The sequence below is a fragment of the Sphaerodactylus townsendi genome, unplaced genomic scaffold (assembly GCF_021028975.2).
Source record: "Sphaerodactylus townsendi isolate TG3544 unplaced genomic scaffold, MPM_Stown_v2.3 scaffold_27, whole genome shotgun sequence".
Classification (NCBI taxonomy): Eukaryota; Metazoa; Chordata; class Lepidosauria; order Squamata; family Sphaerodactylidae; genus Sphaerodactylus; species Sphaerodactylus townsendi.
In genome coordinates, this window is record NW_025950440.1 from 67,713 (window position 1) to 139,567 (window position 71,855).

Below are 71,855 nucleotides of genomic sequence, written 5' to 3' on the forward strand. Positions count from 1 at the left end.
TGAATCTCCCCAGAATGTGCATGTTATTCACAGGTGCATCCTCTGTTTAGATGATCTGCCAATTGCTTTTCCAATTGTAAATATACCCCAAATTGTAAATTGTAAATATACCCCAAAGGCAAAGGATCTGTGTACAGTTCCAAGGATGCTGTTGATGTCCTCCTGAACCAACGTTTTGGAGTCAGCAATGGGCTGGATGAGGATGAACAAACTGAAATTTAATCCTGACAAGACAGGGTTCGTTGGAAGGCCCACCAGAGACCTTGTATTGATCTCCTGTATTGGATGGGGTTATACTCCCATGGGAATGCAAGGTTCAACGTTTGGAAGTGCTACTGGGCGGCTGTGATGATTTGGTTGGTGCATCCATTTCTGTCTCAGTTAGATCTAGCCTCAGTGATCTATTTCATAATTAGTTTAACACAATTAGTTTCAAATTTTTTGAGGCAGGAAATAAAACTTTTTCTCCGTGGAGTTCTGCATTATTTTTACTCCCAAGCATTTTATTTCCAGCCTCAAAACATTTTAAATGAATCCTCTTTTAAAGCAATTCTCCGGCTGCAGTGTCTTCAGTTGCAGGGCGATCTATTGACTCCATTTCCCACGCTTCTCAGTTTCCCTGAAATTCGTCCTCGGCGCCATTTCCTGGGCTCGCTTAGTGCCCCCTTGCCTGTTTATTGGCAGCATTTCTCTGTTTGTTTGTATGTTTATTTTGGGACGGCCAATCTTCAAAGTACCAAGTATACAAAGCGTAGAGAATCCAGCACCAGGATGAGAAGAATCGATTCAGAACGAAAAACTAAAAAAGGGGGGAAATTATATAATGGCACCCAGGAGTTGTTTCAAGGGGGTGAATGCGAATGAAAGGTTGGCAGATTGAAAGCAGTTTGCAAACGTTTTACAAATATTTTAGGAGATTTGTGTGGAAAGGGCCACAGTTTCATCTAGACTGGACTACTGCAATGTGCTCAGTGGTGGGATCGAAAAATTTTAGTAACAGGTTCCCATGGTGGTGGGATTCAAACAGTGGCGTAGCCCCAATGGGGCTGGGCGGGGCACAACGGGGGCGTGGCCGGGCATTCCGGGGGCGGGGCATTAATAATTTCTCTGTTACTGTAAAAAACTCTTAGGCTCATTCCGCACACGCAAAATAATGAACTTTCAAGCTGCTTTCACAACCTGGTTTTTCTTTTGCCATTCCGCACAGCCTAAAGAAGCCTCTGAAAGCAAGCTTGAAAGTGCATGATATTCTTATGCAGCGGAATGAGCCTTACTGTAAAAAAAAGTTCCTAATTTCCAGCTGGTATCTTTCTGTCCATAATTTAAACCCATTATAGCAAGTCTTATCGTCTCAGTGGTGGCGAACCATTGGCACTCCAGATGTTATGGACTACAATTCCCATCAGCCCCTGCCAGCATGGCCAATTGGGAATTGTAGTCCATAACATTTGGAGTTTCAAAGGTTCGCCACCACGGGTACTGCCAACAGAAACAACTACTTCTCCTCTAAACGGCTGCCTGTCCAATACTTAATACTTTCAAATACTTAATTTTGTTTCTAGAAATCAAAAGAAGGATACTTTCCTTAAACAAGGAACTTTACCATATTTCTAAAACATGTTTTTAAAACAGCCCAGCAGGGAGAATTATCCCGTTTTCTACCTTCGCTAACCAGCCACATAGGAAACAACAGGACTTGATGATTTTTGGACCTAATGGAATTTCTAACAGAAAAGCAGACCCAATTAGGAACCCCCTCTCGGCACACACCAATAATTAGTAACCCACTCTTGGGAACTGGTGAGAACCTGCTGGATCCCACCTCTGAATGTGCTCTTCATGGGGCTGCCTTTGAAGAGGGTTTGGAAGCTGTTGTCAGGACTCCCCTGCGTTGACAACGAAACAGTCAAACTTGAAAGGTTCAAAGCCTCATTGCAAGTAACAGGAAAGAAACAGAAGCCTGTTCTGAGGCTCAGACTCTCAGAACAGTGCTATTATAGATTGTACTTTTCATTCCCCCACCCCAACACGTGAAACCCTCAGCAGAACATTTCCCTACAACATCTCCAGACCATCAAGGTTACTTGATAAGCCAGCTGTGGAAAAAGACAGAATAGCAAAAGCATTGCATAGCCAAACGCCTCAGTTCCCCAGGCGGCCCAACCCCCATAGCTGCCATCCTGACATCTGTAGCTAGTGCACAGGGGTGGAGCGAGGGGAAACTGCATCTGGGGCATGCGCATGCCCTGCGCCCCTGCTGCGGCGCCGCCCATGCCCCCCATCCAGGAACACCTCGGGAACATCCAGGAATGCCCCTGCCACCCCCCAGCCCCGGCACATGCCTGGGGCATCGCCCCCCGCCCCATTGGTGCTACGCCAATGCTAGTGCAGAATTTTGTAGCTAAATGGCTGGTTGGGGCCAGCTACTGGTACTATCAATGCTACAGGTATTACACCAACTTCCAATCCATTCCAGTGCCCAGTTCAAGCTGATGGTATTGGCCTATGAAGCCCTACATGGCTTGGGATCTTGGAGGAATGTCTTCTCTTGCATATGCCTTCCTGTTAATTAAGATCAAAGAGAGAGGCCTTCCAGACTGTCCCGTGAATCAAATATGTCTGGTGGGTACACAAGACAGGGGCTTTTCAAGGGCAGCCCCACAGTTATGGAATAATCTCCACAGGTGTAAGGCTGAACACGCTCAGACAAAGCTAACTTTAAAAAAGGAACTTTATTGAATTATGTCACCCTAGCTACAGGGTGCTGGAACTGAGGATTCTTGTCCTTTGGGGCGTTTGGGTTTTTTTTTTTAAGCCAAGAAAGGGACCAAGAAACACCGGGCAAGGAGGAGGGGTTGTGGTCTGGCTATTTTGCCCCCCCCCCCACGTAACTTATTTCGGTGGCGTTCGGGACAAACCACCCCGGATGTCCCCATGGGAGCTTCGCTACTCATCAGAAGTTATAAAGTTAACTTGTTTTCAGGGTTGTTCAACAGTGGAATTCACTGCCTTGGAGTGTGGTGGAGTCTCCTTCTTTGTAGGTTTTTAAACAGAGGCTGGATGAACATATGTCAGGAGTGTTTTGATTGTGTGTTCCTGCATGGCAGAGAGTTGGACTTGATGGCCCTTGCGATCTCTTCCAACTCTATTATTTTATGATTCTTTATTCCAGCAGGTAGAGAGCAAGATGTAGTCTTAAGTGTATAGTTGGTACTGTAAATACATAACAGATCAGTACAGCATTTATTTGTTTTATTTCCATGCAATCCTACTCTTTAAGTTAGTAAACTTTTCGATTTCGAATACCTTTAATGGCATATAGATTGTTTAAGATTAGCTTAGCAAGATAATAACAGCCTTTACAACTTTACAATTTCTGACGAGTTAAAATAACACCATTTAAAAATTTAGCCACCGCTTCCAACAGCTCGTAGTTGTGGCTGTTTAAAAGATATATAACCTTCTGTTTATCTGTAATGCCTTCACTTCCATGCAGGAAGGCATTATGTGCTTCTTCCTACCTATCTCATAAAAGGGACAATCCAACAGCATATGAGATACTGTTCCCACAGAACCCATGCCACACGGGCATTTCTTTTCTTTATGTGGGATTCCAAGGTGGCGCCCAAGGCTAAAGGAAGGAAGCGCAGTGGGCATTACACCTAGCTAAGCGTGATTGCTCTACCGCACCGTACCTCAAATCCAGGAGATAAAGGTACTGGGCTGCAATTTTCGGTCTATCCATAGGTATTCCCAGAGAGATCGGGGAACAGGTTTTATTTAGCTTCCTCTAGCATCTGTTGAAACTCTCTGTCAAAAGTCTCTTCTTGATAGCCCCATAGACCTCCTGCTCTGTTAGCATTAGCAGGTCCTCTCCAAGGAAATGCCCAACTCATTAAGCTTTGGCTTCGATTTTAACTCCACCACTGGGTTGTGTTGTGGATGGAGCGTCCCTGGGATGTATAGTCCATTTCATCTCGATTAAAACACATCCTGGCCCAAAACTTGAATGTACTGCACCAGGCCAGAGTGCTTCATAGCCGATGCTGGCCTGTTTCTGCTAAGCACAGGGCCGCATAGGGAATAAGGAATGGGGCAAGCCAAGGATTTTATACAGAAAGTATGACTGGACCCTTTCTAACCTCTTCTGCTCCATGCCCCTATCCAGATGGGGGGATCCTATAAAGGATTTGTTGACAGCGACTTTGGCATTAAATGCGCTCAACGCTGTAGGGATGTATCCTCAGCCTTTCCCATAGAGGCTTGAGCGTATAATGGCTGAGGCATCTAATTTAGCTTTTTTGAGATGGCCCGACCCTATGTAGTAATCTAGGAGGCCCTATGATGGTAGGTAAGCCCTGCAGGTAAGCTCCCCATTTATATGGGTGACTGCACCTTGCTCGAAACTATTGTGGCCTATCCGCCACCATTCACAGGTGGCTTTCCATTTATGGGTAAATACCACAATTTTGGATTTATCTAAGTTGGTTAGTAAAATCGCTGAGTGTGCAGTATTCTTATACAACACTCTAAAGCTTTCCTCCTTAGTCCCGACTCAGAGCTGGAAAGTACAACCGGCAGCAAGGCCATCAGCAAACAGAAGCAGGGTATGGAAGTTGAGTCCAGAGTTGGACTATGTACTTTGGGTCCCTCACTTAGTGTGGAAGCTAGATCAATATGTTATTTTGAAAGAGCTTAAAGAGTGTAGGAGCCAATACGCTGAACCTTTGTTTCTTTAATTCCTCTCTTAGTAATCTTGAATTTTGGGGTTAACAATCCCTCCATGTTACATCTCACGTGGCAATATTGTGGTGTTTGTGTGCAGGATCTTAATTAATTCAAGCAAATCCTTGGCCTCTACACCTTTGGCTGCTGAGTTTCTTCCAGAGAATCTCTATTAACAGAATCAAATGCTCCCCGGAGATCGATAAAGGCTGCATACAAGGGCTCTTTTTTTCCTCTTATATATTTAGCGCTTATCAAGCAAATCTCCTAACACCAGGCAGTGGTCGAGGGTTGACTTACCCCTTTGGAATCCAATTTGTTCCTTCCCTATGACATTTTTATCAACAATCCAATCAGTTAATTTCCCAAGGAGGTATTTGGCATAAAGTTTTCCCAAGACCGAGAGAAGACTGATTGGTCTATAATTAGATGGACTGTTAGGGTCACCCTTCTTATAGATAGGGATGATAATTGAGTAGCTCCACACAGTGGGAATTATGCCTGTTTGGTTAACCATGTTAAACAATCGTGCCAATATAAGGGACCACCATTCCCTAAATACTATAAACAACTCTGGAAGAAGAGTGTCAGGACCAGCAGCTTTACCTCGTTTAAGTTGGCTTATAAGTTTCCCAATCTCAAGAGTGGACACGGGAGGCCAGGGGTTGTCAGAAGGTAGAACATGAACCAGAAGGTAGAACATGTATAAAGCAACTCAAAGTTTCTCTGGCTCTCTTCTTCATACTGGATGCTTCTTCTGTTATCTCTGCCAATTAAGTACCTCTATTCACATCCCCACAAGATGACTGGGGAAGGCAATCGCAAAGCGCCCTATAAATGTACTCACCTAGCAAATGACAGGATGTGACATCACGTCAGTAATGATACTCGCACAGGGAACTCTCTGTATCTTTTTGAGTTCTGTAAGGAAGGTGGGTGGCTCATAAACGTTTAAAATAAACAAATAAAACAAAATGCCTTGTCACATTGTAACCCCTATGTCCAGAATGGGTTGACCCAGAAAGGGGTGGAGACTCAAAGCAGCAGAAGGCTGCAAAAACTGGTGAAGTTGGAGGAAGCAAGGCTACCAGGCTGGGACCTTGATTTAATTCTTTATAAGCTCTTAACACCTTGTTTAAGGTAACTGCAAAGTTGTTGGGAACTAGTGGGAAGGGAGTTGTTTATTTTTGCTATATTGTAAATGTTAGAATTTATTGTTTCAGGGCTTGCTATGTATGTTGTTGATGGGAGTTCTTTTGGGGACCTTCATCATCTTGGATCCCATTCACCCAGCCTCTGAAGTCTTCATAAGCCAACCACCAGCAGGAAGAACTGGACTTGGCATTATCAGTAGATTGTAAATATAAGGACCTGAAACGCAACCTAAAAGGACTGTAAATTGTTAATGTTAAATGTTAATGTTAAAAGTGTTATTTGTTAAGGAAGTAAACTATTTTGTTTTAAATTTAGTTCTTTGCGATTCCTTCCAAGTTCTGCCCCACAGATAGAGGTTACAACATTACCAAGTTCAGAGATTTTTTGGCCTTCCTTAGCAACTACCTTTTCTAAATTGATGGCGTTGTGAGGAAAACACTGCGTTTTGTGTGTCAACCCAAAATGCATGAACCAAGACCAGCCACATATTGCTACTCGAAGCGTCTCAAAGGGGCAGCTGTTTTATGTCGCCCTGGCAAGCGCTCATTTTGCTTTGCCACCGCCACCTGCCCCTTTGTAGCATTCCACAGCGTGGCCATTAAGTGCCCTCTCCAGTTCGAAAATAAATCCGCTTGTGATGTGCAGTGGCGCGCTTTGTTCCCAGACTCTCAACAGCCGTCCCTCGACACGCAGCTGGAAGCGCAGCTGATGGCTTACACACACACATTGTGTACCAAACGTAGCAGGAAACTGCCCGGAAATATTGCAGCGCTATGACACGCTGTGCTGCAGGCACACTCCAGAGGAAAGAAACAAAGCGAGGGTTCAGTCCTTGGCGAATGCTCTTTACAGCTTCATTTTTCCAGCTGGTACCGGAAGAGGTAAAATTGTTAACCTCTTCTTGTGAACAGCAAAGATGTGACTGGCAAAAAGGGGATTTTTTTTTAGCAGCGCTTCCAGTCCAAAGAGGAGGGGTTGTGACTCCACAACTGAACATCTGTCTCAGAAAAAGATGTTGGTATGGTCAGTTGAGGTGTAAGTCGAGAAATTGTATGCTTCCTCCTTAGAATATAGTCCCGAATGAACCTGAGAATTATCACCCATTTTTACACACTGTCCTTGTCAAAACCAGAGGTGGGATCCAGCAGGTTCTCACAGGTTCACGAGAGTAGGTTACTAATTATTTGTGTGTGCCGAGAGGGGGTTACTAATTGGTGATTTTGCCACGTGGTTTTTGCCTTAGTTACGCCCCTCCTCTCAGCAGTAGTGCGCAGAGCTTGAAGCAGTCTAGCAGGAGGTGCACCGGCGTGCGTGGCAGCCTACGCCTGCGTGCATTCATTTCCTTACCACAGCCCCACCTAGCAATGCCCCGCCCTCAGAATGCCTGGCCACGCCCCCGTCGTGCCCCGCCCAGCCCCATTGGCGCTACGCCACTGTTTGAATCCCACCACCATGGGAACCTGTTACTAAAATTTTTGGATCCCACCACTGTTCAAAACCATTATTTTGTGCACTATTGAACACGGTATTTTGATTCAGGAGCCTTTATAGTTTATCAAATGACTATCAAATGGATGGGGGTAGCAGCAGGCACTAGGACCCAGGCAGAGCATTCTACAGCAAAGAAGGTCCGGCATGTTGAGTTCTGCAGTGGAGGAATATACAAACCTAATGACATCTTTTTCCTGAGACGGACTATAGCAGAGTTGCCAGCCTGGGTTGCAAAATACCTGGAAATTATGGTGGTGGAACCTGGGGAGGGCAGAGGGGTTTTTTGGGGGGGGGAACCCAGCAGAATATGAGGCCACAGAGTCCGCTTTCTGCCCGTTAGACATAATTCTCTAACTGTAGCCTCCTGGATGTACAATTGCAATGCGAAGAAGAAGAAGAAGAAGAGGAAGAAGAAGAAGAGGAAGAAGAAGAAGAAGAAGAAGAAGAAGAAGAAGAAGAGGAGGAGGAGGAGGAGGAGGAGGAGGAGGAGGAGGAGGAGGAGTTTGGATTTATATCCCCCCTTTCTCTCCTGTAGGAAAGGGGCTTACAATCTCCTTGCCCTTCCCCCCCTCACAACAAACACCCTGTGAGGTGGGTGGGGTTGAGAGAGCTCCGAAAAGCTGTGACTAGCCCAAGGTCACCCAGCTGGCATGTGTGGGAGTGCACAGGCTAATCTGAATTCCCCAGATAAGCCTCCACAGCTCAGGCGGCAGAGCTGGGAATCAAACCCGGTTCCTCCAGATCAGAGTGCACCTGCTCTTAGCCACTATGCCACTGCTGCTCCCAACTTGGATATATAATAAAGAAGCAGCTTATATGTTTTTTTAATGGTACCCAGTTTTATTTGGGGGGCAGTTGGAGATCTCCTGCTCCTACACCTATCTCCAGGCGACAGAGACCAGTTCCCCTGGAGAAAATGGCTGCTTTGGAAGGTGGACTCTAAGGCATTATGCTGGGCTGAAGACCCTCCCCTTCCCAAGCCCCGCCTTCCTCAGGCCCCACCCCCCAAATCTCGAGCATTTCCCAACCCCAGAGCTGCCAGCCCTATCGTCAGGTGATCAATAGCAGCAATTCTGGTGATCTGATTGAAGGCTTGGAATCGTTTTCGAAGGGGATTCACTGAAAATGTTTGGAGGCCGGAAATAAAGCGTTTCCAGATGAAAAAGCAATGCGGAACTCCATGTAGGAAATGTTTTATTTCCTGCCTCAAAACGTTTTAAAGGGTTTGTGCAGAAAGGACCTCTATCTTCCAGTCCACCCTTAAGCAGGTCTACTCAGATGTCAGTTCCCTTTTACTCAACAAACTGACACCTAGAAAGAACCGCACCCCCATTCTACTTACAGAGGTCTTGTAAGACTTACTTCCGTGTTATTCCTGATCTGTTCGTTTGGAAAATGGCTCTACAGCGTTATACTCCACTAACGCCCTCCCTTCCTGAAGCCCCGTCCTCCTCAGAATCTTCCCCCAAATCTCCCAAGATTTTCCCAACATGGAATTGGCCACCCCTCCCCATGATAGTTGGGAGCCTGGACCACCAAACACATCTTATCTGTTTGGCACTGTGATTTCTTACCCTGTTACATTCGTTTAACCAAAGTGTTACCAGTGCTGGTACAGGGCCACTTAATCCCCCGAAAATTCATCACCATTTTTTTTTAAAGTCACAAATGATTGAGAGAGTCCAAACAATCAAATTTCAAAATTAGTAAGCAAGCATTTTTCTTTTTTTAAAAAATCAGTGTATTATCTCAGAGGTTCCATATATTGTTGGGCATGTAGTTTGCAGCAATAAACAACAGAAATGTGGGTGGGAATGATGAGAGTCATGAAAGGGAGATCGCTCCACATAACACAGGGCGGCGAGAAATTCCAGCTGTGCTTCTGCACGAAAAAAGGGATGTTTTTTAAACTAGGGAGTGATCTTCCTATTCACCGCAGCGCTGCAACAAAAGGGGTTAGAAATAAGCCAGGAATGCGACTCAAGGGATATTTTTCAGCACTCAAGAATGCTCTGAGCCTGAGATATCGCACACATGCCATCTGGCATGGCTGCATGAAAAAAACGATGCAGGCAATTTCGTAAGAAACAATTGCGGATAATCATAGAGGAAGCGACAGAAGATTGTGCACTGTGTCCGCCAGGATTCTACTTACCATTGTCATCTAAAGTGGAGCGCACAGCATTCCCACACACGTTTTTGTCAACTTCTACCCTGTTTCCCCGAATATAAGACATCCCCGGAAAATAAGACGTAGTAGAGGTTTTGCTGAAGTGCGAAATATAAGGCGTCCCCCAAAAGTAAGACGTAGCAAAGTTTTTGTTTGGAAGCATGCCTGACGAACAGAATACAGAAATATGAGACATCCCCTGAAAATAAGACATAGCGCATCTTTGGGAGCAAAAATTAATATAAGACACTGTCTTATATTCGGGGAAACACGGTAGCTAGAGAGGTGGATGCAAATTTTTGCTTGTTACCATTTGTGAGTGCAGCTCTTAAAGTGGTGTGTTAAGCTTGGGAAATCTAACCTGATAAGGCGACTTGGAATTTTTGACATGGCTAGAAGGCTTGAAGGCCTCCAAAGAATAGTTAATTGGATCCTCCAGCAATGAAGAAGAAGAAGAAGAGTTTGGATTTATATCCCCCCTTTCTCTCCTGTAGGAGACTCAAAGGGGCTCACAATCTCCTTGCCCTTCCCCCCTCACAACAAACACCCTGTGAGGTAGGTGGGGCTGAGAGAGCTCCGAGAAGCTGTGACTAGCCCAAGGTCACCCAGCTGGCGTTTGTGGGAGTGTACAGGCTAATCTGAATTCCCCAGATAAGCCTCCACAGCTCAGGCAGCAGAGCGGGGAATCAAACCCGGTTCCTCCAGATTAGATGACTCCTGCCTCTAATAGCTGCAGAGATTTCCCATGCAAATGATCGTCAGCCATTTCCCCACTGAGAAATTAAAGCCGGATACAACCAGGTTTCAAAAGAAACAGCACCTTTTCATCGCGGTTTCTCCCTCCCTGCTACAGTGTGTGTCTAGTGAAGACCTCGATGTCTATCGCGGTTTCAAGCAACGCAACACTCCCCACGATCGCACGAGCGATCTGCTCAGCAGCTCTGTTCTTCCTCGTTCTGATTGGCTGTTGCACTGTGTTGGGATGGGAATTTTTTTAAAAAACTTTTTTTGCGCAGCTACATCACCGCGCACATGCATAGATAGAAGCTATGTTTATGTGTGGCCTCTACTTTTTTGGCACTCTTTACCCACGCAGCTGCGCTGGCATGGAAGTCTAATTTTAGTTTACAGTTGGCACTGACTTCATGTTCCACGCAGCCACGTTTCAACGCAGCTGCCACCGGCGTGAATTTTAAAAAGGGCTGTGCACGCATCGCACACGGCCAACTGCGCTCAGATTGGCTGGAAGGCTCCACGTCACTCCCTACAGCAGGAAAATATACCTAGATTCTGTCCCCTGATCTGGCTTCGGCGCATATTTTTTTAAAAGGTGCACTTCCATGCAGGTTCTTAAAAACACCTGTTAAGGGGGACAGGGAATGCCAGAACTGGGCTGAATCCATGTTCGGCAGTTCAGCAGTGGGGAGTTCTTGCTGAAACTTTGATATTTCGTGTGAGTATCAAGCGATTTAATTGATCGTGGGGAATCAACCATCTTTACAGGTTTCACTATTGGGGATATCTCCATGCGTGAGTGCGTATGTATATATTAATACACATCATTTTGTGAATCACTACCTTCCCATACGGGTCTTAGAACAACCAAGTCCTCTTCAGAAAATTCTGGACTCTGCAAAAAAAAGAATTCTCCCTGGCCTTGCATGCTGGTCTTACTGTGTCATCATGACAAGGGGGGCTTTCTGGCTGCAGAATAAATTCTACCTTGTTAAGGTCACCTGGTTAGCAACTAGTTGCGTGACTGTCTTAAGCCTATTCTGCATGGAGAGCTCCCTGCCCTGCTCTTAGCTCCTCAGTGCTCAGTGCCCCGCAACGCTCTTAACTCCTTAGCTTATCTGGGGAATTCAGACTAGCCTGTGCACTCCCACACACGCCAGCTGGGTGACCTTGGGCTAGTCATAGTTCTTCAGAGCTCTCTCAGCCCCACCCACCTCACAGGGTGTTGTGAGGGGGGAAGGGCAAGGGGATTGTAAGCCCCTTTGAGTCTCCTACAGGAGAGAAAGGGGAGATATAAATCCAAACTCTTGCTCTTGCTCTTCCTCTTGCTCTTCTCAGTGCCTTTGTAGCGGGGTCTCCTCGTGTTCCCTTGTTTAAACTCAAGAAGGTACCCCACTGCCTGCTACGCAGCTTGCAAGCTTGCCTGTTCCCACTTTGGGGTCGCTCCCTCATCAGAAAGCCAAGGGCAATTTTTTTGTCTTTAAAAAGACCTCCCCACAGACACCCTCTCAGGGATCGATGGCCAGCATTTCTCGAAAAATACAAATGCGATTAAAGCAGCCTGCACAATAAGGAATTATCGATATCACACTTAAGGGCTTTTTAAAAAAGCGAAAGAGGCAACTTTTGCTCTTGGCTTTTGACAGGGGAGTGACCCAAAAGGAGCAGAAAACCCAAAGCAAGAGGGAAATGTCGGAGTTTCCCCACTCTTGCTAACTGCTGAGCTTGTAGGATCTTCAGCGCCACAAGTTGGATGGTATCAGTACAGAAAATATCTGCTCAACAGAAACCATACCCTCTCTGTGGGGCAGAGCACCATTGTATAACTGGCCTTAGACTGACAGGCATGAATTTTATTGGTCCACAGCAGAGGCGTACTGCCTATAGGGACATGGGGTGACCCATGCCCCTCGGAACACAAGGGGGGGCGCCGGGCACCAGGTGCCCTCCAAAAGGCATGCTCCCCAGTTCACCAGATAAGAGTTTGCCATTGATGTGGAGGAGTGAGGAATCAAACCCGGTTCTGCAGATTAGAATCCACCTCCTCTTAGCCACTAGAACACGCTAGCTCAGATGTTTGTGAGGAATGTATTTTAAAAAGTATTGTACTGATATGGGTCCCCAAGTAAGGGCAGATGGGCTTTTAAATTAGTGCCTCAGGGAATGCCTGCCACCCAGCAGTGCTACTGTCAGCCATGAGTCCAGGGGTCACCAATGTGGTACACATGGGCACCATGGTGCCCACCAAATGTTTTCAGGAAGTGAAAAGGGCCAGGTAGGGCTTTTGCCTAGGAAGGCTTCTGATTGGCTGTGCAGATTTTCTTTAAAATGCTGCGTTGGAAGCAGCTGCCACATCTGCAAGAATCTTCACTGTGACTGAAGGGAAGCTGAGGCGGCCATTTTGTGGCGGGCTCTGCCTCCTGCGGCAGCAAATTTGTAGCAGCCATTTTGTTGCTGCACCCCCAATGCTGTGTCAGAACTCCAGTTGTGCCCACAGGCTTAGAAAGTTTGAGGATCTTTGATCTAGCCACTTTGAACAACAGTTAGGAAGTTAATCATGCTTCCATTTTGAACATCAGCCAAGTCGCATGAAGAAATCCGTTACACAAACAGCAAGAGACCAGATTTATTAACTATTATGTTACATTCGTTCCCATTTTACACACAAAGAAAGTCAAAAGCAGTGGTCCAAAATCTTAAGTGGAAAAAAAAATACTCAGAGAGTTGCAAGACACCGGGAAAAAATGGGTACTACAAAAATATGTGGATTTCTTTTCCGAGAACAAGAAGTTGCATCAGCTGGCCTGCAGTAAACAAAAGTAATTTCAGTAAAGGTCGAGGGAGGGATTTGCAATTGGCATGGCTTTTCCCCTCACAAACACTCAGACTGCTCGATAGATATTCTGCAAACTTCAGTGGGGGTACTTGCGAGTTGCAAAGGCCATTCCGGTTGTTTGGCTCTGAGTTTTAAGCGAGCAGGGTCCAAAGAAAGGAGAGTATTGATGTTACTTTGATCAAAGGCAACAGGCTGCGTACGTGACATTGGCAGCGTCCTAGACAAAGCCACACCCGGAACGCTGAAGTCCTTCTTCGTACGCTTCTTCTTCACAATAGTACACAGCACGACAATCGCCACGACGATGACGGCAATGAAAAAAACCATGGCGCCTACAAAAATCTCCATGTAGCTGTACAAGAAGCGAAGGCCTGCAGAAAGAGAGAGGGAACAGCTCAGCTGGACTCATTCCCCACCAAAAGGGCTTCACTGGATCACGTAGTTTGGTGGGGAGGGGCTACAGATGAGAGGTTGACCGTCGCCTTGGCACACAGCAGGTCCCAGGTCAAACCCTGGCATCTTCAGTTAAAGAATTTGGCTGGAGGTGATGTGTGTGAAAAGCCTTTGCCTGATAACCTGGAGAACTGGAATGGCCTTGAGAAGACAGTACTCACTTTGGGGTGCTGTGTGGTTTCCAGGCTGTGTGGCCATGTTCTAGCAGCATTCTCTCCTGACATTTCGACTGCATCTGTGGTTGGCACTTGACAGAAATTGCTTGGGTAGTGCATTGTGTAATGAGACCCAGAGACTGTGGGATAAATGTCTCCACCCCAGCCTCTAAAAACTAGCCTGCATGATCATCTGTGGGGCCCAAGGGAGTGTTAAGTTCCTTAAAGTTAGTGAATCATAAGTTCAAACTTGTTTGAACTTCTTGTGTGGAGAGCGGTGCTCTAAAGCAGTGGTTCTCAACCTGGGGGTCGGGACCCCTTTGGGGGTCGAACGACCCTTTTACGGGGGTTGCCTAAGACTCTCTGCATCAGTGTTCTGCATCTGTAAAATGGATAAATGTTAGGGCTAGGGGTCACCACAACATGAAAAACTGTATTAAAGGCTCGCGACATTAGGAAGGTTGAGAACCACTGCTCTAAAGAATCTCTATTCCACTTTTTCTTTCCCCCCGGTAATTAGTGCAACTCAAAATACTAAGGTTCCTATGTTAAGTTTTTTGGTATTTGCCTTTGGTGTTTCTTGTCCCTTTAGTGGTCAAAGAGTTGGATAACCCCGCTGCAACATCTGGGAAATATAAAGCTTGTAAATAAACAGTGTTCCACAAAAGTTAAAGATAACTCACAATAGAGCCTGCCATGAAGCTGCAATCAATAGCTTGCCTGAAGCTTAGGAAGTCCCCAGATCCGGACAGTCTACCCCCATCCAGACTGGTGGGCCCCTCCCCTACCTATCCTAGTTTCTTTTTATGTGATTGACAGAAATGGATTCATACCCAATTCTTGAACCTCTGCCATTGTGGTTCCTATTCTCAAATAAGGTGACTCATGTGTTCTGGCAAATTATCAACCGATTAGCTTACTCTTAAGAGTGGGTAAGTTTTATGCCAGCTATTTTCTTATGGAGTTAATTAACTGGATGTAACAACTTATTGGCCCAGAACAGAGGCAAATCCACCCTAAATCACTGCACAATTTTGACCAATATGCAGAAAAATACAGTGGCGCACAGGGCAAAAACTTTTTTGCAACATTCCTAGATCTGAAGAGTGCCTTCGCATCAATACCCAGGGGACTTCTTTGGCACAAACCGTCTGCAATGAAAATGAAGTTGTTTACTTCATCCTATATGCATCTTATATTCCACAAACTGCCAAATCCACTGTTAACAGTATGAGCCAATTAACATCCAAGATTCCATCTGACAAAGGAGTCAAACAGGGCTGGACTTTATAGCCCATCTTTCACATTTGTTTTTAAACAATCTTGTCTGCAACCTTCTTGAAATTGACAGATTTTCCCAAGGTGGGGTTTTATGATGTTCCTCTACTCTTATACATGGATGACTCAGTCCTGCTTTCTCGGATGTAAAAGGGCCTCAACCATTTCCTGCAGGCATTTGCAACAGATTGTGAAATGAATTCCCTTATTATAAACTTTGACAAAAATCTTAAATTTGGTTTTTTTAAATATCTGGAAATTGTCAAACTGGAACATTAAATGGAACAGAACAAGTAAAACACTTTAGATACTTTGGAGCCTACTTTCAATATAACGTTAACTGGACCTTGGAGATGAAACAGTTCATAAACTTGGCTAAACACAGAATCGCTGCTGTTACTTGTTTCTTTTATGTTAAAAGCAGCCAATTCCTTCCAGCTGCTATTTGAGTCTACAAAGCCAAGTTGCTTTCCCAGCTGCTCTACAGAATCCCTATTTGGATAAATGCTTCCAATTCAAGACTTGAACAAATTCAATAACCTTTTCTTCGTTGTCTTTCAGAAATCCCTAGTTGTGTTGCTTATGGAACTCTCTGCCTCGAAACTGGGTTAAATTTTCTAGAAGCAAAACCGTGAATTTTAACCCTAAAATTCTGGCTTCACCTGTTTTTTCAGATTAAATGCTATTAGTCTGGTCTGGTTCATACTATCAGACCAGTATCAATCTAAGTGCAACCTTCCAACTGCAACCCTCTGGGGCAGATACATTCCTTCTAGTGAAAGATACTGCTCCTGTTTGCAGAGACAATCCAAAACAATGGCACGTGTACACCTCTGCAGAAATTTTTTATTGAACCACTGTTAACGAATGACTAAAGAATTCCTGACAAAGAATTAGTATCGTACCTCTTTGCTGACCTGCATCTTCTAATGGTGACAGTAACCAAGTTTAGTCTAAGTGCCTTGAGGACTCGAGAAGCTAAGCACAAGACTGAAATAGCCACCTCCAATGAGTAGAGATGGCCACGTATCCTGCTAGATAAATATTTTGTAGATATCTTATGCCAATAAAGGTTGATTGATTGATTGATTGATTGATTGATTGATTGATTGATTGATTGATTGATTGATTGATTGATTGTGTTATGAGACTGTAAGTGAGGGACTTTAGAAGATCAGCCCTTGCTTTGATCCTCCTGGGCATTCAATAATTTTCCTGGATGCTTCATAGGTGTGTATCCAGGGAAAATAGTCACCGTGGGGAACCCTGTAGTCCTTTTCACCCCGATGCCCAGCATCACTCTTGGACAATTCTGTCCTGGCTGGAGGCTGGAGGAGCTGGTGCTGCAGGTTGTCCAAGAAGGCAATCAGCAGCTAAGCTGGAAGGGGTGGACAAGCCAGGGGCACGCAGGCCATCGCTCAGCTGAGCTTCCAAATGCTTTCACACCTGGGGGGAAGTCTCTTTCAATGAGACTTTCAACCCCATACACAGGTAAGGCGGGAGGAGGGGCTACATGGAGAGCCACCCAGGAAGGTGCACAGCATGCCAATGCCAGGTGCACAGCCTCGCCCACCCAACAGAATTCCTGGAGACTGGCACTGGCAAGAGAGGTGCTGTATCCAGCTGCTGCAGCTGGGCATCACCATCTCTGTGGGACGAGCGATAGGGGAGAGGGAAGGGGAGATAATGTAGGGACAGGGAAAGGGCACCTATTAGCCCCCCCTCCTTTAAAGTCCTCTTGGAGAGATGCTCGGGCAGAAGAGGGAGGGTAGTCGCCTCCCCCAGGCAATGTCTCCCAGGCCTGCCCCCAGGCAGGAGCAAAGCTGAATAAAACTGTGCCTGGGGCTCACCCTGGGCACCCCTCCACACACACAACTGTGCCCTTCCCCCTCGCAATTGTGCCCCAGCCCAGAACTCCTTGTGAAGTTCAGGGCAAGGGTACAGTTGAACACTGACCAGCAGGGCTGGCTCTGTCTCCCGTTCCACATGAAGCTGCCGAGTCTCGTCAGGATGCAAAAGTTGGGGGGCAAAGGCAGGACCCTGCACGGCCCCGCATGCACCATGCAGCGGCCTCAGGGGCTTCCAGCCCTGCTGGCTACGCCACTACCCGCCGCAGCGCCACAGCTGAGAGTCCTCATAAAGAGGTTAGACGCAATCCCGCCTACCTCCCAGCCATGCAAGTCTGGTAGGTCCTGATCATTTATAGCAGTGATGGCGAACCTTTTCGAGACCGAGTGCCCAAACTGCAACCCAAAACCCACTTATTTGTCGCAAAGTGCCAACACGGCAATTCAACCTGAATACTGAGGTATTAGTTTAGAAAAAAACGGTTGGCTCCGAGGCGTGCGTTACTCGGGAGTAAGTTTGGTGGTAGTCGGTGGTTTTGCTTTGAAGCAACCGTACAACTCTTCCAATGGGTGAATCACGACCCTAGGAGGGTTTACTCAGAATCAAGCCCCATTGCCAGCAACCGAGCTTACTCCCAGGTAAAGGATCGTGTTTTAGTTCTTCGCATGAAAATCAGTGGGGTTTAACAGCACTTTACAGGGTTACCTACACTGCTTCCCCAAAACTAGGTCTTAAGTTTTATGCTAATAAACGAGCCCAGCCTCCCAGGCCAGCCTAGATGTGTGTGTATGTGAGGGGTGTGTGTGACTCTGTTTGTGCGTGCCCACAGAGAGGGATCTGAGTGCCACCTCTGGCACCCATGCCATAGGTTCGCCACCACTGATTTATAGAATAATACCATATGGTTCTTGTTGCTTTGCACCTCTAGGCTATAACCTTAAATCCCCAAGGTGGAGCTGTAGTTTGATAAATACATACCAGATGGTGGAATTCGGACACAAAGCGTGCCCGACTTAGTCAAAGATTGGTCCTCATATTCTTCTTTACATTCACAGAAATATGTGCTATATATATTAAGACAGATGGCCGCATCCCCACAGAGTTCAGTCCCAAAACTGCATTCATTCACATCTAGTACACGTAGACAGAACAACATTATTTCACATCAACTCAGTTTTAACTCTTCCAACTTCTCTGCTTCTCTGAACTTCCTCCTTGGCACCGTTTTCTGAGCTCACTCTGTTCCCCCTTGCCTGCTGGGAGTAGCAGTGGCATAGTGGTTAAGAGCAGGTGCACTCTAATCTGAAGAACGGGGTTTGACTCCCCGCTCTGCCACTTGAGCTGTGGAGGCTCATCTGGGAAACTAGATTAGCCTGTGCACTCCAATTGAGTGACCTTGGACTTGTCACAGTTCTTCAGTGCTCTCTCAGCCCCACCCACCTCACAGAGTGTTTGTTGTGGGGCGGAGGGGAGAAAGGGAAAGGAGATTATAAGCCCCTTTGAGTCTTCTTACAGGAGAGAAAGGGGGAGGGTCTAAATCCAAACTCTTCTTCTTCTCTTCTTTGTTTACAGTATTTCTCTGTTTTATTTTTTTTGGGGGGGGCAATCTTTGAAGCATTGAGGATATGAGGAATATAGAATGTAGCATGAGGTTGTGAAGCACTGAAGCATCAATTCAATACAGAACTCAAAAAAAGTGGTGGGGGAGGAAAATCACATAATGGTAACCAGGAATCGTTTTGACGGGGTGAATGCAGACTGCAGACCCTACATTTTAGGGGATTTGTGGGGAAAAGGACATAGTTTCATTTGCATCTAATGTAATCTCCCGCCCCAACACAACGCAACAGCAGATCAGGATAGCCCCTGAGCGGATCGCGTGTTCAATCCGCCTCAGTGGGGAATCCTTCGGTGCTGCTGCGTTTCTGGGAACAAGGATCATTTGTGGGGCAGAAGCTGCAGTGGGGATGCTGAAGCCATGCTCAAAAGGTCCTGGTTTTTCCCAAACCGGGTTGTATCTACATTCATTTATTCGGTGGGGAATCGACCCTAGACATCCTCTGGAGACTTTTATGATGGGCTAAACCAGGGGTCTTCAAACTATGGCCCTCCAGATGTTCATGGACTACAATTCCCATCATCCCCTGCCAGCATGGCCAAGTGACAGGGCTGATGGGAATTGTAGTTCAGGAACATCTGGGGGGCCATAGTTTGAAGACCCCTGGGCTAAACACTCAGCTTGGCCGTTCTGCAGCTTCAGTATCTGCTCGCTTCTCTTGCCGAATGGTCTGCATACTTCCCCACTATTGGGACATTGGTAATCCATAGCCAGCATAACAATCATTTGTGTACCTCCCACTGAAACCTGCTGAATTTTTCCAGATCTTGTGGATGTGCCACGAAGTCCTTCCAGTTGAGAATGTATCAAGCGCGAGATGTTCTTCTCGTCTGGTTCCAGGTGCAGCCAGAATGTAAATATCAGGTTCGGGTCATTCATTCTACATATCAAAAAACCAAGACAGCTCATGCTATTTACTGTGGGTCAAAGGTATGGGCACACTTCTTCTTTCTATGGTCTCGTCACACTTAAAATACAAATGTGCTATCGGTCCAGGACAACAATACAAAATGAACATTTAAGGTTAGCTTAAACTGACACTAGACTTTTCTGCATTCCCATTTCCCTCGCCTGTACGTTCACCTTTCTTGAAGGGGGTGTGTGTCTCTCAATTCAACCTGTGTTTTGCACCTTCAATCTGGTATCAGTTTAAATCTGCAGGGAGATATGCTGGACTTAAAGCTGTTTGATATCAAATCAACCGCGAGAGGGAGCAAAACACATGCAGAATTGAACCACCCCCTCCAAGGAACAGCAATTTAGAAGCATGGGAAAGGAGAGTGTATCCTGGGATTAGCCAGTTGCAGAAATTTGGGCAATCCTAATCAAACTGCTGGGGGGAGGGGACTTTTTGGCTGCTCAAAATAGCTTAAGAAAGTGGGGTCTATTGGGGATTGGCTCTCCAATTTGGGGCAAGAATAGTGCAGGTTTTAGCAGATAATTGTACAGAAGAACTTGTAAATGGCCCTGAGGCATCTAAAGACAAGGGAAGAAAGCAGTGGCTTAGCACCAACGGGACAGGAGTGTGTGATGCCCTGGGCGGAGCCATGGCAGAGGCGTGGCGGGCCTTCTGGGGCTGGGTGGGGGCGGGTGGCACTGTGGCAGGGGCGCAGGGCACGCACGCCCCAGGCGCAGTTTCCCCTCGCTCCGCCTCTAGAAGAAAGTTATCCAGCTCAGCCTCATCACTAACTGGGTCCGGTGGGGCTGGTATGGGGACTCCTTTGGGAGTGCGTAGGAGGTTAAGAGCTCATGTATCTAATCTGGAGGAACCAGGTTTGATTCCCTGCTCTGCCGCCTGAGCTGTGGAGGCTTCTCTGGGGAATTCAGATTAGCCTGTACACTCCCACACACGCCAGCTGGGTGACCTTGGGCTAGTCACAGCTTTTCGGAGCTCTCTCAGCCCCACCCACCTCACAGGGTGTTTGTTGTGAGGGGGGAAGGGCAAGGAGATTGTAAGCCCCTTTGAGTCTCCTGCAGGAGAGAAAGGGGGGATATAAATCCAAACTCTTCTTCTTCTTCTTTGGGACTGGGCACTTAAACTCTAAAGCTGAGTGGAAAAGGGGGTGTGGGCCATGGTGATAAAACCCACACCTCTCAGCACGTTTGATCTGCTGACACGGAAAAACGAGGGGCAACAGCTGTGCTAAGATTTGAATCAGGCAGGTTTTCCTAAAAAGCTGGTAGCCTACAAGTTATTCACAAATAGGCAACCTGCACTCAAAAGGAAAGGGGAAATGGGGTTTAAGCCTCAAGAACTGAGTCTAGAAAGCCCTAGACTAGGGGTCTCCAGTGTGGTACCCGAGGGTGCAGTGGCGCCCACCAATATTTTTTCTGACACTTACTAGAAAGCGCACAAGGCCAGTGAGATCCAGTTGACCAGGAAGATTAAAAGAACATTGATTCGACAACAGTTGCCACCACAGGATCATTCCAGTGTATTTTATTTTAATTATCCCTCTCCCCCTTGGAACTTTGGTTTCCTCTGGACCTCCTGGGTCCGCCATTTTGTGGTTGCGCCCACCACCCTTGGGTCAGAATTCCAAAGAATGCCCCAAGGCTTAACAATGTTGTCCTAGTTCCGTGGTGGCGAACCTTTGGCACTCCAGATGTTATGGACTACAATTCCCATCAGCCCCTGCCAGCATGGCCAATTGGCCATGCTGGTAGGGGCTGATGGGAATTGTAGTCCATAAGTGCCAAAAGCTCACCACCACTGTCCTAGTTTAATGCATGTCAGAGACTTGCACCTTTATTTTGAAGGGTAGGAGTTGTTATGGTTAGCTTTTTTTCACAAGGGTACCCAACACGGAACAGAATTTGGCTTCCTAAGCAAAGTTGATATTTCTGCCATTAGGCCATTTACAGTTCGGCTGCCTTACTTTTTTCTTTCGCTTCTTGTCTTCCTTTTAACTTCCTTCAGTTTAAGTTCCTTGACTTTGTTTGACACCAATTTCACTCTCTCTTGTACCTGGAAAGAGAAAGGGCCAACCGTGGATTTAACAGAACGTTATTCATTGAGCAGCCAACAGTGCCTGATACAGAGATGCACATCATTAGTGGGCTGTCTATTCACAGGGTTGCCAACTCTGGGTTGAGAAATACTTGGAGATTTGGGGGGGTGGAGCCTGAGGGGGATGGGACTTCAGTGTGGTATAATGCCATAGAGCAGTGATGGCGAACCTATGGCACGGGTGCCAGAGGTGGCACTCGGAGCCCTCTCTGTGGGCATGCGCACATAGAGTTCATCATGTGGAGGGTGGAAAATCACCCCCCCCACACACACACACATCTAGGCTGGCCTAGGCCACTGAGCACGATGTGCGTGCACCGCAGGGAGGACTCGGCTGGTGGGCCTGGTGCCTGTGCTCCGGGTGGCTGTTGCCTGAGGGGGAAGGGGTGCAGAGGAGGCAGAGATGCTAGAGAGGCACAGAGCAGTGTGTGCGGGACTTGCTGGAGGCTACAGCAGGCTGGCCCCTGCTCGAGCGGGTGGGGCGGAGGAAGAGGGAGCCAACCAGTTTTTTCTAAACTAAAACCTCAGCATTCAGGTTAAATTGCCAGGTTGGCACTTTGGGATAAATAAGTGGGGTTTGGGTTGCAATTTGGGCACTCAGTCTCAAAAAGGTTCGCCATCACTGCCATAGAGTCCACTTTCTAGAGTAGCCATTTTCTCCAGGTGAACTGATCACTATCACCTGGAGATCAGTGGCAACTCCAGAGGATCTCAGCCACCACTTAACAGTTGACTACCCTATATAAGTTAGACACAGGTGGCCAACCTATGGTGCTCCAGATGTTCATGGACTACAATTCCCACCAGCCCTTGCCAGCATGGCCAACTGGCCAAGCTGGCAGGGGATGACGGGAATTGTAGTCCATGAACATCAGGAGCACAGTTAAGAAGTCAAATTTCAGTTTGTTGATATGGTACTGGGGAAACTCCCAGATGTAAAAGGGTAGGTTTGATTGAGATAAAAACCACCTCTTTTTACAATTTTTATGAAGGAGATTAATTTTATGAAGGAGATTAATTTTATGAAGGAGATTAATTTTCAATCTGCCCCACCCAATCTGCCCCACCCAGAGATATTTTTACTAGCCACAAAATGTCTTCCTAGCCATTTTTAAATGGTTCCTTTTTCCAAGGAGCTCTAGCCCATGTATACAATTTTCTTCCTGTTTGCTCACCACTACATCATGACATAGGCTAGGACCGTGGTGGCGAACCTTTGGCACTCCAGATGTTATGGACTACAATTCCCATCAGCCTCTGCCAATTGGCCATGCTGGCAGGGGCTGATGGGAATTGTAGTCTATAACAGCTGGAGTGCCAAAGGTTCACCACCACTGGGATAGGAAGAGGGAGTGTGATTGGCCAAAGATTAGACAAGGCTGAATGGTTTCAGGTGGGCAGCCATATTACTGAGCAGAAGCAGAACAAATTTGAGTCCCTTAACACCTGAGAGATCAACAAGAGTATTTTCCGCATAAACCTTTTGAAAGATTTTGAGGAGGCAGGAAAAAAAGTTTCCTCCATGGAGTTCCATGTTGTTTTTATCCCTTTTAGTTCCCAAAATGTTATATTCAGCCTCAAAATGTTTTTAAGTAAATGCCTTTTTAAAACAATTCTTTAGCTGAAACGTTTTGAAAGTGGCTTACTTGGGCTGTGTGGCCTCTTTTAAGACATTTCCCATGCCTCTCTGCAGTCCTTGGACTACCCCCTCATCGCCATTTTCTCAGGTCACTTCTTGCCCCTTGCCTGTTTATTTGTAGCATTTCTTTTTAAAAAATTGGGGGAGCTAACCTTTGAAGGATCGAGTGTGCGTGGTGTAGGAAATTGCAGCATAAAGCTGTGAAATTCAGAAGCATCAATCCAACAATGTTCTCAAAAACGGGGGGGGGGGGTCACAAAATGATGGCCAGAAATTGTTTCAAAGGGGTGAGTGCAGACATACATCATGTTAAGGGGGGGGAGGGGAGGGAAAGAGGATTGAAACTGTTTTAGAAACATTTTAGGGGATTAGTGCAGAAAGGGACAGAATGTGACTGGCCTAAGATTAGACAAGGCTACATGATTTCAGATGGGCAGCCATATTAGTTCATAGAAGCAGAACAAAATTTGAGAACATTGGCACTTGAAAAATCAACGTTTCCATGGGAAAAGTTTAAATGGAATCTCAACTTGGGCCTTCTAGGTCTTGGGCTTACTTTCTAACCACCGTACCACAATGGCTCTCTCCAATGTGTTTGGTCACCTCCAGCACCCTCAAACAACCCACAACTTCTTATTCTTCACAGAAGCAAATTCAAGCCATTCAAAGGCTCTTAAGTTCCCCAATAATTACTATTCAGTAATGTATTAAATCCTATCTGTGCCTCCTCCTTATTCTTTTTGATCAAGAGTCATGGTGTAGTTTGAACGCCTTCAAACCAATGAATGAAAAGGCTGGGGAAAGAAATCAAGCGAGATTACGCAAATGACTCTGAGACAGGGGTCATCAATGCATTGCCCGTGGGGCCTGTTGCTCTTGCCAACACCTTTCCTGATGCCCACCAAATGTTTCTGGAAAAACAGGCAGAACCAGATGGAACTATTGGTAATTGCAGATTTGATTGGCTATAAAGACTTGTGGGCATGCACTGGCCGCTTCTACTCAAGGAAAAGCACTAGAATTCCCATGGCACGACTAGGAGGCTTTCCCCACTACAGAAGGGAGCTAAGGTCGACTCGATTCCCTTCAGTGGGGGGCGATTTCAGGCTGTCCACACAGCAACTTAGTTGGCCTCCTGGAACCGAGCTAAGTGGGCGGGATCATCTTGGTGCCTGTTTTGCTCCTCGATCGTGATTGGAGCTTGTGTTACCACAGGAAACGGGAGCATTCTTTTTTTTTACAGTTTACAGTTACATGCCCGCCACGACTCTCCCGTTCGGTGCATGGCACAAAAGCGGCTCCTGATTGGTTGAACGGATGAGGTGTCGTTTTGATGCGTCCGCACTTCAAAGCGGTATCAACCTTGTTCCAGCAGAAAGGTGCAGTTCATAAGGTGGGGGGGGGGGGAACTGAGACAAAACAATGTTGAGCTCAGTTGCAGTACGGATACACTGAGGTGAACCTAGATAGAAACCAGTACAACTCTGTCAGTGCGGAAAGCCCCTAAGAGGAAGCTGGGGCAGCCATTTTATCACTGCACCCACCGCGCTGTATCAGAGTTCTAAGGGTGCCCGTTGGCTCAAAAAGGTTGAGGACCCCTGAACCAAGATGACATTTGCCTCCTCTCACCTGCATCTTCACTGATTCAATGAGGTCTTCGCCCAGCTCACGGCCGTCGTATGGGGTCCCTCCTTGGTGCTCGATGCCAAAAGTCACTTCAAGCAAAACGTCTGTCGACGATCCAAAAGTTGCCACAAGGCAAAGGAAAGCATCACAACCCATTCCTGCCAACCCATTTAAGTAGTCCTTCCTGCCTCAAAGATCCCGCCCACCCCGTGGCTATAACTTCTTAAAAGACAGCATCACAGGTCACTAGACTATTTTAAGAAGTCACTTGGTGTACAGGAAACAAAATCAAGAGCTTCCCCCACCTTTTCACAGGTGGGCGGTAAAGGATGAGGGAGAAAATAGCATTACTGTATTACCTCCGGGTCTGTGCTGGGATTCCAGAATAGACTCATTTTTATGAGACCAGAAAACAAAAACGTTGTCTATGAAGGAAGAAGAATGGGAAAGGGTCAGCGTGGTAGGTAAGCATGGCATTTCATTACAACTTTAATCCAGACTCTGAGATGGCGCTAAGATTGCCAGGGGATGGGAGCATTGGAGGAGAACTTACTGGCAGCAAACGAAGACTTTGTCCTCTGTTGCATCAAAGTCATGTCTGATTTGGGTGGGTGAAATGCTTCAACTACTTTGGTGAGGTCTTACAGTGGAATGGAAGGCTAACCATTCATATTAGTTCTACCATTAATTTTGCTCAAAGAAATACTTCTTTGAGCTACAGAACCAACATGGGGCAGGGGTCTGCAACCTGCGGCTCTCCAGATGTTCTTGAACTACAATTCCCATCAGCCCCTGCCAGCACGGCCAATTGTAGTTCATGAACATCTGGAGAGCTGCAGGTTGCAGACCCCTGGCTGGGAACAGGTGGACTCTAATCTGGAAAACCGGGTTTCATTCTCCACATGAGAGGCAGATTCTTAACTGGTGAACTGCATTTGTTTCTCTGCTCCCATGCATGAAGCCTGCTAGTCAGTCACAGTTCTCTGCAAACTCTCTCAGCCCCACCTACCTTGCACAGTTTCTGTTGTGGGGGGAGGAAAGGAAGGAGTTTGTATACCACTCTGAGACATAGGAGGTAGTGTAGGAGGTTAAGAGCTCGTGTATCTAATCTGGAGGAACCGGGTTTGATTCCCAGCTCTGCCACCTGAGCTGTGGAGGCTTATCTGGGGAATTCAGATTAGCCTGTACACTCCCACACAAGCCAGCTGGGTGACCTTGGGCTAGTCACAGCTTCTCAGAGCTCTCTCAGCCCCACCTACCTCACAGGGTGTTTGTTGTGAGTGGGGAAGGGCAAGGAGATTGTAAGCCCCTTTGAGTCTCCTGCAGGAGAGAAAGGGGGGGATATAAATCCAAACTCCTCCTCCTCTTCTTCTTCTTCTTCTTCCTCCTTATGGTTGAAAAAAGCAGGCTATAAATCCAAACTCTTTTCTTCTACTACTACTTTGGTTGTATTAAGATTTTAATGTACTAAAGGAAGTGGCTTTATTCCCACTGCAATTATGCTACCGATAGCTAAATCTAATATTAGCACTACTTACTTATAGTGCCTAACTTAGTCTTTATTCTAACTTTGCTCTCTCAGAGAGAATACAATCAAGCTTTTGTTAGAGCCCTGTTTAATGCTCCAAAATGCACGCCCATTGTGGCGCTTTGACAGAAGGCTGGCTTGTTAAAAGTAAAGGCCGGGATGATAATGATCAATTACTGGCTAAAAATCCACCTTCAACCCATTGGACTAATCCTTTTTTTTCTGTCGTCTGACCCCCAGTCTTCTTGGAGATCTGGGATAATGAATAAACTCCTTTCTTTTGGTCTAGCACCTGACAACTTTTCAGAAATGGGCCTGAGGAGACCAAAATACTTGGTTAGTCAACGTCTGATAGACATCCCGTTGCAGACTGAGATGGCCCTCCCATGCCCCTACAGATTTATGGAAGAGTTGAGAAGGATTTTCCAATGGCCCCTTAACATCTATTCAGTGGTGGGATCCAAAAATTTTAGTAACAGGTTCCCATGGTGGTGGCATTCAAACTTTGGCATAGCGCCAATGGGGCTGAGCGGGGCACAACGGGGGCGGGGCAGGGCATTCCTGGGCGGGGCATTCCTGGGCGGGGCTGTGGCAAGGACGCAGCCGCTGCACCGGTCCTTGGGCGGGAAACGGATGCACGCAGGCGCAGGCTGCCACGCACGCCGGTGCACCTCCTGCTAGACTGCTTCAAGTTCTGCGTGCTACTGCTGAGAGGAGGGGCGTAACTAAGAAGAAGAAGAAGAGTTTGGATTGATATCCGCCCTTTCTCTCCTGCAGGAGACTCAAAGGGGCTGACAATCTCCTTGCCCTTCCCCCCTCACAACAAACACCCTGTGAGGTGGGTGGGGCTGAGAGAGCTCCGAGAAGCTGTGACTAGCCCCAGGTCACCCAGCTGGCGTGTGTGGGAGTGTACCGGCTAATCTGAATTCCCCAGACAAGCCTCCACAGCTCAGGCGGCAGAGCTGGGAATCAAACCCGGTTCCTCCCGATTAGATACACGAGCTCTTAACCTCCTACGCCACTGCTGCTCTAACAGACAAAAATCACGTGGCAGAATCACCAATTAGCAACCCCCTCTCGGTACACACAAATAATTAGTAACCTTCTCTCGGGAACCTGTGAGAACCTGCTGGATCCCACCTCTGCATCTATTACTTTCTCTCAATTTGGTGGACCTTCTCAGGGGAGTGTTTTCATGCCTTCCCATTGCCTCTGCTTACAGGGAGATTTCAGCATTTATCTATAGAGGTTCAATTTTGTCCTCGTAATGCAGGAGCTATTGAAAAGCACATATTTTTTTTTGGCACTGTGAATTTTATCAGGAAATTAGAAAAGGTTGGAGTTTGCCTTTGCTGACCAGAGTTTTTGGACATTTGGATGAGTTTGAGGTCACTTTTTTTACTTGAAGATAAGGACAATATTATTTTTCACACAGCGGCTAAGTTTTGTTACACAGCCAGTAGGGTGCAAAGGTCTCTCTGGTTGAGGTAACAAAAATGCTGATTGTGTATTGATTTATTTTTAGTTGTCTTTCTTTTTTTAATCTGCTGGTCAAATGACTGTAAATAAACAGAACTGAACTGCTGTGCACTGGAAATGACATCATCACAATCCCAGCACCATAGAGACACTCTGGTATTTGGACAAAAACTCTGTGGTAGAAGTTGTTTTTTGCCATAGGATTTTTTGCCCAAATTGTGTATTCAAAGTGCCGGTGAAGTGATAACATCACTTCCTGTGAATGGCAGAAAGTTACATCAATGGACTGAGGGTGACAGACCCCTAGGGCGTTTCCCCACTCTCCACAATCCCCCCTATGCCGCGCGCTGCTCTCAGTGCGCGGCATCCCCGGCGCACGCCTGGGTGTCCCCACGCTCTGTGCGGGGTCATCAAAAGGCACCGTTTACGAGAGTGCCAGGGATGCCGCGCGCTGAGGGGGCGCGACAGCGGCAGCGTCGGGGCGGCTGCACTGTTGCCGCCCCTGTCGTGGGGAGTGCCGGGGGACCCCGCTCTACTTGAGGAGAGTAGCACGGGGCTTAAGGTAAGTGGGGAAAGGCCCCTAGTTTGCTCAGTTTGCTGGTGGTAAGTCCCCCTGCTGGCAAGCTGAATGGAGCTGGAGGAGGGCCCCCAAGCAGGAGTCCCCCACGTCCAGCAAGGGTCTGGCAACCCTAGATTCCACTTAGAAATCAAGTGCACAAAGTATATTGCAACACACAGACACACACTCCTCTACTAGCATTTTGTAACTTTTCACACATTGCACAATAACAAAGGTTCAGCAAGAAGTCAAGAAAACTCTTTGTTTCCATGTGCCTAACAGGGTTACTATACCTATGTTACATGCAGTGGTGGGATCCAAAAATTTTAGTAACAGGTTCCCTCGCAAGCCCCCCCTCAGCAAAGGGGGCAGAGGCAAACCTGAGCCCTGGGCAAAACCTGAGTTGGATGCCCCCCCCCATGGGCAGCCACCCCACCATGACCCCAAAAATTTTTTTGCACCAGGTCATTTCTAAATCATCATCACATTATAGAAAATGCCCCAACTCACAAATCTGAACACAGCAATGGTGAAACACACAAGTTCTTTGATAGAGATTGGTGAGATAAAAGGTACGAAAGGCTGAGAATCAATGAATTGCAGGACCTGGAAGGGATTAACCCAGTTCAGGGAGTTACATTATTAGTCGCAATTGCTATATGGAACCTTCGCGTTCAAAGGCAGGATGCCTCTGTGGGGGGCGAGGGCGTGGAGATGGAGATGGAAAAGCGGACCCAATTAGTAACCCCCTCTCGGCACACACAAATAATTAATAACCAATTCTTGGGAACTGGTGAGAACCTGCTGGATCCCACCTCTGGTTACATGTATACGCAGATACTGGATGAGCGTCATAGCTTTAATTGATGAATGTGCCCCAACCCCATCTTCATAAAACCAGGAAACACTCTGACCTCACATAATTTCAGGGTACTTTTAAGGAAATTGCTACATGGGCTATTGAGCCAAGTCAATTCTGGACTGCAGTTTTATCACACTCTCTCTCTCTCCTCTACTTATCTCCAAACACTTATCTGAAGGTCGGAAAACTGATAAGGTGCTCATGAAATTTACCACATGAATTATTTGTATGCCCGTCTTTCAAAGGTGTTTGATTGCACTATACCCGTGGTGGTGGATCTTTGGCACTCCAGATGCTGGCAGGGGCTGATGGGAATTGTAGTCCATAACATCTGGAGTGCCAAAGGTTCTCCACCACTGCACTATACCCAATCAGAAAGAAGGACCTGGTTTTGTACTCTTTGTAAGTATCGTGTATATTTGATTACTGAATAAGAGCAACCTCATGTTACCTGGAAGAACAACCTCAGGATGTGAAGTGGGACCAAAACCCATAAGGTCACTATTAGGGACATCCGGAGAAGAAAAGACATTCAACATGTTCAGCTGGGCCACGGTGGTTAGATGGGGCTTTGTTTTCATTGCAGATTTGCCCAGCCTGTTTACAGCAAGCAGCTCAGTGCCATGAGATTCATTTCTTCTCCCACCATCAGCCACGTGTCGATCCCCATCTCCTACTCTGATGACTTGACCGTCCATTCGTTCTCCTTCCTCCATCTCCACATGTTGAAACTCCACGGCGTTGGAAGCCTTCTTCGAGATCTCAGAATGAGAACCCCGTGGCTGTAGGACCTGGTATGGATCCTCTTCTGGGATAATTCTAGGAGGAGAAATTGGGGGTCTCTGCACTTTTAAAGAGGCTTGTGGAAATGTTACGCCACTCAGGAAGCCGGATCTTTCAAATTTGGCTCTTCCATCATCTTTTACATACGGTGACCTCCAACGTATAGGGACACGGCCATTGTTTTCAATACCAACAGACTCCGTGGTGACTCCTGTGGCTTCAAGTTTAGATTTCATTCTGAACTTCTGAGACTCGGAAGGTATGATGGCCTTTTCTTCATCTGCGAAACCATTCAAACCCAGAACAACAGTTTTCTTTAAACTTCCAGGAAGGATACCAGTTCCAATTTGATATTCATCAGCGAACGGTTTTATAACTTGCCTCTCCTTCATGTCAATAACATTTTTTGCGGATTTCGAGAAAGAAAGCGGAGTGTAGTTACTAACAGCCGGTCTTAGTAATGCTTCCAAGTTTGAGGCATGGTTGGTTCTGTTCCACCTTTCTTTACTACTCAGAGACAGGTGGTTTTCATTGGTAGGAGCCCTGTTCACCTTCTCAAAGTCTGGTATACGTCTTGAGTGAATTATGTATGATGGAAATCCAGTACGGCTGTTAGATTTCAAAACAGGCTCTTCGAGAACCATATCACCGTTAGCAGAAGGTGACACTTCGTAATCTTCAAATATGTAATACTGCCCTTTAAAAGGCTTAGGGCCATGGTTTTGAGAAGCGGCTTTCGACAAAAACACCACGTGGGCCGCCTGAGCCCGCGTAGCAAAAATCAAGGTCCCGCGATTGCGGCACGCATGAGCGACTTTGTTTTCCACGCTTGACCTGACCCCCTGAAACAGAATCTTATCCTGATTTTCGTCACAATTCGGCTTCCCCTCGAATCCTTCGATGTATATCAAGATATGCTTGTCGGGGCCTGCCCAGATGGTCCAGTTACACCAGTTGTTGGCGTGAGCGTTGCTAAACATAGGAGGAGAAAACATCCCCGTGTCATCTTTCAAGGTAACGTGGCAACTCTGCACAGGAAGATACACCATCAGCCACGGAAACCCCGACTCTGTTGGGGAAAGAAGATAGAACAAATGTGTTTTCTTTAGTCATATAGCAACCCTCAACGTGCACCAGGCTTCACAGCATCGTTGATCACCTAATTCGGTGGTTCCCAAACTTTTTCAGGCTGCCACCCCCTTGGCTCCCTGGGCACATCCCTAGCCCGCCTCCCAACACACAAATATGGTGTTTGCTTTGGGGTGGAGGCAAATGTGCGTCGCGGCAAGATTTCTTGTATGAATGTATTTCCTCTAGCCCTGCTTTCACTTTCCACTCTCTCCGAAGCAAGCAAATCCACTCCCAACACACCTCTTTCTTGGTATGAGGCCTACTGCAAATTCAAAACAACTTCTAACACTGTAAGCCCACGGATGTAGTTCACAAATAAAATACGGCCTAATAAAAGTAAACCAATTTATCGAGCTGTTCGAGCAATATGAAAGGGTATGTTTGTGTCACACCTGTAATGTCTTCACGATTTAAGTGGCATGGATGTGCTTAGGGCAGGGATATCAGCTTCTCAACTTCAGGCTGCAAAGAAGAAGTCTTAGATCCCCACATTCAGTAATTTCAGTCTGTTTCTTTTCACCCGTGAGATATTCCACGATGACACCTGATCTCTAGGGGACAGAGATCAGGAAGGAGGGTGAGAGGGAAGTGAGAAAACAGGGAGTGGGATGATAAGACTAGGCTGACTGGCTGAATTTACCAGAAAATCACAGATGTCCAAACTGCAAGAAAGTTCTTCAATAAAAACAGAAAAGACAGGCAGTCGACCTGAAGACAATACTCACCTCTCTTTCTTACCATTTTATCTTAGATACTAACAAACACTTATAAATGCAAGGTTCTGCAAGATGAGTTAGAATTAAAGAATTTGTAATGTTCAGGAAAATATAACAAATGGCTGATACATTATAGGGGTTTGTAACTGTTAGAGAGGAGAAAATAAAAGATCTAGGTAAAAATATGTTATACCATAATCTGGTTCTGTAGAAGTTAGTACACACTGTGACGGTGCTAATTTTCATAAGGATGGGGGGAAATTAAGCTGGTTTAAAAGTAAAAGGTACTGTTTTAGTAATATTATACACAAGGTAGAAGTCAATCATGGAAGTCAATTCGTTTTTTATTTGTTCTTTATTCTTTTATTCTGATGTTTACTCATTCTTTCACACATCACTGTTATGGGCTTATGGTAATTTATGGGGGTTAAAGTTTTAGAAGAGTTTGAAGAGTTTGGATTTATATCCCCCCTTTCTCTCCTGCAGGAGACTCAAAGGGGCTTACAATCTCCTTGCCCTTCCCCCCTCACAACAAACACCCAGTGAGGTGGGTGGGGCTGAGAGAGCTCTGAGAAGCTGTGACTAGCCCAAGGTCACCCAGCTGGCGTGTGTGGGAGTGTACAGGCTAAGCTGAATTCCCCAGATAAGCCTCCACAGCTCAGGCGGCAGAGCTGGGAATCAAACCTGGTTCCTCCAGATTAGATACATGAGCTCTTAACCTCCTATGCCACTGCTGCTTACACTATTTTCTGATTTTTTTCCTATGTAGAGCTGCTAGTCTACCATGTTTGCAGTTATTTTTAGATTATAATTAAAAAAAACTTTAAAAATGCCATTACAGCTGCCACCATCAGCTAGAAACGCATAACCACCAAATTCCCCTATAACAAAGCCACAATACTGACAACCCCTGAGGTATTATTCTAAAATGTTTATTCCAAAGTATAATTTAGTTCAATGGACCTACTCTTGACCAGAGAGTACTCTGAAGGGCAGCATGCCAGCTTTAAAAATTTGTTTTGCTCTTCTTCTGAATGTCATTTCAGAGTCACCCCTGAAGAACAAAGCAATTTTTTAAAAAAAAAAGCATACCTATGTCATCCCAAGGTACTTGGGAAACCATTTTGTTTTCAGCATCAGAGGGAGACTGTGGACTGTGCAGGTCTGTGGTGTTCTTCTGAGATAGTGTCTTGATGAACGTTCTTAGGATATTAACACTGGAAGTGGTAACTTCCGGGGTGCTCCTTTGCCATTCAGCACTAGGTTGCATTTCTTGAGGCCACACTGTCAGTCCTGTTACATCGTCTACTGATTGTAAAAGACTGGGAAACACAGCTTGAATGTGCATGTCTGTACGTAAGACTGAGATAAGTGCCATGCTAGAGATAAAGGCACGATTCATTACACTTGTCTTTTCGCCTGCAACTGGCAAAAATACGAGCGGTGTCTTGGTGACAGATTCGTTCTGAGGAGATTGTCCATTTGCTGTAAACCCGCCAAGGGATGGAAACTGTTTAGTCTTAGACAGCGAGTTCAAGTCTTTGACCGTATCAGTGAAGAGAAACCCCTTGTCTTCCTCTTCAGGCGGTGTAACAGAGCCGTCATCGCCTTTTCCTTCCGACAACCGCTGCTTGGTGAATGCCATTCCAGTGGTTGAAAGATGTTCCAATTCTGTAGCAGCAAGAGCAGTGGAGACACTATGGATTAGGACTCCCACCGTAGGATCAACCGACCCAGAAGACTGAACTGTGAGGAGAGACAGATCCTCCTGTTCTGAAGCGCTGGCTGCACACTGGATGCAAGAGGTCACATAGCTCACAGTTTTGGCTCCATTTGCAGCCAGCAGCCGAAGAGAAGGGGCAATTTCATAAACTGGGGAGAAAAAAGATGGCGTTTGTTCAGTCACTGGAAAATTTACTATGGTTGTTGGGGATGCAGAAAGCTCTAAATGCACAGCACTTGGAGATAGGACGTTCTCCGTTTCTGAATCTGTTTCCCAAACGGCTGCTGTTTCAGTAGAGGCACCTTTTAGTCTCGAGGGGTTAGGCCTCAGCCTCTCTAAAGAAAGGACTGGTCCAGTTTCTGAGGGAACAAGAGAATCCAATTCAGGGAGAGAAAGCGTTTGGTTTGGTTCTACATAGTGGAGTGGATCGGTGAGCAACATAGAAGGGGAAAGATCCAGGTCTACAGCAGAAGGGGTTGTTTCTTGATCTGGGATGGCTAATGAAAGGATTGCTTCAGAGCTGTGAGAGAGTGAAGATTTCGGTGCCTCAGCAGAAAAAGGAAGAATCGGCCTCATCCTGAAAGATTGGTCATGATCCTGGCTGAATATGGAAAACTCAGGTTCTGTGGAAACAACCGTGGCCACTGTGGATTCATCCAGGAAGAAGGACAGCTCTGGTTTCATGGTTCTGTCAACAAAATGGCTGCCCTCTCCTACCCAGTTACTCTTTTGTGATTCACCCAGCCTCTCAGTAGCTAGATTCAGGGAAATATCAGCACTGGTGATGAGTTCTGTTGCCACAGGTGAGATATTTCCTATGACCCTGAATGATTCAGGGTAGCTACTTTTTGTGTTCAGGTACAATCTTCTGTATGGTGAACTGCGTGGCACTGTGATGGCCAAGCTGCTGCTAAGCAGATCAGTCTCTTCCACACCACGTTCTAAAAAGGGTTTAGTATCCAACAGCGTGGTGCTTTCCTCAGGAGCTGGAACAGTTTTACTTTCCCACTCAGTCATATAATAATCATCACTGAAGAGTAGCGCAGAACTACCAGAACTACCAGAACTACCAGAACTACCAGGTTTGCCTCTGAGTGGTATCTCGGAAAGGACAAGGAAAGAGTCTTCCTGTATTCTGTTCCAGTTTTGTTCAGGGCTGGGTAGCACGTCAATCTCAAAACCAGGGGCATCTCTGCTCAATCCTTCAAGAAGTTTCACGCTTTTTGGGAAATTTGTCGATATACCCTCTTTCACACTGTGAGAATGAATACCATCTTGGTTCAGTTCTGTGGTAGCCTCCAAGGTAGGAGACGCAAGCCAAGAATGTGTGGCCAAGGCAAGGTAATCCAGTTGTGCCAATCTGCTAACCACTTGTGGATCATTCCTAATAAAGGGCAACAGTCTGGTAGTTGGAAGCGCTGGTTCTTGTGTCGGGCTGGAAGTTGTGATGAAGGAGGGACTTAGATGAGGAATATAAGAAGCAACATCTGGAGGAGTGCTTGACTGAGTGAGATGGCCCCAGCTAGCATGTCTTCTTGTTTCTATTAGCATTTCAGGACTGTAAGAAAATGTTCTATCTATAGAGGACACAGACAGCAAGCTGGGATTTGTGAGTGTTAGGTATTCAGTGCCTGTCCCTTGCCAAACAAAACTTGGAAGGTCCACAGCTCTCGAATCTTTCCTCCTTGCTGGTGAAAACTCTCTAAGTTCAGTCACCTGGTCAGTTCTATGACTTGCAGATAAACTAGTATTCATGCTGTCCCACATCAAGAGAAATGGTTCTTTTCCAGACAGAGGAAAGCTGGTGAGAGGTGAGCGGGAAAGTTCTGGGGTCAGAATTTCTGACGAGCCAACGATGCCCTTGGGAGGAACCTTCATTTCATGGTGCTTGAAGATATAGTATTTGCCTAAAAGCCTTTCTTTCCTAAGATGGGCAGTCTGCCTGAGCAGGAGGACCACGTGGACTCCTTGACCATAAGTGGCAAAAACATGAACCTCTTTCTGCCAACAGGCGTAGATCACGGCGTTCTCCGCCAGAGAAGAGACTCCATGAAAGAAAATCTTATCGCCGTTCACATCACAGCTCTCGTTGCTTCGAAATCCTTTGATATAAATAACGATGTGTTTTCGAGAACCTGCCCAGATAGTCCAGTTACACCAGATATTTCCTTGAAAGCCATTCGGGAATGATGGGGGAGAAAATTCACCATGTTTCTCCGTTAGGTCCGAATGGCAGCTTTTCACCGGGTTGTAGAGAGATGTCCAAGAGAGATCTTGCACTAAAAGGCAAGAAGATGAAAGAAGTTAATGGTACTACTGATTTCTTCCATGAGTAGTGCTATATCTCCCCAGCTATCTCACCAAGGGAAGCTCTTCTGTTTTTCTCTTGGTATTCCTGTGATGGGCCACCAAAGACGCCTTACAGGGAAGTAATTCTGGAAGAGTTAGGCAATATACCATTTCTATGAGCTTGACCAGGGAGAATCCTCTTTTTAAAAATTTTTAATTTTTTCTAGGCCCCTCCACTTATTGGAGGCAGACCTACTGGTGATCCCTGGCCCTGCTAAGCATCCTCGCTGGCTCCTGGCCTACAAGGGCCAGGGCTTTTACGGCTCTGGCCCCTACCTGGTGGAACAGGCTTCCAGGTGAGATCAGGGCCCTGCGGGACTTACAAAGTTTCCGCAGGGCCTGTAAAACAGACCTGTTCCACCAGGCGTTTGGCCAGCTGGGATGATGTCAACCCCGCCATAAGAACATCTGGCCTCCCGTGGGTACATAAAGGGGGAAGGAGGGGTTGAAGCCATCTGTAGTTTTAGTATTTTATGTATTATTTTATTGTAAATTATGTATTATGATGTTTTAAATTGTTTTATTGTTGATGGACACCGCTCTGAGCCTTCGGGGAGGGCAATAAATAAATAAATAAATAAATAAATAAATAGATAAATAGATAAATAGATAAATAGATAAATAGATAAATAGATAAATAGATAAATAGAAGATCTCCAGTCTTCATTGCTTTATATAGCAATGTGGAGTCACTTCCACATTAGGATTCACTTTGTGTTGCTCATTCATTCCTTTTTTCCACAAATTATGACATACAAAATTGCAATTAGGGCTTGCTCTATACATGAGTACTCAGCTTGCTGGGGGTAAGTAGAGACGACTGGGGAAGCCAGTGGCAAACCACCCCATAAACAGTCTGCCTAGTAAACACTGTGACGTGACATCACCTCACGGAACTACCTTCACCTACGAATAATAAGAACATAAGAACGTAAGCAAGAGCCTGCTAGATCAGACCAGAGTCCATCTAGTCCAGCACTCTGCTACTCACAGTGGCCCACCAGGTGCCTTTGGAGGCTCACGTGCAGGATGTGAAAGCAATGGCCTTCTGCGGCTGTTGCTCCCGAGCACCTGGTCTGTCAAGGCATTTGCAATCTCAGATCAAGGAGGATCAAGATTGGTAGCCATAGATCGACTTCTCCATCAATCTGTCCAAGCCCCTTTTAAAGCTATCCAGGTTAGAGGCCATCACCACCTCCTGTGGCAGCATATTCCAAACACCAATCACGCGTTGCGTGACGAAGTGTTTCCTTTTATTAGTCCTAATTCTTCCCTAATTCTTCTTTTGGAAATCCAAGTAGACAATGTCCACTGGTTCCCCCTTATCCACATGCCTGTTTACACCCTCAAAGAACTCTAGTAAGTTTGTAAGACAGGATTTGCCTCTGCAAAAGCCATGCTGACTCTTTCTCAGCAGGTCTTGCTTTTCTACATGTTTGATAATTTTATCTTTAATGATAGATTCTACTAATTTACCAGGAACAGATATCAAACTGACTGGCCTGTAATTTCCCGGATCCCCCCTAGATCCTTTCATAAAAATTGGTGTGACATTGGCCATCTTCCAGTCTTCAGGGATGGAGCCTGATTTCAGGGATAAGTTGCATATTAAAGTGAGAAGATCAGCAATTTCATGCTTGAGCTCTTGCCGTTCCACTGGGCAAGACCTTGCTGACTGGGGTGCTGTGTGGTTTCCGGGCTGTATGGCTAACCCTAACCCGGAAACCACACAGCACCCCAGTGATTCCGGCCGGGAAAGCCTTCGACAATACATCTTGCTGACTGTTTACTCAGATGTCTCCTTCAGTAACGATTACACTTTCGCCTTTGTTTACAGCCTAATTAGTTCCTTCTTACGTCTATGGAATTTATAAGTCAGTGTTGGAAGAGGCACTGTTTTTTTTGCTTCGTAGTCAACTTGTCAACTTATTTTTAAATTTTTATTTTGATTGTATGCCCATGGCCTTATTATAATAATGATTAAAACATAACATAAAGGGAGTGGCTTTGGGTGCAAGGTGGAATCACCCTCCAAATCGGAACTGGTTCCTGAATGCCCTGCAAAAATGTGTGTGTGTGTGTGTGTGTGTGCGCGCGCGTAAAGTGCCATTAAGTTGCATCTGATTTATGTTGATCCCAGCAAGCAGCTTTTGAGACCAGTAATTAAGAAGAGGTGGTTTGCTTCTGCGTTCCCCTATAGAGCTTTCTTAGGAGATCTCCCCTCCAAATACTGATCCTGCTTAGCCTCTGTGCTCTGACAACATCCAGCTGTCATGCTGTCTTCCCTTCCTAAAGTGTATCGACAGCATATTATTTGTTTATTTATTTGCATTTATTCCCCACCCTTTGCCACAGTTTCAGGGCGGGTTACAATAAAAAAGCATAACTATCTCAAACAATGTTAAAATCACAATAAAACCCTATCCGAAAACCCCCCAACAATCTAAAATCTCAAGCATTCACCTTACCCACCCACACAAAAAGAAGGGGTGTACGGGCACCTCGGGCCCCCCCGGCAGTGGGGGAAGTGTAACCATATGCCCAGATAAAGAGGACTGTTCTCGTCAGGTGCTGAAACTTCAACAGAGTTGGAGGGAGAGCATTCCACAGTGTACGGGGCACTGTGGAGAAGTCTCCTCACTTCTGAAGGGGGCGGGACAGCCAGGTGGGCCTCCCCCGCCAATCTCAGTGCCCAGGCAAGAATGTATGGGTGGATACTACAACAACGACCGACCAACGGCCTTTATTGGCATACAAAACAAGATACACTATCTCAGGTACTCAAGATTGAAGCTGTATCGGGAATTATGTTGGAAGCAGATAGAACGGAGGGCAATTCAGAAGGACACTCGCCCTCGGAAACCTCAATAGGACACAAAATGCCCACATTAGAAAGCATACAATAGCAGCTGCATTTTCATAATTTTAAAATCCTCATATAACAAATCTGGAAAAAAGAAAGACAACAGGGAACACTCTGGAATGCAAATAAATTGCCAGCAGTTACATATGTATTCTCCACAAAAAAGAAACTGTGATCATTAATATGAATGGTTGAAAGTATCCATAAATGTTTTTGCTTTGTACGTATTTTATTCTTGGCTTGCATCCTGAAAAATGCTCTAAAAAGCTCTGATATTTGTCATTCGGCGTGACTGTCTCTTGGTGCTGATCAAACCCTTTTTGATCTGAATAAATTAATTCTTTAATTTTAAATTGATTTTGATTTTTGCTTTGACTATCATATTGTGTATGATCTAAACTTGGTATCTTGGCTTAAGGCAAACGAGAGCCCCTGCCTTCCATTGAGGTAAAAAAGGGAACTTCTCTCTGGCTGGGCTCATGGGTTTCCTGTCTTCCATTGAGACGGATTGGAATCTAGGTCCGTGCTAACAGGCAGAGGTCCCCTAACCCTACCCACTTTGTGGGTGTAACCCCCATGCTCAGAATGGGTTGACCCAGAAAGGGGTGGAGACTCAAAGCAGCAGAAGGCTGCAGAGCTCATGTAGTTTGGAGGAGACAAGGCTACCAGACTCGGACCGTGATTTCTATAAGCCCTTAACACCTTGTTAAGGGTTTTTTATGTTTGTAATGGGTGAGAGTTCTCCTGGAAACCTTCATCATGTTGAATCCTGTTCACCAAGCCCTTGGAGTCTTCAGGAGCCAACTCACTTGCAAAGAAGAATTGGACTTGGCAGTATCAGTAGACTGTAAATATAAGGACTTGAAAATGCAACCTGAACAGGACCTTGAAGCGTGACATTAAATGTTGATGTTATATGTTAAGAAAGTAAACCATTTTGTTTTGTTTTTAAATTTGTTGTTGCAAACTCATTCCAAGTTCTGCCCCACAGAACCCACAGTTAGAGGTTACATGGGCACACTTGGTGGGCACTACATTGGTCAATCCTGCCTTAGGGAGTTTTTGGTTTGCATGGTTTTCCCAATCCGTAACGCCAGCCCCATGGCATTGTTTGTTCTTATGCTGTTTGATTGAACTGTTTTATATTTCACAATCCACTTTGGCCATTTTTGCATGGCCAAAATATCCCGGGGTAAGCATGGAAAATATCCCTGTGCAGCTGGGAATTCTGCATGGCTCCCAAAGCTGCACAGGATCTGCCCAGCTGTTGCCCCGTGATATTTACCATAGCCTGGGATTTTAAAAAATCATTAGTTTGGAGATTCTTTTTAAAAAATCCCAGTGTGACCCTGCTTGTTGCCTGTGCCATGCAAAAACCAATCAGGAGTGGGACCGGTTTATTTTTCTCACCCAGCTACCTGATCGTCCATTCAAACTGCATCTCAAAAACAGCAGCCAATCAGAGTGTGGGATACTGGGCAAGCTCATAGGTCAGTGGTGGCGAACCTTTGGCACTCCAGATGTTATGGACTACAATTCCCATCAGCCCCTGCCAGCATGGCCAATTGGAGTGCCAAAGGTTCGCCACCATAGTCATAGGTGCTTCCAGCTGCCACTCAAAAGCAACAGCCAATCAGAACAATCACTTCATCTATTTTTCCTTAGTACAACCTTTATTTTAAACCAATTAGTAGACCTATTCACTGGTTTTCTCTCTCTGGCAGCAAAATCTTATTTTAAACCATTAGAAACACAGATCAATTTTTTCCATTTCCACAGCAGATACACAAAAACACCGATTGGGAGCAGATGACGAGACGAAAATTGGTTTCTAGTAAGACTGGCTTGTGTAGGTAAAACTCCTTTGGAGCGTGGTGCAATGCTCTGTTCTCCCAGAAGGGGGCACCATGACCCAGTCAGTGGAGAGAGCCGGAGTGTGGCTGTGCCGCATCAGCTTAAGCTAGGATCAGGGCTTACTCCAGTAGGAAAGGGCCAGGGTATGACTGTACTACACCCGCCCAGCAGCCTGATTTACCTGCCTGATGTCCATTCAAGCTGCCACTCAAAAACAACAGCAAATCAGAACACGGGACATTGGGCATGCCCAGACATGCTTCTGAAGTGAATCCAGAAGTCTGGCTCATGCAGAACAAACTGCACTATTTCTAGTTCTGCTCCTGGGCACAAGCAGAGCGCCATGCGTAGGCAGGAACCAGGATAAAATAACCCAGGTATATATCATCCCAGCTCAACCCCCGGTGTAATAGCATCGTGCAAAAACAGCCTTTGATTCTCAGTGGGAAAAAGGCACACTTTACCGGATTAAAATACAAAATAAAATAAACATCATCTATTTTGCTTACAATAACTATATCAGGTACAGTCACCGATTCAGCCACTTTATCGCAGAGTTGAAAGATTTTAGAGCAGGCAAAACCTAAGCCATAATCTGAGCTCTGTCACACCTAAATCAGGGTTGGCTCATTGATGCTTGGGCACTACAGGTAAATAACTGTACTGCCCCCTGCCCTGCACATTGGGGAAGCTACTGTTGACGGTCTGATTAGGCACTGCTGCCCCTCTGGTAGGCCCTGAACTCTCCCTGGAAGCTACAATGAACAAAGTGAGGCTATTGTACTTTGATCACATTATGACAAGACAAGACTCTGGAGCAAACCATAATGCTAGGAAAAAGTGATTAAAGGCAGCAAGAAAAGAGGAAGACCCAACCTGAGACAAATTGACTCAATAAAGAAAGCCTTAGGCCTCAATGTACAAGATCTGTTAACCACTGGACATCTTGGAGGACATTCATTCATAGGTGCACGATGAGTCTGAAGCAACATGATGCCATTTAACATACACACTGCCTCTGGTGCCCAAAGGAATAGCCTAGAGCATAGGTGTCAAACCTGCAGCCCTCCAGATGTCATAGACTGCAGTTCCCATCATCCCCTGCCAGCATGATACTGGCAGGGGATGATGGGAACTGTAGTCCATAGCATCTGGAAGGCCACGAGTTTGACACCTGTGGCCTAGAGCATAAGTGTCAAACTCACGGCCCTCCAGATGTTATGGACTACAGTTCCCATTATCCCCTGCCAGCATGATGCTGGCAGGGGATGATGGGGACTGTAGTCCATAACATTTGGAGGGCCGCAAGTTTGACACCTATGGCCTAGAGGTACCAAATGGATGGGCCAGCCCTGACTGGAATAATCACACGTAGGTACTATCAATGGATTAACTTTTTCACACTTCAGGACAAAGAACCTAAGGCACTCAACCCAATCCCAGAACAAATCTGTACTCCGGAATCTGGACTATCATAGCCACTGCTATGTCCTTGCAACTCTGGACTCTCTGAAAGTCATTGCAATCTACCAACCGGAGCCAAAAAAAGGCTAGTAAGGAGCTAAGTACAGGAAATGGGTGAAGAACCCTCTCTTCACATTCATCCACTGGGCATGCAAACACAGGAGAGATGACCAAAGAGAACGTCTATGTTCAGAGGCAGTAAACCTCTATAACATCAAGAGCCTCGACCTCTATGCATTGTTGTCATTCCTCCAGAGGAACTGGTTGGCTACTGTGTGAGGTAGGATGCTAGACTAGATGGACCACTGGTCTGAGGTAGGCAAGATGGACTACTGGTCTGATCCAGCAGGGCTTTCCTGATGTTCTTATGAAGGCCTCGGCCTCTATGCCCTGTTGTTGGCCCTCCGGAAAAACTGGTTGGCTACTGTGTGAGGTAAGATGCTAGACTAGATGGACCACTGGTCTGAGGTAGGCTAGATGGACTACTGGTCTGATCCAGCAGGGGTTTTCTGATGTTCTTATGAAGGCCTCGGCCTATATGCCCTGTTGTTGGCCCTCCAGAGAAACTGGTTGGCTACTGTGTGAGGTAGGATGCTAGACTAGATGGACCACTGGTCTAAGGTAGGCAAGATGGACTACTGGTCTGATCCAGCAGGGCTTTCCTGATGTTCTTATGAAGGCCTCGGCCTCTATGCCCTGTTGTTGGCCCTCCGGAAAAACTGGTTGGCTACTGTGTGAGGTAAGATGCTAGACTAGATGGACCACTGGTCTGAGGTAGGCAAGATGGACTACTGGTCTGATCCAGCAGGGGTTTTCTGATGTTCTTATGAAGGCCTCGGCCTATATGCCCTGTTGTTGGCCCTCCAGAGAAACTGGTTGGCTACTGTGTGAGGTAGGATGCTAGACTAGATGGATCACTGGTCTGAGGTAGGCTAGATGGACCACTGGTCTGTCCCACAGGGCTTTTCTGATGTTCTTATGAAGGCCTTGGCCTCTATGCCTTGTTGTTGGCCCTCCAGAAAAACTGGTTGCCTACTGTATGAGACAGGATTCTGGACAAGATAAACCAATGGTCTGATCCAGCTGGGCTTTTTTGGGGAAGACCTTGGCCTATATGGTCTGCTGTTGGCTCTTTGGAGGAACTAGTTGGCCACTATGTAAGAGAGGATACTGGACTAGATAGAGCATTGGTCTGATCTGGCAGGGCTGTTGTTGTGTTCTTCAGGCTGCACATTCCCCCCTCCCCCAATCCTGAAAGGAAGACAGCTGTCACGCATTTGTTACATAACCTTGTAAATCACTCCAGTTGTATTGGTGCTTTAGGAATCTCAGCACCACTTTGGAAATTTATGAGTACAGGACAAATGCTACCAGCTGAATGAAGTAGGGATGCTAGCCTCCAGGTGGAACCTGGAGATCTCCAGAATTACAGCTCTTCTCTTGAGTACAGAGGTCAGATCCTCTGGAGTAAATGGATGATTTGGAGGGTGGATTCTATGACACTGTACCCCACAGGGGTCCCTATCACCCCCAAGCTCCACCCCAAAACCTCCAGGGAGTTCTCCAACCTTCATCAGGCAACCCTATCCCCCATCCCCTACCAGTGGCTGCGGCCACCCGGCAACCCTATACTCAGTGGTGGGATCCAAAAATTTTAGTAACAGGTTCCCATGGTGGTGGGATTCAGACAGTGGCGTAGCCCCAATGGGGCTGGGCGGGGCACGACGGGGGCGTGGTCGGGCATTCCGGGGTGGGGCATTAATAATTTCTCTGTTACTGTAAAAAACTCTTACTGTAAAAAAAAGTTCCTAATTTCCAGCTGGTATCATTCTGTCCATAATTTAAACTCATTCTAGCAAGTCCTATCGTCTACTGCCAACAGAAACAACTACTTCTCCTCTAATTGACTGCCTGTCAAATACTTCATACTTTCAAATACTTAACTTTGTTTCTAGAAATCAAAAGAAGGATACTTTACTTAAACAAGGAACTTTACCATATTTCTAAAACATGTTTTTAAAACAGCCCAACAGGGAGAATTATCCCGTTTTCTACCTTCGCTAACCAGCCACATAGGAAACAACAGGACTTCATGATTTTTGGACCTAATGGAATTTCTAACGGAAAAGCAGACCCAATTAGTAACCCCCTCTCGGCACACACAAATAATTAGTGACCCACTCTCGGGAACTGGTCAGAACCTGCTGGATCCCACCTCTGCCTATACTTTTTTCTTTCATGATCAAAGGTTTCACTTACCTGGCTTTTGATCCTGTGGTTCTTCAACAGAGGAACTTGCCTGCAAAGGTAAACAGAGGGGTTGAGTTTCCCCACAGGTTTTCCAGCCTCCCGGTCAGACCGGGAGGCCTCCCAGAATTACAACTCCAGCCTCCGGAAATCAGTTCCCCTTGAGAAAATGGCAGCTTTGGGAGGTGGTCTCTGTGGTTTTATACGCTGCTGAGACCCAGTCCTTCTCCCAAACCAAGGCTTCCCTAGATTCTGACCCCAAGTATCCAGGAACCTCCCAGCCTGGAGTTGGCTACCCAAATTCTTAGGCAGGCACACAAAACACTGCAGCTGAGCTTTCTCCAAAACTTGATTCCATGTTTGCTGATAAATGAGAATCCTGCTGAGTTTAACTGGGGGATAATTCAATCCAGAGAAGAAGAAGAAGAAGAGTTTGGATTTATATCCCCCCTTTCTCTCCTGCAGGAGACTCAAAGGGGCTGACAATCTCCTTGCACTTCCCCCCTCACAACAAACACCCTGTGAGGTAGGTGGGGCTGAGAGAGCTCCGTAGAGCTGTGACTAGCCCAAGGTCACCCAGCTGGCGTGTGTGGGAGTGTACAGGCTAATCTGAATTCCCCAGATAAGCCTCCACAGCTCAGGCGGCAGAGCTGGGAATCAAACCCGGTTCCTCCAGATTAGATACACGAGCTCTTAACCTCCTGCGCCACTGCTGCTCCAAGAAGCAAGTGTTTCTTCAGATGGTGTAGCCAGAGTAGTAAATAAGATTCAAAGATGATTCACAAGGGCAAGATCCTATCATGATTTGCACAAGGAGGGGTGGGGGCAGTGGTGGGATCCAAAAATTTTAGTAACAGGTTCCCATGGTGGTGGGATTCAAACTGTAGCGTAGCGCCAATGGGGCTGGGCATGGCACGACGGGGGCGTGGCCAGGCATTCCTGGGCGGGGCTGTGCTAAGGACGCAGCCACTGCGCTGGTCCTTGGGCGGGAAACGAATGCACGCAGGCGCAGGCTGCCATGCACGCCGGTGCACCTCCTGCTAGACTGCTTCAAGTTCTGCGTGCTACTGCTGAGAGGAGGGGCGTAACTAGGGCAAAAATCACGTGGCAAAATCACCCATTAGTAACCCCCTCTCGGCACGCACAAATAATTAGTCACCTACTCTCGGGAACCTGTGAGGACCTGCTGGATCCCACCTCTGGGTTGGGGTGGGGGATGCATTGGGACTGAGCTGTAAGGCTAATGGGAATACTTACGCCGACTTCTTCTTTTACTACATCAGGGAATGGGTTGCCGCTCACTTTGCCCAGCTGGAAAGAATAAAGCAACAGAGGAAAAACTGCCAAAAGGAAGAGTCTCATCGTCAAAGTTTGCCCACGATGTTCACATTATATATCTCAAAAAGCTGCTCTCTTCCTAGACGGAGGTTGGTATTTTGAGTTGGTTTTTGGGGCCCTGCGTGGCTTATTTTGCTCCCACCCCGTCTCTCCTAAAGATGTTTCTGAGTCAGGAAAAAGAGGCCGCCTGTAGTCCTCCATTTATGTGTTGCCTCGCCACTCAAATGCAACCCATTATTTAATCAGAGGACCAAGAGGCCGAGGAGCATGCTTGAAGCACCAGAGGGCGCTCTTGCGTTGAAAAAAAGTGGAGCCCAGGTGGCTCAAATACTACCTGTGTTTTTATCAGGCAGTTTGCAGTACTGAGTGAGGTTTACTCCAGGTAAAAAAGATGGCAGATATGCAGTGGAAGCCCCTTGTAGCCTGTGCGTCTTTTCTTGGCTTTGAGTTCTAATCCTCAGTATAAAGCAGCCTGATCAATGGTAAGGGCCCTTATTCCCGATTTGGGGAGGGGCGGTGGCTTGGTGGAAGAGCCTCTTCTTGCATGCAGGCTCCTGGTTCAATCCTGGGCATCTCCAGTTAAAAGACCCCAGCAGTAGGTAATATGGAAGACATTTGCCTAGAAGAAGGAGAAGAAGAAGAAGAGGAGTAGTAGTTTGGATTTATATCCCCCCTTTCTCTCCTGCAGGAGACTCAAAGGGGCTGACAATCTCCTTGCCCTTCCCCCCTCACAACAAACACCCTGTGAGGTAGGTGGGGCTGAGAGAGCTCCGAGAAGCTGTGACTAGCCCAAGGTCACCCAGCTGGCGTGTGTGGGAGTGCACAGGCTAATCTGAATTCCCCAGATAAGCCTCCACAGCTCAGGCGGCAGAGCTGGGAATCAAACCTGGTTCCTCCAGATTAGATACATGAGCTCTTAACCTCCTACGCCACTGCTGTTCCTTGAGCCCCTGGCCTGCAGCTGCTTGCCTGAGTAGACATTTTGATGGGCCCATTCAGAATAAGGCAGCTTTGTAGGTGACTGTGCATTGCAAAAGAGGGACAGTGTTATCTAGTGGTTAGAGCTGAGGTCCTGGTAGTGATGCCTGTGGACTCCAGGGTGCTCACCAAGTGGTTTTAGAAAGTGGGTGAGGCCAGGAAGGGCTTTGGCCCAGCACGGCTTCTGATTGGCTGTTGGACATTTGAATTGCCTTGCAGATGTTGTCTTGGCAGCAGCTGCTACCGTGACTCAAGGTTCCTCAGTGTGTGACTGAAGGTGAACTGTGGTGGCCATTTTGTGGTTGGTCTCCCCTCCAGAGCCATTTTGTGACTGCGCCCACCAATTTCTGCCCAAACTCCAAAGGTGCCTGCAGGCTCAAAATCATTAGGGACATTTGGGTTAGAGCATAGGTGTCAAACTCGCGGCCCTCCAGATGTTATGGACTACAGTTCCCATCATCCCCTGCCAGCATGGTGCTGGCAGGGGACGATGGGAACTGTAGTCCATAACATCTGGAGGGCCACAAGTTTGACACCTGTGGGTTAGAGTGTTTGAATACGATCTGGGAGACCCTGGCTCAGCTCCCTGCTCTGACATGGAAGCCGGCTGGATGATATTGAGCCATACATTCTTAGCCTAACCTACCTCACAGGGCTGTTGGGAGAATAAAGTAGAGATGGAGAAATGATGTCATCACTTTGAGTTGCCAATGGAGACAAAAGGGGGGGGTATAACGAGTGAAGGGGGTTTTTTTTTAAGCGTGAAGCAGGTAATAAAGCCATTTCTGACATGCTTGTGTAGTCGTTACTGAAAACCATAGAGTTTTTGGCCCAGGTCAGATTAGTAGATCATAGATATTTTGATAGAATTTAGGCCAGAATAGACTAGCAGATAGCTGATAGGTGTATAGGCTTGTGGTAATTTGCATATTTAGCAGAGGCTGATGGGCATTCTGTTGAAATGATCACCATATCATTAAGGTAAAGGTAAAGTTTCCCCTTCAGTCGTGTCCGACCCTGGGGTACCACTGCAAGCAGTGATTTCATAGGCAAGCCATTTTTGTAGGGTAGTTTGCCACTGCTTTCCCCAGCTATTCTTTACCCCCTAGCTATGAGCTAGGTACTCATTTTCCGACTAAGGAATGGATGGCTGAGTTGACCATGAGCCAGCTGCCAGGATATCTGACCCACAGGGGGCTCGAACTCCTGACCGTGTGAGTGGCAGTGCAAGCACTTAACCACTACGCCACGCGGCTCCTGTATCATTAAAAGGTGGTCTAAAACTGGACTGGGATAGCTAAAAGAGCAAGAAGAAGTTAACTGAGGGTGTTTCCCCACTTACCTTTGCTGCCCTTTGCTGCGCGCCACTCTCAGCGCACATCATCTCTGGCAGGCGCCACTGGCGTCTTCTTTACCACCCTCGCTCTGCAATGCTGGGTCATCAAAAGGCACTTACTCTCGGTGGAGCTTGTGGGATGCCGGGCATCGCCGAAGGGGCGCGAGAGCGGCAGCGTCGGGGCGGCTGCGTTGTCGCTGCCCCTATAGTGGGGAGTGCCGGGGGACCCCACGCTACTTGAGGAGAGTAGCGCGGGGCTTAAGGTAAGTGGGGAAAGGCCCTGAGAAGGACTGAAGGCCGTTTCCACTGAAGAGCAAAACTGCTCTACAAGTTTTGGAGCTGAAAAAGGACAGAACAGAAAGAGCTGAATGTGGCGGCAGCTGGGAGAACTGAGCTATCGTCCATTGGAACGGGAGGATCCGGAAAGCATTGAGCAACCCTTCTTCAGAGCAGCAGTGACTGGAAAGAGGATGGGGCAGGACCTGCCGTAGCTGAACTCCTGAAGAGCTGCACGGAAGCCCTTAGCACAGAGCTGCCCCATCTTGTCTTGGCAGGAGAGAAGGGGGCCTGCTCCCAGGGCAACTACCAAGCTGGAAGGCTCATTTGATGTCATTCCAGGAAGTCTTCCTGTTGTGGCAAGAAGGATTGGGGAGGGGGAATTCTGCTTCAGATTTGGTCTCAAGAGGAACACACAGGGCTGTCTGCAAGAAACTGTGAAGCAGACTTTGCTATTCTGCAACCTGCGGCTCTCCAGATGTTCTCTTTCTCACAATACTAGAACCAGAGGGCATTCATTGAAAATGCTGGGGGGAAGAATTAGGACTAATAAAAGGAAACACTTCTTCACGCAACCTGTGATCGGTGTTTGGAATATGCTGCCGCAGGAGGTAGTGATGGCCACTCACCTGGATAGCTTTAAAAGGGACTTGGACAGATTTATGGAGGAGAAGTCGATCTATGGCTACCAATCTTGATCCTCTTGATCTGAGATTGCAAATGCCTTAGCAGACCAGGTGCTCAGGAGCAACAGCCGCAGAAGGCCATTGCTTTCACATCCTGCATGTGAGTTCCCAAAGGCACCTGGTGGGCCACTGCGAGTAGCAGAGAGCTGGACTAGATGGACTCTGGTCTGATCCAGCTGGCTTGTTCTTATGTTCTTATGTTCATGGACTACAAATCCCATCAGCCCCATTGGCCGTGCTGGCAGGGTCTGATGGGATTTGTAGTCCATGAACATCTGGAGAGCCGCAGGTTGCAGACCCGTGGTTCATGAACTGTCCGGATATCTTTGGGAGTGTTGTTGTAAACGCTTTCTGTCGTAGTTTAATAAATTGGATTCCTGTTTTGAGTTTCTTAGAATTACTTTAGACTTAGAACCTGGACCTTGGGGACTCAAGGGTTGCAAAAGGGGAATATCCAGTGCAACTAAACATTCATCAAAGTCTGTCTTTGAAAGAACTCGGCGTTGCTGTCAGACAGTGCAATCCAATGTAAAGTTCCTCCTGTTTAAATCCACTGGAATCAAAAGCCTAAAAATAGAATAAATCTGTAGGTTTGTATGGTGTAGGTCTTTCGAAATGCAAAATTTGTCTTTTAGAGCCCTCTGGTGGCTGTACATATTTTAGCAAGAAACAAAATGGATATATGTGTGTGCTAAGTGAATTAGTGCCCTTCAAAATGTCCTGTCATATACCAAAGATAGAAAAGAACTTATTCACCTGCCAACGTATCTTTAGGATTAAGAATTTGTAATATAAGTTGGTGAAAGTGATAGAAGGTCAATATAGTTAGCAGGAAGTGAAATATTTGTGTGGTGGTTTTTTTCTTTCCAGTTACTGTTTATATATGAACTTTTAAAGCTTTATATCTGTTATATTTCAATAAAATTTATTAAAAATAATGTCCAGTCATTCTCATCTATATTCATTACTTTAAAATGGGATTATTTTCCCCTGTGCTTTCCTGTCTCTCTAGGCCAGGGGTCTTCAAACTATGGCCCTCCAGATGTTCATGGACTACAATTCCCATCAGCCCCTGCCAGCATGGCCAAGTGGCAGGGCTCATGGGAATTGTAGTTCTTGAACATCTGGAGGGCCATAGTTTGAAGCCCCCTGCTCTAGGCCATTGTGCCAAAAAGTACAATATGCCTCCCCTCACGGCCAAAATCAGTGCTCAAGGCAATTGACAAAACAGCATATCAAGCTCACGGTTAACACAAAATATAAGTCCTTAAAAAGAGTCAGAAGTTCCCCAAAGTGAAAACCACCAAAAATATTAAAACAGTTTTCAGAAAAACAATCAAAACAGTAAACAAATTGAATTTACTGCCGTTGTGGATTTTCTGGCGCGGTGTGGCCGTGGTCTGGTAGCTTTTGTTCCTAATGTTTCGCCTACGCCTACGGCTGGCATCTTGAGAGGCATGTCCCAGTAAGACTTGTTTCTCCCCGTGGTTGACTTTCTTCCTCTCCTGTCTGTCGGATTACGTCTGTGGTGCCAACTTCCTTTCAAGGAGCTCGGCACAACCTGCCAGTGGTGTAGCGCCAACAGGGGCAGAGGGGTGTGACAACCAGGGTTTGTCATTGATTGATTCCGCACTTGCGTTATCGACCTAAGTTCGAGCTGCGTTCGACCTAAGTGCTCCGTACAACCATTGGGATCGACGTGGTTTTGTACCAGCTTCGCCCCGTGTAACGGTCCAATTTCCGACTCCAGTTGGGAACTACTGCTTTTTCAGGGAACCACGCTCGAACTCAGCTCGATTCCAGTAAAGTGCAGAATCTCTGGTGCCAGGAGTCCCCCATTCAGCCAATCACAGCTGAGTGTTTCAGGCATGCATACAGCTGGCCAATCAAAAAACGCCACCTTCATCCCTCCATTCCTGTGGCAGTTTTTTTAAATAACAGGTATGGGGATAGACGGAACATGGCCGTAGAACAGTAGCCAATCGGAACGGAGCGGCGAAGAGGCACAGGATGATTCCGCCCTCCGAGCTGAGATCAAGCTGGTTACAGTGGGGAACAACAATGGCTTCGACCTAGGTCAGTACCCTTCTCAGGGAACTGGGTCAAACCTATTTTACTTGTGTGAGGAATCACCCATTGTCTACCTCTGTGTAGGAACCCTGGATTTCCTTGGTAGCCTCTCACCCAAGTATCTGATGCAATTATGTAGGACCTGAAAGACAGAGCTATTCCACCAGGCATATGGTTGAGGCAGCTACATTTTTCCATCAAACTCACGGCCCTCCAGACGTTATGGACGACAGTTCCCATCATCCCCTGCCAGCATGATGCTGGCAAAGGATGATGGGAACTGTCGCCCATAACATCTGGAGGGTTGCGAGTTTCACATCTACGAAGGCCTTCCTCTCCCCCACCCTTAATGGTCTGGGTTTAGAGACTGGGATGTAATATCTGAGTTTTTAGCTTCTTTTGAGGTCAGGGCAGAGGTGGTTTTTTAAGGTATTCAGTTATCTTAAGGTATCCAGTCTCCATCTATGGCCCTTTCTGCACACACCTTTCAAAACATTCTGGGGCAGGAAATAAATCCTTTCCTCCATGGAGTTCCACACTATTTTTTACACTGAAACATTTTATTTACAGCCTCAAAATCTTTTCAATGGATGTCCTTTAAAACCAATTTGGATCTTCATTGTGCGACTGAAGGGAAGCTGTGGTAGCCATTTTGTGGCTTTCTCTGGCCCTTTTTGCACAAACCTTTTTAAAAGTTTTGAGGCAGAAAATAAAAGATTTCCTCCATGGAGTTCCGCATTGGTTTTCCCCCCTTATGTTCCAAAAACGTTTTATTTCCATCCTCAAAACCTTTTAAATGAATCCCCCCTTAAAATGGTTCTCTTGCCAGAAACGTTTTCAAAAAAATCTTAGTCAGGTGGATGCTATCTAAGTGATTGAGATACACTCCCGGAACCATGCAACTGCTTAAAATAACAAATTGCTGCTGCTAGAAAGATACATATAACCCAGACCTGGGCATTATACGGCCCGAGGGCCACATCCGGCCCGCCGGATGACCCTGACTGGCCCCCCTGCCTTTTGGCCTGGCCCTCCACAATATTTTCTGTTTCTTATGCGGCCCCATGGAAAAAATAATTACCCACCTCTGATATAACCAGTCTGCTTTATGTATCCACTGCCATCTGTGCATTCTTTCCTTGATATTTACTTTATGGCTTCACATGCTTTGTAGACAACTAGGCTTCCCCCTGGTACTCCTGTCCCATGTGAAATGTGTTACATCCATTATCTCATAGGGCTATCTGCTGCCTACCTTGGGGTGCCTTAGCTCCAAAGATTGTTTTTCACAAACTCTTGGGAAAATGGGAGGGGGGATCTTTACGGGGGATAAAGGGGACGGTGAATGCCAGCTTCATCAGAACTGGCTTTGCCAATGCTACTGATCAATACTTCAGAATCCGTTTATTGGCTTAGGGTTGCGAGACCTAACAGTCTTCCCTTGCTGTGGGATCTATTTACTACATTTTCCATGCCCCTCTGCCCTCCCTGAACTTCCTCCTTGGTGACATTTTCTGAGCTTTTTCTGGCATTTCCTCCATTCACCCTTCCCTGTTTATTTTAATTGTTTCTGATTGTTTGTTGGGGGGGGGGGGATAAAAACTTCAAAGTATTAATTATACAAGCAACAAAGAATCCCAGAAAGAAGGACTGAAACATTAATTCAACAAATAATGCAAAAAACAGGGGGGAAACACCCAATGGCGACCAGGAATTGTTTCGAGGAGGCGAGTGCGAACAAATATTGTGGTAAAGGGGAAGACTGAAAATGTTTTACAAAAATTTATGGCTTCACGTGCTTTGTAGGCAACTAGACTTCCCCTGGTACTCCTGTCCCATGTGAAATGTGTTACACCCGTTATTTCATAGGGCTATCTGCCACCGACCTTAGGGTGCCTTAGCTCCAAAGACTGTTTTTCACAAACTCTTGGGGAAATGGGAGGGGGGTTCTTTATGGGGGATAAACAAACATTACAATTTCAACAGGAAGGAAGAAACCATGAAAATGAACAGAATTTGGCTGCCAGTGTTGAAAAACTCTAGAATCAAGACAGTGACTGATCAGCTCCACACAAACACAGGTCAACTCTCCACACAAACACAGGTCAAAGGGAACAAAGACCAGGATACTTCTATTCAGATCCATTCACCTATTGACCTTGCTATCTTCATTGTTACTCCCATGCTACAGACTTCTTTGTGACTCAGATGCCAGGCTACTCTATTCAGATGGCCTCACCTTTTGACCTCACAGTATATATACTCCACTTGCTTTCCATTCCTGCCATCAGATCGTCTGAAGATGCCAGCCACAGATGCAGGCAAAACATCAGGAGAGAATGCTGCTAGAACACGGCCAGACAGCCCGGAAACCACACAGCACCCTAGAATTTCAAATGTTTCTGCAAGCCCAAAAAAGGTGGAAGCCTTTCTCATTTTGCTATGCAGTTTACAGGGTGACCTTGGGCCTGCTCCGCTCTCTCGCCCTACCTAAGGGTTGTTGTGAGAATAAAACTTGGAGAGCGTGTGCGGTATTTGGACTGCCTTCGAGCAAAGCAAGATTTCTGAAACGGATGGCTTCCGGGTTTAATGAAATCATACGAAATTATTTTTTTTTTGTAGTTTTGCCCTAATTAGGAGGCCGCAATAGCCGTTGTTCCTCGATGAATGAATTTCTGGGAGTCGTCTGCTGAACTTAAAGATGCTCGCGTGTATACAGAGGGGCTGTGAAACGGTCACGGCTGTACTCCAACTGTTACCGCGCTGCCTGGGTAACTTTTATTCTCCCAGATCCGCCAGCTCTCAGCAGCGCAGAGGAACAGAAACGGGACCCAACGCAGCGAGAATAGTGAAAATAAAAATGAATTTATTGAGATGCTGACCTACGTGTCAGCACCTCCGCACCACGGCAACTGCGCTGCCTAGCAGCTTTACCTCAACTTTTATATACAGTCTCCCGCCCGGGAAATCCGGGAGGGTGCAGGACAACCTACAATCATTCGTTCACAAATACATAGGAACCAATCATTCATCCCCAAATACATAGGAACCAATTAGAGTCCAGAGGGCAGTCCCTTCTTGAATTTCGCGGCAGAAGCAGGGCGAGGTGATGACGTAGGCACAGGCGGGAAAAACACAAAAGAGTCCTTTTGGGTGCTTGGGGCCAGGAAACGAAACCTAACAACGACGGCACCCTTATCTGCCTGCTGGCGGGATTAAGGCGGATGGATGTGCTTCTTCCGGGGTTCCCTTTTGTTAAACGTCCATTCATGGTTTTTGCAAATGAAAAGGGACATGCCCAGGTGGAGCAGGAGTGGATTCCCGCCTTGAGCAAAGGAGGCTTCGTGCAGATACGAATGCAAAATACAACTACAATTCCTACTTTCTATCTAATGCAACTTTTCCCCTATCTAACGTATAAAGAAATAAAAACATAATTTCACCTTTATTGAAAACACGATCAGAAATGGAAGAAATCATTTCTGACTCCGCTATCATTACCTGCTTTTGGATCAGGACCAAAGCAAACGCAGGGAAGGTTGTTTGTCCTTGGACGAGACAGGGGGACGTGTTTCCTTTCAGCCGCTGACTCGGGCGAGCAATGTTCAACCGAAATGAATACCTTCGCCTAACGTTGTTGACGTAGCATCCAATGCAAAGCTCTCTGGAAGGGGAGGCATTTCGAGGGGGGGAAGCGAAGAGAGAGAGAGATGAAATGTTTGCACAGGAGTTCTGCATAGCCCGGGGGGCAGGTTGGTAAGGGCTGCTTTCCAAAGAAAACATTTATTCAAGGATTGTTGGATTTGCCTAAACAGAATTGGAAACTGTGCTCTCTAAATGGAAACATGTTTTTCGGCCTTCGGTGAGTTAGAAAGTTGGCCAGAGGCGGCATCGCACACGCTCTCAGCTGCTTCCATAAGGTTGCCAATTACAGGTAGGGAAATTCCTGAAGATTTGGGGGTGAAGTCTGATTTGGAGCTGTGCCTTAGGCCGGGGAGGGATCTCAGCATGGTCCAGTGCCATCAATTTTCTCCAGGGGAACTGATCTCTGTAGTCTGGAGATGAGCTGTAATTCCAGGGGATCCTTAGGCCACAACTGGAAGTTGGCAAACCTGTTCTATACCGGAATTCCCACTCCCTAATGGAACACACCCTGCCCCTGCTATATCGAGGAGCTTCCACATAACAGCGCCATGTTCTTTTCCATCATGGCTCATAGAATTTCCAGGGTATAAGCTGGAGCAAAGTAGGGTTGCCAATCTCCAGGTGGGACCTGGATGTCAGGCTCTCGAACGTGGAAATAACAGAGACCGTAGGAAAATCCTAAAGCAGTTTATTTCTACAACGCGTAGAGTAACACAGAAAGCTGAATCTAAGCTCTCCCGCTTAGATCCAGAGATTATATCCTTCAATCCCCCCCCCCATTTGATTCCCGCCAAATGTGTTTCACAAAGTGTATAACATTTGCACTACAGAGCTTCAAGAAACCTGGGAACGTTCGCACCTTCCCGCAGGAGGGCTGGCACCAGGGAATTGCCAGGGAGGGGAGAGGGAAACAGGAAAGCATTTACAGGAAACATTTGCAATTCTTACACAGCAAGACATCTGGGCATTGACAGGATTGGACCTGACACTGGAGAGTTCCCAGAATTACAACTGATTTTTAAACAACAGAGATCAAGTTCCCTTGGAGGAAACGTGGCTCCTTCAGAAGGTTGGGTTCTGTGGCATCATACACAGGCATCACACCCTTCCCCAAAATCCTTCCCCCAGGCTTTACCTCCAAATCTCCACGAATTTCCCAATCCGTAGCAAGCAACTCTACAGGAAAATGAAACTTTCTGAATGGGGAAACGGCATGTGAACTGCAAGCTGGATCGCTGTGTGAAACCGCCTCCAGCCAGGCCATAGAAGGGGTGGAGCTTAGCTTCACTTTCAAGATGGTGACTCTCAGCTCCCGTATTTCCCCAACATTTTTAGCACTTTAACAGGGCTTTGAAGCACACATACACAATTCAGTCATGGCTCAGCTGTTGCCAGTGGTGGGATCAAAATTTTTTAGTAACAGGTTCCCATGGGGGTGGGATTCAAACTGGCAATCACGTGGCAAAATCATCAATTAGTAACCCCCTCTCAGCACACACAAATAATTAGTAACCTACTCTCGGGAACCTGTGAGAACCTGCTGGATCCCACCTCCGGCTGTTGGGGAAGGGGGCATTGCCAGTATGGGAGGAATGCGCCTTAGCACGTCAGGAGCAGCAGTGGCGTAGTGGTTAAGAGCATGAGGCTTCCAGTCTCTGTTGACTGCATTAACCCTCTTAATGATTTAATTTTGCTAACAGACCTTTTTGCACTTTTGGCCTGTATTAATATCTGGACATTCTGCTACACACACATGGTTGCTGGCATTTATCAATACATGTTGCAGGAAAACCATATTAAATCCATATTTCAATTAAATCCATATTCTAGCAGGAGGTGCTCCGGCGTGCGTGGCAGCCTGCGCCTGCGTGCATTCGTTTCCCGCCCAAGGACCGGCGCAGCGGCTGCATCCTTGCCACAGCCCCGCCCAGGAATGCCCCGCCCCTGGAATGCCCTGCCATGCCCCCATCGTACCCTGCCCAGCCCCATTGGCGCTACGCCACAGTTTGAATCCCACCACCATGGGAACCTGTTACTAAAATTTTTGGATCTCACCACTGGGTACACTCCAACAGGGGTTTTGCCAAACCTAACATTCACCTACAAAGCAGCAGTCTCTATCCCCTGCTAAGCATCCCCTTCCCTTATGGTCATCCCCAAAAATGAAAGCATCCCCAGACTGCACAACCCTCCCGAGGCCAGAACCCAGATAGGGAGCAGGGGTTGCCTGGCTAGGCTGGGAAGAGCCATTTCTATCGGTCTCTAAATAAAGCACAAGCAAGGAACTCTTTGGTGCCACAGTTTCCTGGACTCTTCTGGCAAGACATGAGGGGCGTTGAGGCTCAACAGATGGACTCTGATATGGTATGGTTCCCTCCCCTGTCCAGGCACCCCCCCCCCCAAACCTCTAAGAATTTCCCAACTTGGATTCGACAACCCTATTCATGGGGAATGCCCCATCTCCTCCACAAAAGCCTGTGATCTACTGGTAAGATAATAAACCACAGGCTGGGGGTCCCTGCGCCACACAAACACTCCCGAGGGAGGACAGCTACTGCTTTGGAAAAAACAAGGTCTTCTCTCTGAGACCTGGAGAAACAGGATTTCATGACCCAGGAAGTTCATTTTGAAGTCTAAGGCAGCTATACATTCTAAGACCCACAGTCTGCTTGCCAACCTCCAGTTGAGATTGGAGATGGTCCAGAATTAGAACTTAACTCCAGATGACAGAGATCACTTCCCCTGGAGAAAACGGCTATGGCTTCATATCCACTGTGGTCGATTACCAACACCCCCCCCCCAAATCTCCAGGTATTCCCTAACTCTAAGTTGGCAAGACTAGCTAGGGGCCACGGGATCGTTGCTATCTTCAGTGTATCACACTGTAGCTTTAACGTGCAAGCACGTTACAGGGAGCAGCAGTGGCGTAGGAGGTTAAGAGCTCATGTGTCTAATCTGGAGGAACAGGGTTTGATTCCCAGCTCTGCCGCTTGGGCTGTGGAGGCTTATCTGGGGAATTCAGATTAGCCTGTGCACTCCCACACATGCCAGCTGGGTGACCTTGGGCTAGTCACAGCTTCTTGGAGCTCTCTCAGCCCCACCTACCTCACAGGGTGTTTGTTGTGAGGGGGGAAGGGAAAGGAGATTGTCAGCCCCTTTGAGTCTCCTGCAGGAGAGAAAGGGGGGACATAAATCCAAACTCTTCTCTTCTCTTCTTCTTTTATCAACAGCATTTGTTCTTGGAACGCTTCTGTCCAGGCAAGGGCCAAAAGGAAGATGGATTTATCTGTTCGTTTTGGTTCCTCCCTTCCTATGTTTCTGTTATTGTGGTGTCGTTCAGAGCCCTTCCAGATAGCATAGTTCATTTCATCCCCTGCCAGCATGATGCTGGCAGGGGATGATGGGAACTGTAGTCCATAACATCTGGAGGGCCGTGAGTTTGACACCTATGCTCTAAGCCCAGGGGTAGCATACAGAAATATTACCAGCATTGAAATATCATTCGTGTTAAAAATGGCACCGCTAGCAAAAGGAAGCGGTTTGTTTTCACGCTCGCTGTACGGCTTGGTGTGTGTTCTTTAAGCAAAGGGGAATGAAGAATATGGGAAATCAAGCCGTGCTGTGAAAAACCTGTCCTATCCATCGATGGGTGCAATTAATTCACGGTGCATTTGAGCTTCTATGTCTGAAACGGCCATGGGCCTTGGTTCTCTTTTTCTCACACCAGAGGTCACTGTTGCCTGCCAGTATATCATGGCATGCTCCAGCCGGGCGCATCTCAAATCTCCGAGCATCTCACATCGCCAGCCGCTTTTGCTTTTTTATTTGACTCCTGAACCGCGAAATACCAAAGTAGAGAGAGGGAGTGTGTTTGTTGTGCTGATGTTTGTGTCGACACAAATATCTTTGCAAGTCAGGCTAATGCCGAATTTGCCTCTCTCGAACCGTGGAGCTTCAACCACAATATCTTTGACCTTGAGAATGTAGCTGGGGCAATGTAGCTGGGGCAGTTTGGTAAGTGATGAAATGTAGGTTTGTTCACTTCGTTGAAACCTTACCTTTCCCCCCAGCGGTAACTCAGAACGGCTTATGAGGTTCTCATGTCTTCCATTTTATCTTTAGAAAACCCTGTGAAGCTCTTGACCACTATAAAACTGTAACGACCTTGTTTGGAGGTTCTAGAAAGGGCGTGTAGCTATCAAAAACCCTTAACTGAGGAATGGTACACTCTTATTTGGGACTAGCGTGGCCCGGCCACGCGTTGCTGTGGCTTATTGTGGTGAAATAGGAAAGGAACAGTAGCAGCAAATCAATTGCAGAGGAGCCAGCAGTACATGCTCATGCAAACACGCAGGCCTGATACTGTGCTGCGATGTCAGTGATGTGTGTGCCCGCATTCTTTTGGGAGGGGGGGGAGGATGGCAGGCACCCCTCCCGACACACATCTAGGCTGGCTGGTCATGATCCCTTTACCTGGGAGTAAGTTTGGTTGGTGTCAATGGGTGTCGCCTGAGGAAACCCTCTGAGGGGCTTAACGCCAGCCATTCAAAGTATGTCATGAGTTTGCTGTACTGGGAGCTTACCTCTGAGTAATGCATGCTCTGGTTTTCTTAACTGTAACTGCAGTATTCAGGGGAATCTAGGGTGCCTGCCCCCTCCCTCTCCCATCCCCGTGCATGTTGCCCCTCACTCTTCTACCCTCCCTCCCACTTTTCTTCCCTTGCATGCCACCCCTCCCCTCCTTCCCTTCCCTTTCCCTCCGCTAGGGTGTGGATGGAGTCATATCAAGATGCTGGCAGCCCCCTGCTCTCCCCTTTGCATGCTGCCACCTCACTCTTCTTCTTTCTCCTCCCACTTCTCTTCCTTTGTATGCCACTCCCTCCCTCCCTCCTTCCCCTTTCTCTCCGGGCTAGGAGTGGGTGGAGTCATATCAAGATGCTAGGCCCCCTGCCTCCTCTCCCTGTGCCAGCCACACCCCTCACTGTCTCCCCTCTCAGCTCTCTTCTTCCTTGCATGCCCCCCCCCACCATCCCTTTTCCTTTCCCTCCTCTCTTCCCTTGCATGCTGCCACCCAGTGGGGATCCAAAAATTTTAGTAATGCTTGGGTTCCCATGGTGGTGGGAATTCAAACTGTGGTGTAAAGCGCCACGGGGTTGGAAGGGCACCTGACGGGGCGGGCGGTATTCCAGGGGAGTGGGGTATTCCTGGGCAAGTGGGGCTGTGGCAAGCAGACCGCAGCCACGCTGCACCGGGTCCTGCAGGTGGGAATGAATGCACGCAGCGCGCAGGCTGCCACGCTTACACCAGTGCACCTCCTGCCCCTAGACTGTTTCCAAGTCTCTGCGCTAAGCCTTCTGAGGAGGAGGGGCATAACTAAGGCAAAACCACGTGGACAAAGTCACCAATTAGTAAACCCCTTCTTTGGCACACACACAGTCAATTAGTAAACTACTCTCAGAACCTGTAAGAACCTGCTGGATCCCATCTCTAATGCTACCTCCCTCTAGTAGTGGCAGTGGGAGGTTGCAAGCTCGTGGTCTAATCTGGAGGGAACTGGGTTTTGATTCCTCCTGCTCTGGGTTGCCTGAGCTGTGGAGGCTTATCTGGGGAATTCAGATTAGCCTGTACACTCCCACACATGCCAGTTGGTGACCTTGAAGCTAATCACAGCTTCTTGGAGCTCTCTCTGTGCCCCACCTACCTCACAGGGTGTTTGTTGTGAGGGGGGGGGGAAGTGCAAGCAGATTGTCAGCCCCTTTTGAGTCTCCTGCAGGAGAGGGGATATAAATCAAACCTCCCTCCTCCTCTCCTCCTCCTCCCTCCTCCCTCCTCTTCTTCTTCTTCTTCTTCTTCTTCTTCTTCTTCTTCTTCTTCTTCTCTTTCTCCTCCCTCCCTTCCCTCTCTCTGTGTGTATGTGTTAGTGTATGTGTTTCACGTCCACTCGAGTGACTGCCTATGTGCTGTTTTCACTGCTCCTATTTGGCCGTCTGAGTGAACATTCTAAGCAGCACGAACATTCTAAGGGTGACAGTTACACACAGGCAGCTGCATGTCCTTCACCAGGGAGCGCCAGGAAAAAGGCATTTTACCTGGGCCAGGTATGAAATTTCAGGTTAGTGAACATCTAAAAACACTCTCGCCTGACTGACTATTGTGGCTGGGAATTTTCAGAGGAATTGGCCCAGCAGTTACTGAGGTACCCTGTCATCAACACATACACGGAAAGCTTTTTATATATATAGATGGTAGTCCTCGTCCACCTAGTACACAGCTTTGGGAGGGTCGTATATGGAACAGTGAGGGAAGGAGGGATGTTGGAGGTAGCAAAGTCTAATGGGCAAAGGAACTGAGAAGAATGCCCAGCATGCCAGAGAGGGCTGACCAGTTAGTGACTCCTCCGTCCTTTTGTATTATCTCTTGACTGTCCTTAGATTAATACTCTTTGGTCTAATATCCTGTTTCTTCTCAGAATTTAATAGAAGACATTCTTCCTAACTGGCAAGATAGCAGCATGCTATCTTTCCCTCCAGCCTATCCTAAACATACTTCCTAATAACCCGTTTACCTTTTACCCTTTTAATCAGCATGTTAGTCACTTCTTTGTGAGGTAAACGCCGACAGAGGACTGTTACCATACTGCCCTGGCATAGTGGGGGTAGTGCTGATTCACAGGTATCCTTGCCTGCGTGTCACCCTAAAGGGTGATGCTGGCATTGCAGAGATGGGAAGCTGTAGTCGCGGATTGCATCTAGTTGATTCAGATGCATTCCTAACTCAATGTAGTTGTTACAAAATATATTGCTAGTGATTGTATCTAGGTGATTGAGATGCATTCCTGACTCAATGTCATCGCTACAAGATATATCCAGAAACTGAAACTGGTCCAGCATGCAGCGACATCAGCTTGTTCTCACAGAGTGGGCTTTCAGAAACGATCTTCAACCTGTGTTGCGCCATCTGCATTGGCCCTAAAGGGAATTCGAATCATCTTCAAGGTAAGGTGCTTTGACCCTTAAGGCCTTCGCATTGCCTGGGACAATCCATTCTGTATCTTCGGGACGCGTGATACCCCATATGTCGGCCCAACACTCTATGCCCAGAGGCTAAACTTACTAACAGTCCCTGGCCCTCAATCACAGCTGTTGGCTCTCTACTGAGACCAGGGCCTCACGTTTCAGCTTAACTGGGCCTGGTGGAACACTCTCCCTCCAAGAACTGTCCGTTCTATCGCGGGATCTTGGAGAGTTCCTGGGCAGGGCCTGTAAGACTGAGTTGTTCCACTCTGCCTTTGGGGGAGGCTGCCGAGGGGGCCTGCCCTCCTGCCCTGCCCTTTGCCCACCTCCCATGGGTCCCTTATACTATTAGGGACCCACTTTCATATATATTATTTTTTGGGGAGGACCTACCCAAAGGTTCACAGGGACTCAAGTGTTAGGTATCAACTGTTGTTTTAATTGTATTTATTATAACTAATTTTGTGATGATTTTATGTATGGTTTTATGTTGTTCACCACCCTGAGCCCCTCGGGGATAGGGCGGTATATTAAATTAAACAAATAATAATAATAATAAAATAATAATATATGTAACCAGCCTGCTATATGTTACCACTGTGTCAGGTGGTCTGTTGTTATGGGGATTTTGCTATTGCTGCTTTCTGTATGCTGAGGGTAGAGGAATGGGTTAAGTGCATTTCTAACTGACTTTCAACTGTCTGCTGTATGACGTTATACTGTACCAGGTGCTGGCCAAGGTCAGTTCCTGGCTGTCTTTACCGTTATCTCTTTCACAGTTCCTTTTGGGCGCGCTTTCCCAGGATGGGTGTGTGTGTGTGCAGTCTGCTTTAACTACTGGGTTTTGCGCGGGCAAACCTCAGTTCTGGCATGACCAGAGAAGATCCTCAATACTCATAATAAACTGCTGTTCTTATACATGAGTTTGTTTCAGTTTTTGGGATTCTGACACACTGCCATAATGGGACATCAGTTTATGATCTTTAGTTTATGGCTTCACATGCTGAGTAGATAACTAGGATTACCCCTGACACTTCTGGTCTCAGGGGAAACAGGATGTTTCCGTTGTCCTGTGGGGGCAGGAGGCCAGGTGGCTTTATCTCTATCTGTTGCTGACCTTAGGGTGCCTCGGCTCCAAAATAACTCTTTCTCACATCCTTTGGAAAAATGGGAGGGTGTGTGTGTTAATTCTGAATAAAGGGGATAGCAAAAGCCAGGTTCTCCAGAACTGGCTTTAACAAGCTGGGTGTTTTGTTGCCTGCCAATAAACGCTGCTGATCCACAATACAGAGTCTGTTTATTGATTCAAGGTCCGAGACCTGACAGGAGCCCATTCTCTGGCCATAGCCAGGTCTTACAAGGAACTTCCAGGAATTGTTTTTCTGTCTGTTCTCATGCTTGCTTGCCATAGCGGCACATTTTTAGCTCCGTAGCTATAGAAGAATGTGTCCTCAACACAATATAGTAGCCCTGCTGAATGGATACTCATTTCCAGCCACAAGAGGACCCTGATGACACAGCCTCCCCGATTATCCTAACCCAGATACTCCCTTCTGTAACTAACTTCTCCTGACCACCTTACAGGGCACTCTATTGTTTCTCAAACAATCCACCCAAATACCTCCCAAAGGTCATTGTGACAACCCCCCCAGGTTGTTCTTCCTACCCCCAAAAGGGCCAATTGCCCAGTGCCACTGACATCTTTCCGTCTTTGTCACTGTGCCCAACGTGTTGCCCCCTGGAACCAGATGCTGTCCATTTGGTTCTGAACCCCGAATCTTCTTCACATCGTGATCAGGTCTTATTACCCATGTATATATAGTGCAGCCAGATAGATAGATAGATAGATAGATAGATAGATAGATAGATAGATAGATAGATAGATAGATAGATAGATAGATAGATAGATAGATAGATAGATAGATAGATAGATAGATAGATAGATAGATAGATAGATAGATCCCATACCCCTTTCTATTTCAAACTTATTTCCAACCTATTTATATCTCAGGAATTCTGTGTGTGTGTTTATTACATTGAATCAAGTGCTTGTGAACCTCTTGTCCCCACAATAAAGATTATCAAATTTGCATTATATTCCTCTCTGTGGATGTTCTTCCAAGAGCTGATCTTCGTATATATTGGTATTAAAGATTCCCTACCCAGCCTCTTGCAATGTTAATAAGCAGTCTGCTCTGAGCTAATTTTCCCCACGTTATTGAGAGATGACATCTCCATCCTGGGTAACAGGACACCCACCTAGCCAGCCAGATCAGTCAAATCAACTCTGGCAGTCAATGGTGGGCCAGGTATTGCAGCCAGATTGTCCTTAGATCCTAGAAAACTGAAACGAGCTCTACGTGGGGCTGCCCTTGAAGACAGTCTGGAAAGTGGTGCCGATGCAGCAGCTAAGCTGTTAGCTGGTACATCTGGCTGGATGTACATCACACCAGTCCTTAGGGAACTTCACTGGCTCCCAATTTGCCCCTGGGCAAAATTCAGTGGGGTGACATTAATATACAGATCCCAAAATATCTTGGGCGTTGCCTGTCTGAAGAAGTGTCTGTGCCTGTATGTACCTGCCGGGGCTCTGAGGTCACAGATAGAGGCACTCCTGATGGTACCTCCCCCTGCTGAGGTGCCTGCAGGAGGTGACACATGGGAGAGCTTTCTCTGTGACCGCCCCCAGTCCCCCCTCAGAGATTCAGCATACACCTCCCCTTTATGGATTCAGGCACATTGGCTGTTCGCCCTGGAAGCCCCTCTACAGCTACTAGTTAGGGGGCAGGGTGAGGGAGTGGATGTTGGGTTTATCTTTAGGATGATTTAATTGCCATGTTTTTATTGTTACTATATTATTTATGATGTATTTATTGGTAAGTTTTATTATTCTGATTTTATTGTGAGCTGCCCCGACACTTTTGGTTTGCCATCATCTTCTACTACATAGTGACCCAGGTCTTTCTGGGGGGGGGGGGGGGGGGTTGTCCCATTTAAGTACCAACCCTGCTTAGCTTGCAAGACTAGGCTAGGCTAGTCAGGACTGCTACTTGACAGAGCCTGCTGCCACAGTTCCTGGTTTGTTGCATACCAAGAAGGAGGAGGAGGAGGAGGAGGAGGAGGAGGAGGAGGAGTTTGGATTTATATCCCCCCTTTCTCTCCTGCAGGAGACTCAAAGGGGCTTAAAATCTCCTTGCCCTTCCCCCCTCACAACAAATACCCTGTGAGGTAGGTGGGGCCGAGAGAGCTCCAAGAAGCTGTGACTAGCCCAAGGTCACCCAGCTGGCGTGTGTTGGAGTGCGCAGGCTAATCTGAATTCCCCAGATAAGCCTCCACAGCTCAGGCGGCAGAGCTAGGAATCAAACCCGGTTCCTCCAGATTAGATACACGAGCTCTTAACCTCCTATGCCACTGCTGCTCCTGGAGCCAAACTGAAAATGAAATTGGCCCTTTCCGCACATATCGCTTAAGATATTTGGAAAACATTTTCAATATCCCCCCCTTACCACGATGTTTGTTGTCACTCACCCCCTTGAAATGATTCCTAGCTGCCATTATGTGGTTTCCCGGGTTTTTTTTAGTTGGTTGAATGAATCGATGCTTCAAGGCTTCACAGCTTCAGACAGCGATTCTCCATACTTCATATAATCCTGCCATGAGGACAGTGGTGGGATCCAAAAATTTTAGTAACAGGTTCCCATGGTGGTGGGATTCAAACTATGGCATAGGGCCAATGGGGCTGGTGACGGAGCAACTGACGGGGGTATTGGTCTGGGACATTCTGGGGACCAGGAGGCATTCCTGGTCAAGGTGGTGCAAGGACGCAGCCACAAAGCTAGTCCCATGGCGAAGCGAATGCACGCAGACGCAGGCTGCCACACACGCCGGTGCACCTCCTGCTAGACTGCTTCAAGTTCTGCGCGCTACTGCTGAGAGGAGGGGCGTAACTAAGGCAAAAATCACATGGCAAAATCACCAATTAGTAACCCCATCTCGGCACACACAAATAATTAGTAACCTACTCTCGGGAACCTGTGAGAACCTGCTGGATCCCACCTCTGCATGAGGATCCCCCCTCACCCCTCCACCCCCAATCCCAATAAGGAAACTCACAGAAATGATGGCAATGAACAGATGAGAGGGGAAAGGGAGAGCAAGCTCAGAAAATGGCGCCAAGGAAGAAGTGCAGGGATGGCAGAGAGGTGTGGAAAATGCCTTAAAGCGACGGCACAGCAAGCGGAGCCATTTGGAAAACATTTCAGCCTAAAGAATAGCTTTTAAAGGAGATTAATTGAAAATGTTCGGAGGCTGGAAATAAAACGTTTTCAGAACCAAAGGGAGGGGGCGGGAAACAATGCAGAACTCCATGGAGCACAGGTGTCAAACTCGCGGTCCTCCAGATGTTATGGACTACAGTTCCCTCATCCCCTGCCAGCATGATGCTGGCAGGGGGTGATGGGAACTGTAGTCCATAATATCTGGAGGGCCGCGAGTTTGACACCTGTGCTGTGGAGGAAACATTTTATTTCCTGCCTCAAAACATCTTTAAAAGTTTGTGTGGAAAGAGCCAACATCAGCACAAAGGAGGCAGCCCGAAAGAAACTCCGCTTCTCTGTAGCTCAGCGCTGCCAACTCTGTGTTGGGAAATTCTAGGAAACCCAAGGGTAGAGTCTGGGGGCTGGGGGGATGGGATTTGGGCGGGAGAACTCTGTGACACATAATGCTTTTGAATCTGCCCTCCAAAGCAGATGTTTTCTCTAAGGAAACCGTCGTCGGGAGATGAGCTGTAAACGGGGGAATCCCCAGGAATGTCTCATCCTGGAGTGAGCTGCAATCAGGTACTAATTCCATATGGAACGCTTCATGAATCAGCAGGGATGAGGCACCACGTGGGCCTTCCGGGTCATGCTGCGAACTTAGCATCCCCGCCCTCCCCCAGACTGGTCTTCATAGCTATTTGTCTTCAGGGCACTCATTTGGTAGAATGTCATCCTATAACAGTGGTGGCGAACCTTTTCGAGACCGAGTGCCCAAATTGCAACCCAAAACCCACTTATTTATCACAAATACACGGCAATTTAACCTGAATACTGAGGTTTTAGTTTAGAAAAAACGGCTGGCTCCGAGGCAAGCGTTACTCAGGCGTAAGCTTAGTGAAGCAACCGTGCAACGCAAATGTAAGGCTTCAAATGGGTGAATTATGATCCTAGGAGGGTTTACTCAGAAGCAAGCCCCATTGCCAGCAACCGAGCTTATTTCCAGGTAAAGGATCATGCCCAGGCCAGCCTAGATGTGTGTGTGTGGGGGTGGGGGTGGGGGTGGTGGTGGTGATTTTCCACCCCCTCCCACATGATGAACTCTGTACGCGAGTGCCCACAGAGAGGGATCTGAGTGCCACCTCTGGCACCTGTGCCATAGGTTTGCCACCACTGTCCTATAACAAGCTCCTTCACCTTTCACCGAACCTCCAAACTTCCACTGAAGATCATGGCTTTCATGTTTCAAGAAATCCACCAGTTAATCCCTTAGGGTCAAACTAAACAAGGCAGCCATCATTTTCCCACCCAGGATCTCTGTGTTTCCACATGCGTTTTGCATGTTTGCTCGCCTGTAAACAAGTCTGTTTCCTCACCCTGCCACCAATCCAATACATAGAAACCCAGCCTCTCAGTAAACCAGAGTCCTGGGGAATCCTGGTAAGGCTGCCTCTGAGCATGTACAAAGAAGAAGAAGAAGAAGAAGAAGAAGAGTTTGGATTTATATCCCCCCTTTCTCTCCTGCAGGAGACTCAAGGGGGCTGACAGTCTCCTTGCCCTTCCTCCCTCACAGCAAACACCTTGTGAGGCAGGTGGGGCTGAGAGAGCTCCGAGAAGCTGTGACTAGCCCAAGGTCACCCAGCTGGCGTGTGTGGGAGTGCACAGGCTAATCTGAATTCCCCAGATAAGCCTCCACAGCTTCCCCTCAGGGCGGGCAGAGCTGGGGAATCAAACCCGGTTCCTCCAGATTAGATACACGAGCTCTTAACCTCCTACGCCTCTTAACCTCCTACGTAGACCTTCCAGCCACTTTAGTTCCCCTTGTGAGTGGGTGCCCTTTGGCGTGTACTGTGTGGGTCTTAGTGTGTGGGTGAGCTTTCTGGGCATAGTCTGCTTTCTTAAACATAGGGAAGCTTTATTACAAAATATTAAACTAGAGCACTGATACAGCAAGTAGCCCACATAGTCAGAGAGACAGATGGAAATAAAAGCAAACCCATGTCTCCAGCATAATTGCATCATTTATTTATTTACTCAATTTGTTCACTCCCCTGCCCTAGAAGGCCCAGGCTGGTTTACAACAATTAATGAGCCAATGCATAAAACCACAATAAATCATTTAAAACCACAATACAAAAATATCATTTCAATCTAAAAAATGTATCACAGAGGACTCTCGTGTCACGATCAGCCCAGGTCTGGTTTGATCTTGCCACGCCTCTCCTGCCCAGCACGTGGGACTCCTCCTCTCCTCATCCCCCCTCCCATTTCATTACTGTGGTTGGTTGTACTTTCTCACTCTTTGTACTTTTGCTTCCCGAGCTATGCCGTAGCCGCTCCTTAGGCATCTGCTGTTGTTGTTCTGTCAGTGGTGTGGAATGTAGAAGAAGAAGAAGAGTTTGGATTTATATCCCCCCTTTCTCTCCTGCAGGAGACTCAAGGGGGCTTACAATCTCCTTGCCCTTCCCCCCTCACAACAAACCCCCTGTGAGGTAGGTGGGACAGAGAGAGCTCCGAAGAGCTGTGACTCCGAAGAGCTGTGACACTGGCTCTCCTGGTACCCAGCGTCTGAGTTTTAAGATGCTCATTTTTCACTCTCTCTATGGAAGGTATGCCCAAAAGATGAACTCTCAGGTCAAGACTCAATGCCTTCCCTCCACTTGAGAAAGTAAAGTTTGCCAGCGTTCAGGAATCCCCATCCATGAGAAAGGCATTTTCCTGTCTGCCGTGGGCCACCACCATTTTACAGTGATTGAAAAATGTTGTGAAGACCAGCACACTCTTGTCTCCCCCATGACTTTCAAGCCCCCCCTTGACTGTTTCAGAACATGGGCCCCTTCTGCACACGCAAAATAATGCGTTTTCAAACCACTTTCACAACTGTTTGCAAGTGGATTTTGCTATTCTGCACAGCTTCAAAGAGCATTGAAAGCAGTTTGAAAGTGCATTATTCTGCATGTGCGGAATGAGCCATGAAAAGGTTCCAAAGGAATAAGACCATCCACACTTGCTATGCTGTGGGCCTCATCCAGATTGGACCCTTGTGACATTTTAAATCTCCTTCAGATGGGTACAGCATCCCTGTGGTAGACATGAGGATACCATTACATCTATTGTCGAAGGCTTTCACAGCCAGACTCAACTGGTTGTTGTGGGCATTCCGGGCTGTGTGGCCGTGGTCTGGTAGATCTTGTTCCTAACGTTTGCCTGCATCTGTGGCTGGCATGATGCGTTAAGAACAAGATCTACCAGACCATGGCCACACAGCCCGGAAAGCCCACAACAACCATTACATCTAGTTTGACCCATATATGCGTGTGTGAAGTCACAGCCGACTTATGTCAACCCCATAAGGTTTTCAAGGATGAAGAGCAGGGTGCTATATAGAAACAGAAACGGGTCATTGCTATAGGACAGTGATGGTGAACCTTTTTGAGACCGAGTGCCCAAATTGCAACCCAAACCCCACTTATTTATCGCAAAGTGCCAACCCGGCAATTTAACCTGAATGCTGAGGTTTTAGTTTAGAAAAAAACGGTTGGCTCCCTCTTCCGTGCCCCACCCACTTGAGCAGGGACCAGCCTGCTGTAGCCTCCAGCAAGTCCCGCGCGCACCGCTCTGTGCCTCTCTAGCATCTCTGCCTCCTCTGCGCCCTCCCCCCCCCGGGTAGCAGCCACCTGGAGCACAGGCACCAGGCCCACCAGCCAAGTCCTCCCTGCTCACCGCGGTGCGCGCACGTTGTGCTCAGTGGCCCAGGCCAGCCTAGATGTGTGTGTGTGTGTGTGGGGGGGTGTGATTTCCACCCCCACACGACAAACTCTGTGTGTGCGTGCCCACAGAGAGGGCTCCGAGTGCCACCTCTGGCACCCGTGCCATAGGTTCGCCATCACTGCTATAGGATTTTGTTCTATCTGTATTTTTAGCCATGGTGACCTGAGGAAGATACCATCAAGCGAACACGATATGCAGTCACACGGACACCTATTTTTGCACAAGCTCACTGCAAGACAATCAACACACCTCAAGACTATGACAAAAATCCCGAGGACATTTTGAAACCAAGCAGCGCTGCCAGAATGGAGACGTATGGCTCTCTGCAATACTGGTGCTCTTGCAAAAAATTCATTAAGTTAAGTGACTGAGTCATGATGCTGTACTCCGAAACAAAGGGCAGTTTCCTCACTTGATAAATTGCCTCCTATATTCTTGCGCAACTGCCCGGGGTTGCGGTGGCGATAGCTTTCCCCGGCTTGGCAAGGTTGAGCCAAAACCGCTTCACAGTTTCATGGAGCTATTCTCAGAACCAGCAGGGGCAATTTCTCACGCAGCAATTGCCAGCCTGAACGTCGGATTGCTACAGCAACCTTCCTGCATTACGCTCTCTGATAATAAATGTTTGCATTCACATTTGTCTGGGAAGAGATTTAATTTAACACACAGGGACAACCTCTGAAGCAAAACCATCCCCCCCACCACCTTTCCCAGCCCTTCTCATTAGGATCAAAAAGTGCTGCAGCATTTATCCAGGAGAAGTTTTGCATTCTTTAATTTATTTTTTATTTTATTAAATTTATACCCTGCCCATTCCCCAACTAGAGTCTGGCTCGGGGCGACTTACAAACAAATTAGAACATTAAATAGTACAATAAAACTTTACAGTAAAACCAATAACAATCCTCCAAAGCCTAGGTGTCAAACTCGCAGCCCTCCAGATGTTATGGACTACAGTTCCCATCATCCCCTGCCAGCATCTGGACTGGAGCCTGGGGTTTAGGAGTGGAGGGATCTCGATAGGGCATAATTGAAGGGCAACAGGTGAATTTGGTATATATAATCCTGTCAAGCAAAGTTGCAGGCAGAATTGTGGATTGTGTGGCAGGTCAAATTAGAATAGTTATCTGTCAAAAGACCAGCTGTTTTACCTCAGAAGTTCATTAAAACATAAGCAGAACTTTACTTAACCTATACATTATATACACAGTATCACATAATAGTTACATGCACGGCTAATGGTTTGTTACAGTTTGGTTGTGTAACAATATCTTTTAGTTTATAGTCAGAGCACATTTCTATATCATTTGGTTTACAGCAGTATACAGAGCATCTTTTCTCTTAGTAGTCAGTCAGTCAGGCAATCTCAGAGAGTGTGTGGGAGGGAACAGAACACTACCAACGGATTTTAACTGTCACCTTTAGAATGTTCGTGCAGCTTCCCAGAATTCCATGCTGCTCTTGCTGCTGCTGCATGCAAGCAAGGCTGGAAATTCCAACAATAATGCCAAGCAGCACACCTTTCAAAGTGGCTGTTTTCCCCAGGAGAAGTGGAATAAACATTTTAAACAAACACACAAATAAATAAATAAGTGATTTATGAAGTCTAGAGATCAGTTGTAATTCTGGGAGCACCCCAAGCCCCACGTGGAGGTTGGAAACCTTACATCCTAACCCATTCAATCAACTCTCTAAGAGTATTCAGGGGGGCAACTGCTAGCCAATCGCCACACTTTGCTATAGTAGAAAATGTGTCTCACCATTTATCAAAGCGTCGTCAGCAAAAGATCGAGACTGGATAACAGCGCTGTTGTGCTACAAATTCACAATGCATTGGTCACAGCCAGCCCCATTCACCCTTCTTGGTGAAGGGACAGTGCCACCTAGCAGGTAGGGACGGATGGGTTCCCCATAAAAAATTGGAAACCGCAGTGCATGTGGTCCCTCAAATATTTCTCTCTCTATGCTCTGCATTCAAAACTTGCCACAAATTCAAAACCACTGTGGTATAATGGTTAGAGTGTTGGACGAACCCCCACTAAGAGCAGCAGTGGCGTAGGAGGTTAAGAGCTCATGCATCTAATCTGGAGGAACCGGGTTTGATTCCCAGCTCTGTCGCTTGAGCTGTGGAGGCTTATCTGGGGAATTCAGATTAGCCTGGGCACTCCCACACACGCCATCTGGGTGAC

At 47.0% G+C, this 71,855-nt stretch overlaps 1 protein-coding gene across 1 annotated transcript; it reads right to left on the bottom strand.

Annotated features, from left to right (window-relative positions):
- Positions 1-12,962: 12,962 nt before the first annotated feature.
- On the bottom strand, positions 12,963-48,099 carry LOC125425304. The gene is made up of 10 exons (XM_048482908.1): positions 48,070-48,099; positions 45,555-45,608; positions 44,310-44,349; positions 29,619-31,019; positions 25,099-25,164; positions 24,743-24,843; positions 21,344-21,432; positions 19,199-19,344; positions 17,825-17,977; positions 12,963-13,483 (listed from the first exon to the last, which is right to left on the bottom strand). The coding sequence occupies exons 1-10, from the start codon at positions 48,097-48,099 to the stop codon at positions 13,149-13,151; spliced, it is 2,415 nt and encodes an 804-aa protein (XP_048338865.1). The 3' UTR covers positions 12,963-13,148.
- Positions 48,100-71,855: the final 23,756 nt, after the last annotated feature.

Bases quoted from the DNA above. Each gene is read 5' to 3' on its own strand.
- LOC125425304 (XM_048482908.1), bottom strand. From the start codon at position 48,099: ATGCCCGGCATCCCACAAGCTCCACCGAGA. The intron at 44,350-45,554 runs GTAAGTATTCCC...TTACCTTTGCAG, and splicing joins TAGTAAAAGAAGAAGTCGGC to GCAAGTTCCTCTGTTGAAGA. The intron at 21,433-24,742 runs GTGAGAGGAGGC...TTCTCTTTCCAG, and splicing joins TTGAATCAGTGAAGATGCAG to GTACAAGAGAGAGTGAAATT.